At 39.8% G+C, this 72089-nt stretch overlaps 3 protein-coding genes across 4 annotated transcripts; all 3 read right to left on the bottom strand.

Annotated features, from left to right (window-relative positions):
- Positions 1 to 23489: 23489 nt before the first annotated feature.
- Positions 23490 to 25823, bottom strand: adra2a (adrenoceptor alpha 2A). The gene is made up of 2 exons (XM_053330730.1): positions 25564 to 25823; positions 23490 to 25392 (listed from the first exon to the last, which is right to left on the bottom strand). The coding sequence occupies exon 2, from the start codon at positions 25181 to 25183 to the stop codon at positions 23924 to 23926; it is 1260 nt and encodes a 419-aa protein (XP_053186705.1). The 5' UTR covers positions 25184 to 25392; positions 25564 to 25823; the 3' UTR covers positions 23490 to 23923.
- A 16664-nt stretch (positions 25824 to 42487) lies between these two features.
- On the bottom strand, positions 42488 to 59180 carry shoc2 (SHOC2 leucine rich repeat scaffold protein). Its single transcript, XM_053330700.1, has 9 exons — positions 59135 to 59180; positions 49145 to 50218; positions 48547 to 48684; positions 48241 to 48371; positions 47750 to 47938; positions 45971 to 46093; positions 45313 to 45450; positions 44608 to 44725; positions 42488 to 43279 (listed from the first exon to the last, which is right to left on the bottom strand). The coding sequence occupies exons 2-9, from the start codon at positions 49848 to 49850 to the stop codon at positions 43071 to 43073; spliced, it is 1752 nt and encodes a 583-aa protein (XP_053186675.1). The 5' UTR covers positions 49851 to 50218; positions 59135 to 59180; the 3' UTR covers positions 42488 to 43070.
- A 3412-nt stretch (positions 59181 to 62592) lies between these two features.
- pdcd4b (programmed cell death 4b) lies at positions 62593 to 71882 on the bottom strand. 2 transcript variants are annotated; one of them, XM_053330711.1, is made up of 12 exons: positions 71823 to 71882; positions 71249 to 71348; positions 70620 to 70937; positions 68063 to 68157; positions 67541 to 67654; positions 67154 to 67375; positions 65480 to 65577; positions 64982 to 65096; positions 64466 to 64573; positions 64083 to 64193; positions 63822 to 63961; positions 62593 to 63714 (listed from the first exon to the last, which is right to left on the bottom strand). In XM_053330711.1, the coding sequence occupies exons 2-12, from the start codon at positions 71289 to 71291 to the stop codon at positions 63654 to 63656; spliced, it is 1425 nt and encodes a 474-aa protein (XP_053186686.1). In that variant the 5' UTR covers positions 71292 to 71348; positions 71823 to 71882; the 3' UTR covers positions 62593 to 63653. The 2 variants fall into 2 exon arrangements, with proteins under 2 accessions (XP_053186686.1, XP_053186694.1); XM_053330719.1 differs by lacking the exon at positions 71823 to 71882 and having other exon boundaries at positions 71249 to 71526.
- Between the last annotated feature and the right edge of the window lie 207 nt (positions 71883 to 72089).

Genomic DNA, 72089 nt, shown 5'->3' with positions numbered 1-72089 from the left:
GAGGGACTGGTTTATGTTAGATCTCTCTAAAGCAAAGCAGTGCAATCAAGTGATATGACAGTCATTGAGATTCTAGACAAGGAAATGTTATAGCCTGCAGTAAGTGATGTTACAGCACCTGATGTCAGGTGCAACAGAAGATGATACTGGTCTGCAGAAAGAGCCTGAGGCAGTTGTTGCACACACACTCTCCAAACAGAAAAGATGATGCTGAACATTAGCTGCATAGCTTCTATGAAGAAGCATTATACACATTCGTGCATTATGCCATTCACAGCTCTCACATATGTTCATTCATAATTTCCCTTGTTGTCATTGTCTGGGGTTGTCAATCAAGCTTTATCAGCTCAGCTCCTCTGTTATAAACCATATTGTTGCTGTTATTTTAAATATGTTTCTTTACCTTTGTATTCGTGCCACTGTTATATGCAGCCATCCACGTCCACATCATCACCTAGTCTTCACAGACCCATCAGTTTCATCACTTCATCAGCAGAAGTCATCGGCCACCACCACCACCAGACACTGCAGTGTCTGGACTCTGTGTGGGGATTTATCATGCTGCAGGATTGATGCCCCTCGATTAAAAATGTCCCTGTTGAGACTAAGGGCATCATGACCAATACTTAATGACCTTTACATCATCTGTAATAATAAACAATTATCTTTACTTCATTCACTGTGTCTCCCCTGATTGAAATACAGCTCTGATTAGGAATAAATGATCTTTTCTCCATTATATTTAACAAACTTTATCCAAGACATCGCTTTATTTTGACATTTTCTGGTGTAAATTAATACAGTTTAGTTTTCTTCTTCACATTCATTGGCTGAAAAAGGCTCATAGTTTGCAAACATTACACACACACATTTACATGCAGTAAATCAGCTAAATCACTGAACATTACATTAACCTGTAAATATCCTCTTTCCATTCTATGTCTTTTTAACCTTTTACATTGTTTGTTCTTTTCATTGTATGTCTTTTTTTTAACCTTCTACATTGTTTACTCCACTTTGTATTTTTTGTGTCCTCTGTAAGCCTCTTTGAGCACTTGTAAAAGCGCGTTATACATAAAATGTATTAATATTATTATTATTAACATTTTTGCACAGTTTTAAGCCAGCAACAGAAACTCTACTTTGCTCTGCTTTGAACGTTGAAAAGTGTGCTTTTATAAACAGCCAAACATTCACAAACACTAATGTGAAGACTTGTAAATCATCCTTCAGTTAACTCACTGTCAGTCCTGCAGCTACTCTGTACTGTTCCTCGGTATCAATGCTATATTTACCCACCTCCACCTGTGTGGTTCTGCTTTTATGAACTTTATAAAGATGATATACTTATGACCAAAGTCCAATTCATGTACAGCAACAAGCCATAAAAGCAAATCTGGAGTGTCCAAATCAAACCCATCATATCCATCTGCAAACAAGCTGTCCTGAGTCAATTTCCACTGTTGTCCTGTGAGCATTTGATGTTTGAAACAATACATGACAAAAGATAACTGACAGAGAAAAGGACAAAACGTTCCCAGAGGAGTGATATCCGCTGTACAATTTCACTGATAGCTGTCACCCATGTTTGATATATTTTTCTCCTGCTTTCTCTTCAAACTCTACCTCAGTCACTGATTTGCTGTATTTTCCAAAATGGCTTTTAACTGCTGCCACAGAGTTTACTATAACCTGTTACTTTCAGTCAAAACTGGGAGTTTGGGCACATGAATGGATATGAGCATGATACAGCACAATTGTGACCATTTCCCAGAAACAAAATGTACAGGGCTATAACTGCCATTAAGGTCACTGATGTCATATATTCTGTTTTTGTTTTTCTTGTGGTATTTGGGGGATTTAGAAATTTTGGGGGAGTTTTATGAAGCTTTGGCAGAAGTTCAAGAAGGAAGATGTCTCCCGTCATGTCCTGCCTTTTTTCACTTATGGTGAATGTCTTTTTCCTGTTCTGTTCCTCTCTGTCACTTCAGCTTCCCACGCTTTAAAAAAAAAACAACTCAAACCCTCCAGTCACATTTCCAACGTCACCATACTTGACCAAAGAAACTTCTCAAGCCAGTCGATTTTTACATGCTGTTCTCTAAATATCACTGCTATTCTGCCATTCTTTCTGACACCCCCGAATCACCTCCATGATATCTAGGAAGACTCGCCCAAAGGTTTCCATTAACCACCTGCAAGCTCCACCCCACCACCAGGGGCAGACTGTAACATTTGGCAAGATATATATGATCAGATATTAAACCTATAACATTATGTTACTATTCTAACTTATTATAGCCTGAAACTACTACCAAAGCACAGTTTTAAAAAGTCATTGTCGGTGTGCAACCCCCCTTCGCACTACATATTAATGGACTATTCCATCACTGGAAGAGCAGCTGTGACCACTGCGCACCTCTCAGCTCAAGTGTTGCTAAGGATGCTATGCTAAGGAAACTACTCAAGATAACGTGCTTCAGTACAACATCAAACAGTGACACAGAGTTATCACAGAGGCAAGGTAAAGCAATCATTGTAAAACTACATTCAATGAAGAGAGAGTGGCAACTGTAAGAAAAGAAAAATGCTTTTGGGACAGTGTTAGACAATGTGCAGCAACATGCTGGTCACAGTGATGGAAGTATTCAGATCCTTAAAGTAACAATACTGCAGGACAGAAATACTCCAAGTCAAAGGCCTGGATTTAAAGTTTTACTTTTTATGTTGCAGGTTACTAGGATTATTATTACACAGGGATTACCTTATAAGCAACATTTCAATCTTAATTTTAATATAGTATAATTTTAACTACCTTGTTTACTGCAGCATAGTTGAATCTATAATGCTGCTTCATGTTTTATCACTTTATATATTTTGTATAAAAAATCTTAACCTGCAAAAGTAGTGAGATAGAAATATGAAGTAGGATAAATTAAAGTAAAATAAGTATTACAACTACTTCAGATGAGTAAATGAATGGAGTTGCTTTTCACTGGCTGGTTCAGTGAGCAGTACATGTCAGAGAAGCAGAGGAAATACTGGTAAATGATCACAGTTATAGAAATCATCAACCTCCTTTGTACCATAATTTGAAAAGTAGTTCAAAAGTTCATTAACTCAAGTATTATGCTTACAGTTATGATGTACATATTTGTTATTTTAATATTTCTATCTTATGCAACTGTGCACTTCTACTCCACTTCTACTGAGAGGGATTCAGTAACGCTTCTTTCACAGGGAGGCGCTTCTTGTTATTAAACATTTACCTGACAGCTACCTGACACGAAAAAAACTAAATATTTGTCATTACTACACTATCCAGCAGTATACAGTATAAAGCAGTTACAATAGACTCCACTGTTAACACAGGTGATAAGTAAAGTACACTGTGATAATACTGCAGGACCTGTATTTTTAACAGACTATGTTTAGTGTGGTATTAATTTAAAGTTTTAAGTAAGCTACCTTATACCACCACAAATACCAACATTAGACAAGGGGTGAAAATAAGGCACTAAGGAGAACTCATGACTGAGTTTGCCACTGAATCTGTCCCTATCCACTACCAGTTTCTAGACTATGGGTGATTCTGTCCTGTTTTCATGTGGGCCTATACTTCATGAAGATGCTTTATATTATTGGAGCCTGATCGCCAAAAACGTTCTGTTGTATGATTCCAGTTTATTTTAAACCAGTAGACCAGTCATTTTTAAATAGGGAAGAAAGAGGCAAAGTCACAGCAACAGTGTAATTAGTTGCATTGAGTTTATAAGCAGGTTTTGTTTTCCTATAAAGAACTGCTCAATTTAAATAAATGCTGCAGTAAATAAAAAAAGTCAAAAATTTAATCTCAGTACTGTGATCATGATATTCAGCATATTGCAGAAATCAGGCCAGAAATGACAAAAACTAGAAACACCATATTAGATCAGATCATATTACTCTCATTTTAGCTTCACTGCATTGACTTCCTGTAAAATCTAGAATAGAATTTAAAATCCTTCTTTTCACTTTCAAAGCTCTTAATGGTCAGGCTCCATTAAATCTCAAAGAGCTCATAGTACCTCCTAGTATCTCTAAAGGGGTGTTCACACCTAACATGATTTCGCCCAATCGCGCGTCGAGATTACATATAAAGTCAATGCAAAGATGCGATTAGACATGAATTTGCGTCGGGCGACACAACACAGGCGTCACACGCAACGCGATACACGCACAAAATTTGTGAGTTCAAAATGTTTAACTTTTTCGCATGATGCCGTGCCACGACAGCCTATCAGTGCTGAGATTCTCCCGATGTCACTGACGTATAGCCCCAGTTAGCATAGCTGGCTTTCCCTTATAAAGTTTTGAAGAAAAAAAAAGAAAAGCTGGCTTTCCCGGCATAAAGTTACTGGTTTACAAGATTCAACAGTTGATTTACGTGTGTTTTTTGTCAGTTGATGTGTGTCGCAGGAAATGGAAGAGCCTCAGGAACATATGAGAGAAAAGAGTAAGTGATCTCAGCCATGGTTAATGATTGAAGAAGCAATGTTGTTGTTATCTAGTGAAAATAGGCTGGCTCGCTACTTGCGCGAGTGGCGCAATGACACAAATTTACATTATGGTCACAAAAAGGTCACGTGTCCAAACTCGAGTGAGTAGCGCAACGGATTCTCGTTTGTCATGCGAGTTTTGCATTGGTGCTATATAAATATTTTTATATAGATTGATTGATTGATTGATTGATTCAGTATTCTTAAAATCCTGGCCGCAACCCTGCTGTTGACAATTTTTTGTAATTTAGCACGAATGCTTCTCTACGGTATCTTTTACCTCATTCACACCAGAAACCGGAGCCAAACCGTGTCTAGATGATAACCCTAGATTTGCAAAACTCCCATTAAAATTTGTACGTGTTGTTTCTTCATTGTTTAGTCATTGTACAAAATAATGGTGTTTAATGATGTGACAACACCATGATGTGGTTAAGGTTTGGTTAGGTTTAGGCACAAAAAATACTTGGTTAAGGTTTGGCAAGGATCATGGTTTGGGTTAAAATGGTCACTGTCGCTAGAACTTCTAGGGTTTCTAGGGAAATCTAGGGTTACCATTAAGAAACAGCCGGGTTGGTTGAAGACTAGCCTACAACTATTACTAAATTTGAAAGTAAAATTTTGTTGTTGTGGAGTTGGAAAGAAGTGAGCTTATTAGACCTCTGTAGCCTGCTCCTCATCTCTGTTTGAGACAAGCAACTCGAGGCTACATCAGCAACTAACTGTTTTAAATGATGGGTCTGATGGAGGGGTCAGTGGGTGGTTTCCTGCCTGTCCAGGCAATAAAACTAGCAACATAAAGCATGCTAGCCACTGCTACCCCTGAATATTTGTATAAAACAGTAAATCCTGATCTTATATTTTAGGGGCCTGACAAACCCTGACCTTTTTCTGTGTAATTTTAGATGTTCTCCTGCTAGACACCATTACAGCCGCTCTGGAAATATCTCATTGATTGCAGCTATCTTTGTTTGATTAGTAATCTACAGAAATACATATATATACCAATCTACAAACTGGTCCTAGAAATTCAAAACAAGTGAATGTTTTTAATTATGTGAAAATGTTTCATAAAGGACTGAATCTCCCAGTATGTGCAGGTGCCTAGTGATAAAAAGAGTGGTCGTACTGGTATGAGTATGTCTTGAGGCTGCTACTCTACATAACCAGCTGTTTTGATGCTTGGTTAATGTGGCTGCTTAAACAAAGGCTGAAAAGTGTTGCGATGCAATACATACACAAGCAGCACAGTAATTAACTGTGTTAATCTCCTTTTCCAGACCTCATCTAATTTTCCGAAAACAACAACACTGTGAGAGATGTGTTGCTGAGTCACCACAGGAAAGTACAAACTCTGAATACAAAAGTATTGTTTCACTGACTGTTTTGATCTATGGAGTATGTGTTTTGTATTTGTTCCATTGTCATGAAGAAAAAGTAATAACATTACATAAAAAGCATATCATGGCTTGTGCATTCTTTGTGTCTCCTTACAAACTTTTGTTCAAGCAATACAGCAAAAATGTTACAAATTAAAGAGCTGTGATCTCTTTTTCATCATTGTCAGAGTAGAGAACACTGTGTTATCCCTCTGGCATAACAACTTGTGGGGAATCATGCTGCTCCTCTTTGCTGCTCTGAGTTTCATTTTAATTTTGTCACAGTCAAAACGAAAATTTCCCCAATTGATAAAATTACTTCTTATCCCATTATAAAAACGCAACGATCTGTGTAAAGCTGTGTGAGGATCACTTCTACTCTCAAACTGTGTGCGTCATAACAACTTTTCCATTTATGAGTAAAATCTGGTAGTGATTCATGTCGCTGTTGCATTTTTACATAACAAGGTGTTTTATTAGTATAACCTCTGTGCACTTTGTGGAGATTGAGTGGAAGGTGGGGGGCTGCTAATGCTGCAAATAAACACTAACCAGAAAAAAGTCTCCCATTCGGAGTGGTGAATGAAACACAATGTATCAAGTGGCAAGCGGATATTGCAGAGGCCAAAGCATCCTATGATGACACCATTTCTGCAAATTAGATATTTACTCATCTTTGGTAGAAAAATGGAAGGCAGCAGAGAGAAAGGGGCTGAGGTAATGTGGATTTAACAATAATGTCTAAATACAAAATAGGCTTTAGGGTTTTGGATGCACTGTGTTTGTTGACCAAAACACTATAATCAAAAAAAGCAGAACACCTGAACTGCCCACACTGTCATTTTTGCGTTGTTGTACCATGTTCCAGTCATATGGTGGAGGAAGGCACCATCACAAAATCAGAAATATACATCTATCTGACACATAGTAAATGGACTGCACTTATATAGCACTTTTCTAGTCGTCTGATCACACAAAGCATTTTTACATTACATGTCACATTCATACACTGATGGCAGGAGCTGCCACACAGGGTGCCAACCTGCTCATCGGGGGAAACATGCACATTCAAACACATCCATACGCCGTGATTGCGAGCAATTTGGGGTTAACTATCTTGCCCAAGGGCACATCAACTTGCAGACTGGAGGAGCTGGGAACTGAACCGCAGATCCACTGATTAGTAGACAACTCACTCTACCTCCTGAGCCACAGCTGCCCACATATCTGAATATCTGAATCAACACATCCTGCTTACTTTGTGAGGCAGCTGGAATCACGAGATATTGAAATAAAGTGAGAATCCACCTCGTCAGACTACTAGTTACACAATTCTGTCTGAATGAATGGTGGTTTGGACCAATCATTGTCCTATGAGGATCCTTGCGTGATCTTGAAAATCCAGCTGCCTCATAGGGTAAGACGTGATGGTTCATTCAATCACCTGCCAAGTATTTTTTAAGTACCTGACCTTTTCCAAACAACCACTTCTCAGATTGTTGTGTGTAACCATTGTCGGGTTACACCAACGCAACCTTCTTGAGCTGCTTTATATATGCATCGCAAACCTTTTAGCAAACGCTATTTGACCAAAAATTGTAGATCAGATCTACATCCTTCATCTAAAGCAACATGATCATGAAGTTTATCCAGAGTCTTAGACAGGTCCAGCAATCTAGATATGAATGACCTGCCCTGGGTAATCATTCATCTGACGATTAGTAATAGACACTGTTTCTAACATGCCCGTCACGGCTTCCCGAATGCAAGCCAGTTTTGAGGGCAAAGAGGCAAGCATGAAGTTGCTGTTAATGTGATGCCTAAAAATTCAAGCCTTGTCAGAGGCCCTGGGTTTTCTCTGCAGAGAGAGGGACACCCAGTTGCTCACAGAAAAGTACACTTTATTACACCATTTGACACCAAAAAGCGGCAGATGGAGCAGCATGATCTTTAAAGTGTCATTATATCTGCTTTACCTAACCATGCACTTTTACTGGTTTGCTTAATGAACTGAATTGCATTATCAACAGCAGCATAGAACAGAGAAAACGGCATGAGAGGTATGAAGCTGTTAATATTTGGAGCGCTATCAGGTCTATTATCAGACACTTTTCCCCTGAATAGCTGTGAGTTGCAATGCCAATAGGATTTATGTGAAACATGAAAATGGAGGACTATCATAAGGCCCAATCATGTACGCTCACTGTGTGTGAAAAAGATCCACACGCTACACAGGAGAGGGCCTGATTGATTGATAGGTAGATTTAGTTATTTAGTTATTTAGTTAATACATTGCTGCTTTTGTAAAGAAAGATTTATGTACTCATAAATAAAGATGTCACAATGTCAGATTTTAGATTCACGATTATTTTCACCACAGAAAGAAACACTGTGCATTTTTATTAAATTCGCACACTTTATTTTGGTCTTTTGGACTTCAAGCCTACTTTATATTTGGATAGCTGGATAGCCTATAACTTATGGTGATATAGTGTGTGTTGAACTGTTTAATTAATATTTATTTATACAATTACATTTGGCTTTAACAATATTGTTTGATACACATTCATGCAAATATAGCATTTTCAGTGGAAAGGTAGAGAGGAGAAAGAGCCCTTGCTCCTCCGCCCCCTCCCCTCCTTTCCCCCCTCCTGCCTTGAAGAAGTGCTGTGTGTCTGTGTGAACTCTCTGTGAACTTGGGTGACTTTAATTGTTCCAGAGGACTGTTTAGTACATTTCAGTAATTTAGTTTTAACTTGATTTGGGTGCACAAAAATGGATAATTATTCCGAAGATGTTGGCACATGTTGGATATGTTAGAGTCTTTAGCAGAAACCTTCCAGCGACAGGCACAGCAGATTGGATATCCATCATTGATCATTGAGTATCACTTCCCTCTACCATTTTCCAGCTTTTTGACTTACCGGGTAAGCTGAATGCATGTGACATGCTGAGTACACAGTATGACTACACACCACACACGTCCACATACAAACACAGTATGTGACTCCCATGACAACTTGTAAGAGATTTTCCAATACTCCAATCTCACGAGATACTATAACTTATAAAACTGTTACAGCTATCCTACCATGTCATTTACAATTGTGGTTAATATTAAAACCAGTTAAGCCTGACATCCCTACTCATTAAGAGAATGCCCTCATAAGACATAGCCAGGTCTGAGATAATGCTAAATACCAGTCCAGTTCAAATCTGTGATATGGATAGACGTCACGCATGATGTCCGTGTAGATACCAAATGCAGCATTAAACACAGCCATAAGAGATTGACAGTCTGGGATGCTTTCTTTAAGGATAACCTTTCCACAATCAACAAGGCGTCTATCAGATACTACAGCTGAACAAAGCAGATTTTTCTATTTTTTAAGCCAAATTAATGTCATTATCTCAGGATTTGCTTCGTCAGCTGAGGAGAGACTGCAGCGGCAGATGAAAAGGAGGGTACTCCTGTTGAGGCTGCAGGGGCTGCAGTTCCCAGGGTTCTGTGCGGCATGACGTCAGTCGGTAGTGCGTTGATGTCAGTGGTCGCAGCTGGAGCCAGCGTTGGCGCTGAAGTTGAATTTTGGAGAAGACAGCTGTAGAAGGATTTTAGAAGTTGGAGGCGGACATACACTTTGCATAGGAAGGACTGAGGAGATGCTGAGCTGAGTGTTGAGAATGGAGTCTCATCTGACTGCTTGGTGTGTGGACGAAGTCTTGCCCTTTTACCTGGGGTGCTAACGTTAGCAGAAGTGGAGGCATGTGTATGTGCCCGCTTTTACAGCAGTACGATGGCAGTTATTCTTTGATGTACAGTTTTTTGGGGGGAATGTAGGAGGAAATGACAGAAAGAACACTCCTGGTCATGGAGGTGACAAAATTTAAAAAGCTCTTCACCCCTAAAGGAGCAGAAACATTGCAGCTGAGAGTCGAGGATCTTAACCACTGCCAGTTTGTATTCAAAAGAGGATTTTCTCTTGCTGGGAAGGACAGTACTGCTGTCTTCTTCCCTTTCTTCTGCTCCTTCTCATCTCTGGGTTTCAAAGACACATCTTCATCCACAACAGATCCGTCATACAGCTAAAGAAGTGACCAGCAGGGATGGTAAGTTATGAAATAATGAAGTAGGAGTTTTTAGCTTTCTTACCTTGAAACAAGCTTTACCAGCAGCAGCAGTTGAGCAAAGGTGTAGCCAGATCAGTGTAGGTGGGAGTCATATTTAAAGGAACCGCCTTGTTGTGAGAATGACTGTGATTGGTATGTGACTGATAGGTATGCTGATTCAATCAACAGCTGATTATAGCTGGGGCATATGACTTTCGTGTCCTGCATGAACTAACACTTTGCACATTCCCAACAATCAGTCAGAAAAGTTAAAAACTGTGACTACGTCCGTCACCTTACCTTGGCACAACAACAAAGATTGTACGGACATAAGCTTCTTTGACACAGTTCCCTGTAGATTACTGCAATAACCTTTCAGGCACCGCTAGTGATTTTCACTATTCACACATCCGGCTACATTCGTTAACAAATGTCTTACACCTTTTCACACATGCCATGGCAGTGCTCGAATAAATGGGGCAGGAGATGTTGGTAATGCAACACTGATGGATGCCAACCACCATAAAAATCAATAGAAGAAGAGGAACATGGGGCGAGGCCTGATGTACATGTATGTGGCTGAAGACGTTTCTTATTTTTCAGGAACATGGTAGGCAAAGAGCTGTTTTGCCTGGTGTTAATGTTCTTGTAATTTATTTAATATTCAACAAGTTTTGCGATACACCCATAAAAGCATTAGCAAGGCAACTATAAAGAAGTTGCATATTCAAACAGAATATCAGAGAGTCTTGTGATTTGTCAGATGGACATAGCCCTTTACATGCTTGACCCTATAATGTTACTAGGTCTTGAGGTTCCCTGAATATCAAATCCTGCTCCCATTAACACATGAGGAGGAAATGTTCCTGAACTTTTCAGGAATAGACCACATGTGTGAAAGGGGCATAGTAACTTTAACCCACACTAAATATAAGTAGGGTATTATAGCTGGGTATTAGCGCCTAAATCTAACTAGACATGTTATAGCATTGTAACATCATACAGTATTCTTTTCAACAGTGATTTGTAACACTTTTGGAAAGCACAAAGAAATAATGCTGTAGTACTGATTACTGCCAGTAGAGGCACCAGAGTAGAAAATGCTCAATTTAGTGATTTTCTTAAACTAACAGGTTACTTCACAGAGTCACAGAAGTGTAACAGCACTTATAAAATTAGGCAAAAAGCACCCTGCAGAATAAAACAAAAAAAACATTTGAACAAAGTCAATTAAAGACGAAGCAACATTGACAGACTTCAGCACTAAAAACCACAAATGGTGAGCAAAATAAAACAGCTGTAAAAATCTATAAAATTCTATTAAGTCGGATGTTTATTTTTGTTTCAACACCAGGTAGTCAATTTAGATGAAGAAGTAAGGATTCAGGCCCTTTGGACATTAGGTCAAAGGACCAATGAAAGCATACACACAGTGTATGCTATACAGTTTAAGTCAGTGATGGGGCTCAGCTCCTTTCCTTCACCCACTCACGCAATTATGTTTATTTTATGATGGACAGACCTTCCACCGAGTAAGCACTGAAATTTCTCTCCAATCAAATATCTCTGCGGGCCGTGTCTGAAGGGGAGGATACCTCAACACTTAAAACTGCCTTGTCCTTGCTCCATGTTTATTTGCTTCTTGTTTACAATAAAAAAAAAAACATTTTCTAGTCATATTCCACACATCAACAGAATATTTCCTTCTTTTTTATCTAGCAATTCTGTGATCTTTCCACCATAGCAGTTTTATTAATTTTGCTATTTATGAATGTTCTTGTTTGTATTTCATCTCCCCAGCGTCACATCAAAATGATAAGTTCATCATTCCCCTGCAAAATAACACTGTAACGGGAGTATAGATGTAGCACCTTTGGGAGGCCCCTGAAATTACACACAAGGTCCCTGCAATTGAATCCCCTTCAGGTGGCCCTATAATTTCTGACATCAAAACATAGCAGCGATTACCTGTCTGCTATCATACATACACGAGACAAGGGTCAAGGGGCGTGTTCTGTGTGTGTGTGTGTGTGTGTGTGTGTGTGTGTGTGTGTGTATGTGTGTGTGTGTGGACTACATAAAATGGCAGGCGGTTTGTCTCTTATCTCAAGGCACCACTCACATCCCGCTGCCTTGTGTCTGGCTTGTTGTTTTCATATTTCTGCTACAAGTTCCCACTTAGTCAAGCGGTCACTGGGGATGAGAGGTCACCGGATGCAAGAGGAGGAAAAGGAGGAGGAGAGATGAGGAGGACGAGTAACAGCAGGAAAGGAAAGGACAAGGAATGAAAGGAATGAAAATAAAATGAAAGGGGAGAGGCAAAAAGAAGATTAAAAAATAAATGAAAACAAAAGGAGAAGAGAGGCAAGGAAAGGAGAGAAGAGGAGGAAAGAAGAGATAAGGAGAAAGAAAAAGGAAAGGGGAAGAAGAAGAGGAAGAAGAAGAAGAAGGAAAGAGAGGAGGAGAGGAAACAAGAGAGGAGATGATGGCAGGACAGGAGAAATAAAGAAATAAGAGGAAGACGGAAAGAAACGAGAAAAGTCGAGGGAAGAAGAAAAGAAGGGAGGAGTGAAAGTGAAAGTGTGAAGAAGAAGTAGAGACAAAAGAAGAGGAGAAATAGATGACAGAAGAGAAGAAAGATTAAGACTGTAAAGGAGAAAAGGACGAAAAATGAGAGGAGAGGAGAGCCTGAAACAAGAGGGAAGAAAATAGCAGGAGCAACTGTAAGGTAAGGAGAAAGGTAGTGAAGAAAGATGAGGAATCATCAATAAGAGGGAAGAAGGAAATGATAAGAGAAGAGATAATGAGAGGAGTGGAACAGAAAGGAAAGGGGAGGAGGAGAAGTGGGGGTGGGCATTACCAGAATAAGCTTGGCTGTTTATCGTTTAATTCCCTCAGGAGGGTTGAAACCCTGTGAGAACTGACTACTGTGGAACCCTGGACGGGCTCCATGTGGAGGGACTAAGAGGCAGCACACACCCCCACACCCCCACACATGCACAGTTTTGAGGACCTGGTTACAATCATAACTCAACAGTGCACTAAGTGTTGGGGGCTATTACCACCTGCTCAGACAAAGTCCATTTTGACAGCAGCGATATTGATATCTCTGCAGTTTTTTCAAGGCATTAAGTCATAAGGAACAGATTTTTCTAGCTGTCGGGATGATAATGATGAATAATGATGACTGATAGCTAGAGCATAAACATCCGCTCGCTGGGTTTTGATCGACTTCTCAAGATGAGGTTGGCAGGATCGTGATATGTTTTATGAAATGGGAGTGACGGTTGTAAACTGTTTCCCAAGCATGTGTAATATGAAGGCATGCATTGTGAGCGTCATATCAACGTAACTCCTGACTGATGCCCAACCAAGTGCTGAGAGCACAATTTTGATGTGTTTCTATTTCTCCTGCATGTTATGGGAGATTGATGTCTGTATTTCCCTCAGATAACTCCCCCATGGCCTGTATAATTCCCCATGAAACAAACAAGAACCTAAAAAACGTGATGAGGAAAGAGGGAGAAACCACACCAGATGTCGTCTTCTCTCCAACTTTCTTTTTTTCCTCCACTCCACAACCAACGCTGACTCGCTTTTTCATGCACAACTGAAACACAAATGATTATCCCATCAGTATTCACAGCCAGGCCCTCTCCCCGCTGCTGTCTACCTCTCTGCTGCCCATGCGTACAGACGTTCTTTCTGTCTCATTTTTCTCATTTTGCATCTCTTTTTCAGCCCACCTCCACCTCCCCGCTGAATGGCTCAATAAATTATAGAATGAAAGAATGAAGTAAATTAAATGAGAACTTCTGTGTGTGCATATACATTGGATGTTTTGGAGTTTCCATTAAATATATCCACAGGGGATGGGAAGGGAAGGGACAGATGGAGTAGAGGTTAAAGGGGAAAACTGGAGAAATCATAAACAGTGTAGAGAGCCTTCAGAGCAGAATCCTCTCTTTTTATAACCACCAAGATCAAAACTTGAGGTTGTCTCAGTCTTCCTCCTACACTCAGTCAAGTTATGGATAGATGGACAAACACACACCAAGACACTGTGCTGTATTGATTAACAGCACCCTGTGAAACTGAGAGCAAATAATATGGCTCCCCGCGCACTTGCTCAGGGAGCCATTTTAAGGCTGACCTTTGTTGGTAAGTGATGCTGTGAATTCATTGGTATAGCTTAAATGTGATTCTGCTGAACACAACCTAAGCAAATATCAGCAAGTGGAGGCTTCATAGATGAAAATCTCTCAGGAATAACTGTGTCAACAGTTTTGTGTGAGCTGAGAAGACTGTTGCAATAGTAGGCGCACTCTTTTTTTTCAAGCGGTATTACTTGGAGTGACCATTGGGCTTGGAACAATGACTTATGTTCTCATTCACAAATGATAGGTTATTTATACAGTATAATGCAGTCTAATGTGTAACAAGCCTGTGTTATCACTTCTTTTGATGGAGCAGTGCCGACATGGTAGCAAAGTCCAGACAGAGCTGTGACTTTTGTCTTGACCCAACAAAGGAATATTTGTCTCCCACCTGATCTCTCTTGAGCAATTATGTTTCATGTTTCACAGCTCAAATATTTACAAATGCAGACTCTCAGGGGAGCATTAAACTCAATTTGTGGGTAAGCACTCTTCTGGAGAGGCCGTGCTGCAGGAAAGAATAAAAGTCTTTTTTTTTTTTTTTTTTTGCCACAACACGAGGCACTTTTATTGTCAAAGGAAATAAATGAAGGCAGTTCGGCAAATTGAGAAACACATATTCTTCCGGCACTCTGTTTTGACACATTAAAATATGCAGCTGTTTTTATAATGACTTTTTCAATTAGGCACAATGTTGGGACAGTGTGTGGATCCACAACCACTGTTTAATGTACACACTTCTTGTCCACTGCCTTCGGATTTCCTGGGAACGTTCCAGAGAGAATACCGGTGGTTTTTTTCCATTTGTGTTTGCCAGCCACATAACCCAATTCACCCATAAATATGGGCTATCATGTCCATTTTCCATGCCTGGGCCTCAGACTAATTTACAACTGGCATTGATATGAAAGATGAGCCTTTTGTCTCAGGGAAATAGAATTATTCTCATTGATGGGAAGAAGGAGAATCACATCAGCTTGACAAAAAAAAGGGGACGGCTACATGAGAAGATGACAGTCAGAATGCAGTTTGAGTAGGATGTAATATATACAGGAATTAGCAGGGCAGAGCTTGTAGAGGTTTCAAGATCTTGTCATGCAAATTGAGCGGAAAGCTTTAGCATATAGATGAGATGGACTTTGTGTTCCCGCCAAAGTGCCTTGTATACTCTCTCTCTCTCCTCTCTCTCTGAATCTCTATCATTCTGTCTCTTTCACCCACTCTCTATAACACACACCTGCTGTTTGTGAACCTGAACCCCTTTTGGCTCTAGTCTTAATTAGCTGTTTGTTTTCACAATATCAAATCATCCCGGGAGTTCACCTGCTACTTTTTGTCTCACTCCCTCCCCCTTTCTCTTTGTCTTTCTCGTGTCTTCTTCCTTTTCTCCTCTCTCCTTTCTCCCATTATTATTATTTCCACTAACGTTTTCGTCTCGCCTGAAACAAATGCAATCCGTGTAACGATAACGGCCACAGCTTAGATCATAATCTACACCATTTGGATTCATGCTCACTAGCACACCCCTTCCATTTTTTTTACAATACTGATAATTATACCTGTAATGCAGTTCTTTTCTCAGTCAGTGCATTGTGCTTTTAGTTCCTATGAAATGTTTAAACTGCACACAAAACATCACCCTTATGAATTATTCAGATTAACCCGGCACTGACGTGACTACTATTGTGCTTATGTTGTATTTATAGTGAGTACCTATGCAGAAACATGGCTTGGGTGTTAGACAGATGGATGGGAGCGTGTGAGTCACTGAGGGAACAAGTGAACACCACCTATACCTAACATGCAATGACAAGTTAAATTGTTTCCAAAAGTGTGTATAATTATATCTTTGTGATGTATGAATGTCATGTATGAATGAAAGGAGGCTGTCACTCTATTTGAGATTGCAGCTCAGATACAGGAGAGCAGTTTAGAAAACTGCATGGCTGCTGTCTGTTAGATGAAAGTAAGAACAAGTACGTAGGAGTTTAACAAGCCACAGAAAGTGGGTTACACAGGAACAACAAAAGCATTGAAAGTTGAACATGCAGAGACTTAAAAATAACACTATTTGATCACACACTTTAAGCCAATCATTTCTTTATTTACCTAATTGTCATTCTGTTTCTTTACATTATAATTGTGCCACTTCTTTTGAGGTGGGTGTTTTAAAGCAAAACCCTTTGATTTTTTGACTTGACTTGACTTGACTAGTGTAATCAAAATTTTAAGGTGAGGTTGGAGTACCTGCCTGGGTAAAAATGGACACAAGGCTTGATATATAACATTTCACAACCTCAAACCTCATTTCAAAACCTCAGTTTCAACAATTCACAATGAACAAGAGACTCACAATGCGCAAGAAAAGTAATTGGACAAAGACGCACCCCATTGTTGCTATGGTAACTTTTTTGTGCTCGACCGCCCATCTCAGCTTCTTTGCAGCAGGCAAGTTTTTATGTAAAAATGATCAGGCCTTCTCAGGCCAAATCTTAAAAGCAATATGAAAAAAAAAAAATCAATCAGCTTCTTACAATGAGAAAGGTGTTCTATATACAGTATACAATGTTTTCTGACAAAGTTAGAAGAGGTTTTGCTATTTCACAAGAGAGATGTATGCATTTGTTTGTGCTCCTGTCATTGGTTTGAAGAGGACAGGGCTCTGTTGTAAGCAGAAAGTGATGTCATATATTATTGTGAATCAAGATATGATGACAGCCATGAAGATGTGTGTTTATGTTTCCAGGTCACCAACTGAACTTGATCTAACTACACTCACACAGTGCTGATCAAGCAGATTAGCTGATTTCTAAGAGTCCATTTTTAAATAAATATTAAGTAAAGTACCCCTCCACTTGTAAATGTGTTTTTTTCTGCTTTTTCCTTCAGTTGGATGTTTTAGCTTCACTGTGCAGAATGATTTTTGTCCAGAGTTTGACACTAGGAGGCTGTTTTCCCATTCATCTACTGAAAGTGAAAGTTTCTCTGAGCTTATTGAAAATCTAAGATAAAGATGTGTATTTACATGAATGATTTGTGACACCAGAACTAGTTTGGAGCCAATCGTGATACAGTATGAAACCTGGATAATCATGATGCAGGAACTTAGAGCATCCAGTGCACATATGCTAAGAAAAGAGTTTACAGTGAAGGGGGAGACATTTTGTGCCCAGCAGTTAAACTTTTGAAATCAATCATATTTGCATATTCATAGATTATGTGGTTTTAATGTCAGACACAAATTATTATTCAAATTGCAGGGGATCTTTAGATGATTTATTTTCACGTCTTGAATATTTACTATTGTAGAGAAATATAGAACAGTGAGCGAGCCAAACTTGCTCATCTTTAGCATGTTGCATCTGTTTGGTATGAAACACCACAGTCCCATTAGGCTGTCTGCTGTCTGCAGTTTACTGAAAACACCGCATAAGGTCTCTGGGAACTGAAGTTCACATTTTTAGTTGCCTGTCCTTTCCACTAATGTATGAGGTTGCCTAGAGCAGCTTTAAAGCTCAACTGTATGTGACGAATGTTTCATAGTAAAATATTAACTTATTATACAGTATTGTAGTTGTACCATAGGATGTAAGGAAGCATGAGAGCCTTCAGAATTGCTTATTGTGATCTATGTCCTGAAATTGCAGTGCTGCACAGGCAATGATGCATTTTACTGTTCATTAATGAACAGGAATTATGCTACAGCTGTTCATATTTCTCTATCCAAATCTGCAAGCAGCAGACAGCACAGGTCTATGTATTGTGTACTTTCATCAAAAGTGCAGCAAATTATCTGTGACTTCTGACCTTCTGTATAAGCCATGATTGTACCACACAAAACTTTCAAATAATAAATTCAGTCTAAACGTGTGTTTTTGTTTGTGATTACAAACACTCTCAGCTTTAAAATCACATTATCAAGTCACAGTCATGCTTCCTGCAAATCTGTTTACCAATTAAACAAGGATTTTCGGACATCTGTATACACGTTCCACAATAACAAAAACTGAAATGCTTCAATTGGCGAATTAGAGAAACATACTACAGATGTACAGTTCATGGAATATAATAAGATGAACATCAAAAGCAGATTATTTTCTTTCTCCCCTGTCTCTTTAAAACACGCACACAAACATTTGGCCAATTTCATGACGAACACAACGGGCTGCTATTCATGAACCAGCTGCTTTCATTAAGTCACCGTCATTAAGGGCTACAGCAATGAAACAGCAGAGTGCTCAGGTATAATCTCCTTCAAACACCCACCAGCCTGTCCATCAGCACACACTAGACAATCATCACAGACACTAAAGGCAACCCACTTCAACTGCCCTCTCTCCTTCTCATTCACTTTGCTGTTCCCGTGTCACCAAACATATTCTTCTCTGCTGTCCATCACACATGGAGAGATGGGGAGTTCCAGCACAAAGACACTGAATAATGGCGAGAGCTCAACTCTTTGTTGCTTTTATCTGCGATAATTACAGAGTCACACAGTATGCTTTAAAAGGTCTTGAAGTGTGTTGGTTGTTTTTTTAATCTTCCACTTCTGTTAAACTCCCCCACTCATAAGACTCTTCTAAACTCTACTCAGGCATATCAGCTGGTTGACATGTGGTTGATGTGTGACAGGTGAGTGTGTTTAGTGTCCATTGGCTCTTTAACAGGTTCTATTCGAACAGACAATAGGCTATACATGTGGAGCCGCACGGAGAACTTTATTAATCATTAGTCAATCCATCAATCAATCAATCAATCAATCTTTATTTGTATAGCGCCAAATCACAACAAAGTCATCTCAAGGCATTTTACACATAGAGCAGGTTCTAAACCGAACTCTTCAGGTTTTAACTTTAAAGAGATCCAACATTCCTACATGAGCAAGCACCTGGCAACAGTGGCAAGAATCTTCCACCATTTTTATAATTATGTTTTTTTATTCTCTTGATATGATGTTTTGATACAACATTCCAGTATATGTATGACTGCATGTATCAGTGTCTGTGTATGTATGCATGTGTGTTTATGGTCCTCATATGTTCACACATGCAAATATTTAGTTGTACTGTATAGAAATTGATGGATATGTAAATGTATGTATATGCATGTATAAACATGTTTTGTACATAACTGCCTTTTTAATTATTGCCTGGACTGTTTAGCGTAATTGTTTATAAATATTCTAATATATGTGTTGTTAGGAGATTTACTGTAATGAGCTCTGGCTTCAGTCCAAATCATTTTGACCTTTTGACATTCACTCATTGTTTTGTGCATTACTGTTTTAAATTTTAAACAACAATTTATTATGCATGTAAACATCTATTTATAATATAAAGCCCAGTAATAGATTAATCATCAGTTATTTATGCGGCAAAAATGAGAGACTAACTCTGGAGACTTGAGTTCAACACTTAAATCATGATGACAGCTGAGCAAACGTTATTCACTGATGAAGACAGTGAGATGTAGTTTGAAAGATACAGAAAGATTCATTCTAACCCTATGTGGACCTTGAGTTGTCAAAAATGCAAAATATTCCAGTTTCTGAAATATTTACCTCCTTTCTCTTTTTTATGTCTGCATAAAATCAATATTTGAATGATTGGTATAACAAAAACAAACAGTTTGAAGCTAGATTAATCAATAATAAATAACAGATTGAAAAAAAGTCATCATACGTTACAGTTTAACATCCACATGGTTTAAATAAAGTACTATTTGTTATTACTGTCATTTAAACTGAGGTTGATTGGCATGAAAATAGCAAAAAGTGATTTAATGGTATTGTATGCTGGATTGCTCAGATGACTTTTTTGTCATTGTATTTAAACCATTTGCAGTTGCAAGTTGCTGAAATGTCTCTGCATTGAAAAACTATTTATTTATTCTCTCACATTGATTATTACAAATGTGAAAAGTTGTGTTGTTTTCTATACAAAATTGGCCGTTTTGGAAATTGAGTACCTGCAGCTCCAACTCCCAAATGATTTCATGCAGAGCACTGAAACGTCAAACCCAGCACTTTCTTCAGCCAGGGTGAATTACATTGCAGGTGTGATAATCTAATAAAAAAACATTGCGTAATGCTGTGTGTGGTCTCTGGGATGATGGGAGCTGATTGCTCTCGATCATAATGAGTTCCTGGAAAATAGATTTGTCTAGTCAAATTATTTCACAGAGAAATATCCGAGGCCCAACATTGTTTTGCGTCTCCAATCAGACCCAGAGGCCTGACAGCTAATCAGGCCGCCGTTAATGAGACTTGGACTCCATTTCAAATGACACCTCTGAAACACTTGTAAGAGTCCTCTAGAGCTGACAGCCAACCTTTCGAAAATATGATGCTACTTCAGCAGTATGTTCTTGGATTGTGTAAATTATCATTTAGACAACAAATACAGAGCACTGAAATTGCCACATTGAAGACAGGCAAATAAAAGCAATGAAAACAACAGTGAGTCATCAGTAACACTGTAAATTATCATGTATATTGCTGCCACCTCGAATAGGCGGATGTCACCCTGAAAAAAAAAAGATGTACTGGTTTAGATATGTGGGTGCTTCACTTAACATTCATTGTCATCATGACTTTCTCACCCCAGACACCTACAGTACCCCTGTACAAGGCAGACACAGACATGCCTATCATCACACACACACAGAAACAAAAACAGACTGATTGCATATGTGAGGCCGTAAAGTCAAATACAACTTCAGCCCCCCGACGCCCACATGCACAACTACAAATAATTGTTTTCTCCTGTAAGATTTTTGCACCAGCTGACATTTTGTCCCTGTCTCTTTGAATGGTAGCTGCACTTAGCCACCATGTTTAGCCTTTTGGAGACAGATGTGCTCTCTAACCTGATGATCCATGCCCCAATTCCCAGGGGCTAAGTGTATGTGTGTGTGTGTGTGTGTGTGTGTGTGTGTGTATGTGTGGAAGAGGGGTCTGCTGACTTCAACAGCTGGCCTCTTCCAATAGGCTGTCAGCAAGCACATCCTCCTAATGATATCACTGCTGCTTGCTGATGTGTGAGGTACAGAGCGGCAGACAGACAGAGAGAGACAAGGTAAACATACACATATTTATCAATGACTGTCCACTGACAAACCCTTTGCTGGTTTACACTGTCAAATGATAGGTTAACGCTTTTCAAGTCTGTCTCAAAACCATTGCAAGATGTGTGTCTGTGCATTGACTCTTACATGGACTGCAATGTAAGAGATGGGGGTCAAAAAAACACTTTCTTCCAAAGTTACAGCTATTGTGCAAAATGTATCACTCTGCAGCAGTTCTGCCAGGAAACTCTGTTTGTGGAAAAGTAAAAGAAAGCACACACTTCATTTGAATAACAATAAGAAACATCATGTTAGCTTTGGCTGAAGTTAAGGCTGATCTATGTTCACTTTGACACTGTGGTCACAAGTGCAGAGTAACAGTAATGTCACTCACACAGCAATATCTAAAGTTTAGCAGTATTAGCAAACAGTCACCAAAAGGTAAAACCCTTGAATGTGTGGAACTTATTGCTTATGAATTTAGCATTTGATTTGAAAGAAGAAAATGTGTTATTTATTTCAAAAGTTATATTGTCTCACTTTAACCATGATATTGATACATGACCAACTGATATTTTTGTAACAATCTCTTTCATTAGAGTCACACCAGACAGGGATCTTTTCATAGCAAATATGGAGAGCTGGAATGGTTACAGCAACCAATAATGTTTTCACTGTATTGTAAATAAGGGTGTGTGAGTATTACATGATGATAGTTACATAAATGCAACCCTGTCCTTTAACTAAAAAAATGGCAGCTGTGTCAATGTGAGAATATATGGCATTGAGAGGTCTTTACTCCTACATAAACCCTAGATGTACCATCACATTATACTTAAGTTATTTAGTTTTCCTTTTTGAGTGTCTCTCTGTTAAAACGGGCTCCCTGGCGTGCAGGTGGTCGAGTGGTTAGAGCGCATGCCACGTACACAGCCGACCCCCGGTTCAAATCCTGAAAAAAAGCTGGCTCCTTACATTTGTATTTTCTGTGATGTTTTTTTTTTCACAGCAACATCCCACAGAATCTGCACTCTCATCCAAAATGAACGTGGAACATCAGCACGACTACAATCTTGTCTGTCCAGCGGGAACTCACCCACTGTGTGTTTACATGTGCTGCAAACATGCATGCACATTCTCATACACACTCTTGCTCTTTCTCACAGACTCACACATTTTGTAAACGTGCAGGGACACAGTCTGCCGGCTGAATGTGAACACATAACAGGCTCTGCTGGTCAAAGTGCTGGATATACTGTCAGAAGAAGTAGAAACCCCCAGAAGGACCATTTAGCTTTCTGTGGATGGTGCCGTTCAAGTGCCTCCCAGACTGTCAAAAGTAATGCATTTACTTACAGTCCTTCCACTGGGAAAAGCTACTTTCTCTGTATTCACTGCACAGATGATAGCTGCTCTTCCTTTTTATTTACCTACTTCTCTACACTCGGTAGAGGGAGCAGAATAAGTGCAGAGGGAGAGAGTGAGAGAGACCAGTCAATCAGGTTCTGGCTTGACAAGCTCCATGTCTTTACTTAATGACGCATACTGTGGTAACACAAAACGGCAAATGAACCGTTACTTCTCCACTTCCCGTGCTTCACATTACATCTATATTCATCATCCACAGTCAATTCATAAAGTGACTCTGACATCTGAAGCCCATAACAAACACACACTTGCTGGAAAAAAGCTAAAAAATGTAATTTAATCTGGGAAATCTGATATCATTTTAGACAAAGGACCTCCATAATCCCAAACACGATTAATCCGAAGGATTGAAGAACATTTGCACATATTCCATTCAGGCTCATTAAGAGTTAAGATCCTTGTTAATCACTTGCAAAGGTCAGAGTCAGCAGACCAGTGAATTTGCACTTTTCTGTTTGAGTACAGCTGAAGAGCCAAATCTGGTCTCCAGCTCATAACATAAAGAGGATTTATATGAGTTTGTGCTCCTTGTCCCATAATGATCACACCTTCACATGGATCACAGGTAAAAGAGCTTCACATTTTGAGATTTCTTGCTTTTAACACCTCCTCACATTCTTTAAACCAAAGTTTGGCTGGAATGTGTCTTTACTGCTGCCCTCATCTTCCAGTCTCTGTTCTGTACATGAGTGTGTATGTGTGCGAATGTCAGTGTAAAAAACTGATGTTAAAACTTGCTGTGGAGCCTTGAGACCAGTTCAGGAAATGGGTTTTATTCTTTAAAGAGCCTGCATTTTTCCCACACTTTGTCATTATCATCGTCATTGTTATCATCATCATCATCATACAAAATGGGCACAATACTGTCTCCATAACAACGAAAATCGAGACAAATATTCAGACAGGTCATTTTTGTACAACATACTGTTGTGAAATACAACACATATCATGTTTCATTTATAAAAATAAAAATAACATTTACGATAGAAACACGGTTTCACGTTGGTGTTCAGACCTCTCTCTGTACAGTGGTGGTTTGTGTTTAAGCTGTGGGTGGTGAATGTGGTGAGAAAGAGAAAATCATTGGACTAATGCTGCACGTAAAGCTCGTCCCGGGAAAGCCTTTCCAAGCAGTTACTTTACACCTAGAGCGTTCACAAGCCAGTGATCCATGCACAATGGTCAATGTACTTTACAATTTATGTACATAATAGTAAAAAAAAAAGTATGTTCACAGTGCTGCAGTCCATCATACATATCGTCTTGTGTCCCTCCTGCATAGTATCTTTTTAAAGGACCTCCTAAAGTCATTATTGAAGATGGTGTAAATGATTGGGTTTAGCGCACTGTTGCAATAGCCAAACCAAAAGAAGAATTTGAACAGGGTGTCGGGGACGGGGCAGGACTCACACAGCGTCATCAGCATGTATGTAAAGAAAAAGGGAAACCAGCAGATGACAAACACTCCGATAACCACAGCCAGGACGAATGTGAAGCGTTTCTCTCGGTTCTGCCGGCCCTTCCAGCGGCTGCCCTTAGTGCTCTGCACCCGCTTTGGGACCTCGTTGTCCCTGGGTTTGATTTGGCTCAGCTTGGTTTTCCCCTTGGCCGCTTTCTTTTTGATCGAGCAGGGATTGTTCATTTTGTGATCGGAGGAGGAAGACTCCTCAATGTCTACCCCATTGACCTCACCTTTCTCCTCATCTGCTCCCCCTTCACCTCCCACTCCCTCCTTCAGCTCGATGTCCCGCTCGCCGTTCAGCTTCTCATGGCAGAGCTTATCCTCAACCTTGTTTACACCCAACCCATTCTTCTGGTTGGCAGCAGCAGCCGTCTTTGCCATCTCCTTGTGCTTCCTGTCCCCTGGTGGTGCCCGCGTCCTCTTTTTGGCGATCTGGTAGATCCGCACATACACCAGGACCATGATGAGACAGGGGAGGAAGAAGGAGACGATGCAGGATGAGATGACATACCACTTGTCATTGTTGATCCTGCAAACACGGTCCTCCTCGCTATTTTCTTTCTCCATGGTGATTAGAGGTGGGAAGGAGATCAAAGCTGCGATGACCCACACGATGAAGATGATGCACTTGATGCGGCGTGGCGTCCTCTTCAGGTTGTACTCGATGGCCTGTGTGATGGACCAGTAACGGTCTAAGCTGATAGCACAGAGGTGAGCAATGGAGGCGGTGCAGAAAAGAACATCAAGTGCCAGATATATCTCACACCACACCTCACCAAAGTACCAGTATCCCATGAGCTCGTTGGCCAAGGAGAAGGGCATGACGAGGGTAGCCACCAAAATGTCTGCTGATGCCAACGACACCAGGAATAAGTTCTGCGGAGCTCTCAGGGCCCGGCTTGTAAACACAGCTATGACCACCAGCACATTGCCAAATACTGTCAGCAGGATCATGAGCCCCACCAGAACTGTGAGCGGCAGGGAGATCCGGATGCTGTAAGAGGCCACTCCTGAAAGAGTCTGGTTGGTGTCGTTGTCGAACCCCATCAAAGCAGATTGGCCCACTCCCTATCACTTGAGTTCACTTGAGGTTAACAATTATTATCCACAAGGAAGGACAGTGCTAGTAGCTCACAGAAGGGTTGAGAAAAGAAGAAACTGCATCACTCCTCTGAGGCATTCCCAGATTGTTCCCTTTCATCTTGCACTACCTCTTCAAGTTAAAGCTCTTTTTATTTACAAGGCTGTCACTTCATCTGTAAATATGAGGCAACAAGAGAAAAAAAGAAATCAGATCTTTCAATGCTATTAATACTTGATATGTAAATTATTTTTGTTTATTTTTTTTTGTACATTTTTGCATTATATTAGCTCAAGCATGAGCTCAGCTCAGGAAAAAAAGCATATAAAGTACTAAATAATCTTACCTGAGGCAGCGAGTGGTGGCACAACCTCCCCAGTGCCAGAGACACACGGGCATTAAAAAACTGACAGCGGGTAACTTCTTTAAGCAGATCAATAAGAAGCAAAGAAGATCCATGTGGCGGATGAAGCGTCAAGTCTCCCCTCTGCGTCTCCTCTCTCTCCCCACACAATGATCCCTGTGTTGCATCTAGTTGTGCTCAGCAGCGGACCTAATAAAGCGCTAATCATGTTATATCGGGCGCTGCCGTGCTGCTGTCTGCGTGTGGAGTCTCTCTCCTCAGTGTTAACCAGTGCGCCACTCCCTCTCTTTATAGCCCGCACGCTGCAAAAAGTGAGCCACGCACCCGGGTCGCCGTGAGCTCACATCAACAGCCGTGTGTGTGTGACAACATGTGACACTGCACACCATAACATCAGCAGTAGGTATAGAGAAACAGTGAGGGGGCTACAAAGAGGAGAGAAAGAAAGAAAAGAGAGAGATTGACCACAAAAAGTCACACAAACTACGGTAAAATAAAAATAAACACAAGAGGATAGATTTCGGCAAAATAACTGGACCACATGAAGCCTACAATACAGTTCAAAACAATATAAATAGGCTATATCAGTATCAATAAGTATCTATATGTCCAAAATGTTTAATATCACCGTGGCTCATATTATTATAATGATACACATATTTAATGGCAAAATAAAAGGCCCTGCAAAATGTTTGTTGGCTTTGTCAGAGGTCAGTAACATGTTTGTGTCTGAAGTACATATTTTGTTTATTTGTTATAACGGTTTGGATGATCATGTTTCTCTTTCCTGTGCTTGCCACAGTAGAAAGTAAATAGCATTATAACTCAAAGTGCCTCAAATCAATAAAACAAATAAAAAGAGAAAAAATAAATTAAATAAAAACAGAATACAATCTGATTTAAAAAGTTGCCCCCACAGAATTCGTTCAGTGAAAGGTATGACGGTGCAGAGGAGGAAATTAAAGGCAGACTTTTTCATGTAGATTGGAAAGTGGTTAAAGTTGGAGAAATTTCACATAATCAGTAAGTAATTGTTAAGTAAAATAAAATGACATCCAGACACTTCAGCAAAGTGCTTCACAATTGATCAGGTTTTATGAGTTGAAGCCTGATCTAACGATTTGGGTGGAAACACAGATGCAGAGAATTTAATTTTAACTCATGCCTTAACTTTATTCTCCATAAAGTGGGATTAATATCAATTCTGCCGGGATCCGAATCAGTTTTCATACCTGACACTGAATTTGAGGATGAGTTTCAGGATCTACTTCATTTACAATGCAAAAGTCCTGAAAAGAGTAAAACTGAATTGAACACAACATATCACCTATTTGCATATGTTCGTTTCACTGACTGAACAAAAACACTATTTTTAAAGAGTAAACTATTCGACCTGTTAGGACAGACATTTTTTGCAGTGCAGCAGCTAGACTCCGTTGCTTAGCAGCAGACAGAGCCACACGTGCATATCAACAAAGACGCATTTTATCACTTTGTCCCAACTTAATTTAATGCCACCTTTTACACTTCATATGCAACACAGGAGGGCGTCCCGGAACTTTGTCAATCAGCTGACTGCAGACACAAAGGAAAAACAATGGAACACTTGAGGAGGTACGTTGGTTTTACTTTAATGTACAAGCAGGTCCAGGACGCTATTCATAACGCTACACTTGTCTAGTAGAGTACAAACAGTTGAAGATACATAATACAAATCAAACACATGATGTGTATTTAATGCATTCAGTGTGTCAAGTGACCTGATGTTCCAACTTGAATGTTACAAGACAAACATATTGAATCTCACGACATCTGCATTCATTTGTCCTGTGCTGTTTAACTGGATTATACTGTCAAATCATATGAATATCATGACCGTGAAAAACTAGTTCCTTCTTTACTTTCTCCAGTCATAGTACATGATGGAAGGTATGCAACAGTATAAGTATTACATGAATATGAAATCAATCCGATGTAAGCAGGTCAACTGTGTAATATGAAACTGGGAATGTAAAAAAAAAATGCCAAAAAATGTAAAAGAAATGTGATCAAATGTTATTACTTTGTGTGTGTTGCTCAAATTCAAACACTTTTTAAAATCACAAGTTAAAATAAGTGTTCTGCAGCTTGTGGCCAACATCACTTTTAAACAAACATTCACACAGCTTTGCAAAACATGGAAATCATCAATGTCACACTTATTCACACTACTCTCTTTTAGTCCTCACAGATTTGTAGACTGTTTCGTAACTTTTCAGCCAATCAATAAACATAAACATTTCTTGAGATTTCATTCCATCAGGGGAGCCGTCATTTCCTGCCTGGAACTGGAGTTGTTCTTAGCACGAAGGCTTTGACTCTCAGCTACACAGTGTGATACATTGCCTGTGCTCCACTTTTGTGGCAAATTTAAATTCACTCTGGGAGGATTACACGGAGGAGGAAATTCCTGAGGAACTGTGGGAGAGTACACTTCTCATCAGCAGCCTGTGGTCAGATGTGATACAAGACTCAGCACTGTCCCCGGTGGATAGAAGCGTCTAAGATTTATAATGATGTCAACCACTCAGGCTTTTTCACAGAAAACATTTTGACTCACAGCAGGAAGGAGGAGTTTCAATTATCAAATTAATAATGACTGAGTTCCATTTAGCTGCTTCAGTTTCAGGGTCCTGCTCTGGACCTTTTTTCACAGCAGGTAAAGCACAGGTGTTACTAATAGCGTTAACAAAGCATTACAATGAGCCAGCATACACACACATAGAAGGTAGTCACGATTCATGTCATTAATTACACCTATGCTGCAATATGTTAAAATCTCTGTCAACTTACTGGGACACTTGAACAGAATAGAACCATCATTAATGGTATTAGTAACACCTGTGCCTTTCCTACTATGACTAGTCAAAATGTGCAACCAGTGAAAAAGGCCCATCTGTGATTGGTGCCTTCTAAATACCTCTAGTCACCAGATGCAGTCACGTTTCCATGAAATTTCCCTGCACTGGGCTCCTAAAATGGATATGATGTTATATTTATGATGCAACTAATAAATAAGTACTGATCATATATACATATACTGAGTAATCTGATAGTGTGTTAATGGTCAACAACTGGTGTTGAAATACACTAGAATAAAAACTTCTCTATTTCCAAATCCAGTGCAGCAGTGTTTCTATTGGCAAAGCCGCGCGGTCAAGTTGAGCAACGGTGAACTTTGACTTCCGGAGCTGGAACACACAAGAAACATGCACTCAAATTTATCTGTCAGACAGGCCTCAATAGAAGTGAGTGGGAATCAGAGCAAATATTCATACAAAATAAATATAATGTGAAAGAAACTTAACACACACAAGAGTACCATTTATATAAGCTGTACATAGCCATGCTTTCTTTTAATTTTTGAATGGATTGTCTGCTTACATTTCCATCTCTATTTGGTACCGTGATATCCTAAAAGGTCTATAACTAACAAGAAAATTGTAATTTGGTACATACAATAGGCTAATATAAAGGAAATGAGGACAGCAATTCAATTACACTTCTTTTTAATTAATTCCAACAAATACAAATACTCAAGTCTTTTACTCACATTGCACATTCGTCTACAAGCAACCATAAAAAATCAAGATACATGAAGAATTAAGTTTACAATAATAAATGAATAATTCATTAATATTTACTTTACTTTTTGCAGGAAATTACACAATTTTAATACTAATGTCTATTTTATATATCTCATATTTAAATAATTAAAGTGTGGGGGCAAAAATAAACCAAAACCTCATTGACACACCCGCCTTTGGACATTTAACTGGGTATGACACTATGACAGGGCTGAATGACATCACAGTGACCTGTTTGTGAGGTAGCCAATGTTTTTAGCTGGCTCTGATGGATTCAGGTGTCATTCAAGTACTGCTGAAGTGGCTCGAGTTACTAGGACTTCCACAGCTGCCTCCTGCCTACTCTGTAGCTTATCATGTTTTGTCAAGGCCTTACGCAAGAGTGGAAGCACACCCTGTGAGTGAGGTCTACAAAATCACTGGTCGAGAAAATAATACAAACCGTGGTAATTAATATTATTCTCAGTGTGTAAATCAGTATGTGTCTGACACAGAAGATGATTTCAGAAGGACTGTAATCTCTCACTTAAATATGCCAGTGTCTCTGGTTCTAACATTTTAGACAATTAAGAATAAGGGGCCTTTACCGTGTCTCAGTTGAGAGAGCCCGCCAACAGGATCAGTAAGGTTGGTCCACAGAAGATGAGCCTTGCCTTCCATGCCAGAGTGCACAAATTAACATATTTTAATTAAATACATTGTTTTGGTGAATCAGGCATATTACATCATCATGGGTATTACAATTTCAAGCAGCAACGCTCAGAGTCTAATGACCAAATAAGGTAACATGAAAGATATATAGTTTAAGCAGAGGTGAAGAAAAGTGGAACCTGTGGTTAAGGTGGTTAGGACAAATGTCATCAGTGTATTTGGATTTGAGGGCAAACAATATGTCTATAAAGCTTGTTATCTAAAACAGTATAACAAATTATCAAAAATTGTAAAGAGGGATAATACAAGTGTAAATCTTAACACACATTATTAAAACAGTACTTAAAAAAGAGGAGAGTAATAATACTATGATGCATATAAATGGAAAACTCAGATAAATGCAACAGCCCAAGCAAACGAAAGTGTTAAGTTTTCAGTGAATGACATGTCCATAGAGTGTCTCAGCAACCCTGATCCTTTCTTCTCTTGTAAAAAACACCAAATTCATAATTATCTCCTCTTGCATTTTGTGAGAGTGATGCCTGTTCCCTATGGGCCAAAATCTGCTCAACTGACCTGTCCCTCTTTCCAGGTGAGACTCATGGTATGAGCCTTTGTCCCCTCAGAGGTGGGATGCATTCCCATAACCTCTCTAACCGTGGGGAGAAACTCCATACAGGCAGACTCTGCAACACATGAGGCGTAGATCGCTCTGTGGGTCTCTGCCTCATCTAAAGTGGTATGTATGCTGTTTGCCCCTGCATCCAAAGAGGTGGGGTGACGATGGTAGGAGTAAAGGAGAATTGTCAAGGAAACACCACAATGGTGCAGGCAGATGAATGGCTGGCATAATGGGAACAAGTTCTCGTGGGGTCTTGGTAGGGTGTGGGACAGGGGAGAGGGTGCATATCATGGTCATGTTCCAAGATTGGACTTCACAACAAGCTCTGGCAGGGTGGCTGTAGCATGTTTCCGTACAGACTCCATTTCAGGGCTCTTCCAATAGCTGGCTGGGGGGGGGGGGGGGGCAAAGCCTGATATTGAAGTCTACAACACTGGCAGTCTCAAGCTCCTAATACCAGCTACCAAAGTGGTCATACAATAGGTGATCTAGCACCCTGCCTAGCTGGGAATAGCAGATGTTAGCAGGGGGACCAAGGAGTTGGCCATGACTGAATTTCTGTCCATGATGATCATACAGCTGAAAATGAGGCACTTGCATGGGGGATGGCAGACTGAGTAGGGGTTGTACTGTTTTCTTCGAGTTCACTCATCAGCTCCATCAGTTCAATGCAAAGTTCACATTGCTCAGCAGAGGCCACACAATCCCTTTGTCAGGCTATGTATGCGCAAAATTAAGAAAGTCATCCAACACTGGGTTTTTTGTCCGTGCCTTGAGGACACACTTTCAGATATCTTGTATAACTAACCGCTCTTAGTGATGGGCTCAGTAGTTGCCTCAAATTCAGCAGTGAACTTAAAGACCCCTTGGGCCAGTATGAATTCTCAGTGTCAAAGTGACCAGCTGGAGTGGAAATATTGGTGGGTGTCTGGTCAGATGCCTATCACGTGATGACAGCACTGTGGTGAAAGGTAGTGATGAAATCCATGGACAAGGTGAGAGCAGGCAAGATGGTGGCCACTTATCAGCATGTGCGTGTAAATTATATAGAGCCTTGATTATCCTCTTGCTGGACACAACTTGCATTTCTGGGAATAAAATGGACCATCTTTCATCCTAAGAGGCAACACTAATAATTCTGGTTTATGGGTCTGTCCATAAACCAGAATTGGCTGGGAGGACAGAATTTTGGGTATGCCCCTAAGATTTCGGGTTTGCGTAAAGATCAGCAGGCCTGTACTCTGTTCATAACAATGAATTTGATCAAATTGATGGAGTTGGGGTGGCATGAGTAAGCTCTATGAAATGTTCTTCATCCCAGGTACACAGGGTTTTAGGCTTGTGTGGCAAAGTGAGGCCTCAAATGAGCCTTGGCCTTCTGCTAATGAAGCAGTCAGGACATAATAGAATTCTAGACAGCTCTCTATTACCCAGGACCCATGTGGCCATCTCTCTCAATCAAAGACCCTCTGGGACTATTTTTGGCTTTTCATTTGTTAGCCACGCCAGCGGGCAACTGCTGTAACTGTGACAACACACACAGTGTCTGTTTATCATTTTATCAATTGCATCTTGTCCATTATGATGTATCCCTCCCGTTGCTTCGGTGAGATTTCCCATTGGTTTTCCCACATAGTCATCACTTGGGCCCCTTGCACTTATAGGAGACCTCTAATTGATGCTGTTGCTGCAGCCTCAGGAATCGCCTTGTGTCCCAATTTGGGAACAGTGTACTAAACCAAACGTTCTGAGTCTAACAAGATTCCTTCTACTTTGGATTTGACCACCAATTTATCAGGCTGGGACTTTCTCCTGGCTACCTAAACCATGTCCCTGACCTGAAAAGGAAAGGCTGCAGGATTAGAAGGCCTGGGTTTATTTCGGCATACTCGATTGTTTATGGTTTTATGCATAGCTATCAGCATTTTTCAGAATCTATAATTATACTCACTGCTCTTTCGGCTTTCGGGTTTGTATGGTATAGCCCAGATCTGCTGTATCATTTTCTCTAGGAGCTGGGTTCTAAAGTTGCTTTTAAAATGGAATGCATTATCCATCCTCAAACGTTCTATACCTGGGTACCGGACATGATTTGGGCGAGCTTATCTGAAACTGCTTTTTTCTGGTAGCTGTCCTAAGTGGGAATAGCTGGGGATACATTATTGGCAACTACTACAAGATACTTGTTCCTGATGCCTGTTCAGTGAGGCAGTCACCCCACGATATAAGTGGAGGCATGATGCTTTAGATGCTTTGTTGCTCCGCTCAAGGTCTACAGTATGTAATAGAGCTTCTTTTAGTTTTTGCCATTGAGTGATGTGTGCTGTGGTGAGCATCCTTTCCTGTCCAAAGCGTTCCTTTATTTTAAGGAGGGGAGCTGCCATTTATGAGAATCCTCTGAAGTGAATGGGGGGCTTCTGCTGTGTTAATGGCTTCTCTGTATTCTGCTGTGATGTTTCCTGTGGGTTTGTTCCTGCAGACTACTCCGTCCTCCCAAGGTGGCCATTGTCTCTGAGAGCTGAGTGGTTTGAGGGCTTTGGGGTTTAGGTTGCTCATCCTGAATCTGGGTTGAGTGAGCAATCCTCTATTCCGTTCTAACTGGGCTAAGAGAAAAGTTCTTTGGCAGCACTAGTTTCATTGCTGTCCTGTAGATCTATTAGTGTTCAGTGGGCCTGGTCTATGATTTTTCCTCTGATAAAATCATAGCCTGCCCCTGGCAGTGCTTCTTTTGTAGGGTGAGATAGACCTGTTCTGGCTATAGTCTCCCTGTAGGGAGGTAGGTCGCCTATTACCCCTGCTTGTCTAAACTGCAGTTCATCGGAACCAGGGTTTGGATTCACTTCATCTTCTAAGATATTTTACCTGGGCAACGCCACAGTAGCAGACTTTAAGGGAAGCCTTGAGAGTGTTCTGCCTTCACCTTCTAAGGGCCATTGGTCAGGGTCTATCATTCTAGCTGGTTGTTTCATTGATTTGAATGCCTTTCTTGGGTTGTTTCTTGTCATTTTCCACGAGAGAAGGCCCCTTACTATGGGGCTTAAAGGGAGTTTGTGGTCTCAGGGGAGTAGGGTTAGTGATGGCTTCCATTGTAAAAGTGGTTCCTCTTTCTTGTAGTTGAGGGAGTCAACTGAATGGGTGGTAGAGAAGTATCTGTCAAAGAGATTGATTGCCCTGCAGTATGAGGAGAGGAAGTGTCAGGATAGGTAGTGTGGGGATCCAAGTGCAAAGAGAAGCTGTTCTCCCAAGGAGGAGTGCTTGAGAAAGATTCTACTGCTGGTGTAATTTGGCCTATGCTACAGGGGTCCCAGGTTGCGTTACAGAGTGCATTGCAGTGATGTAAAACGGGTCCTGGCTGACAGTTTATCTCACTAAGTTATCTGCGTAGGCTTTGCCATGTGGGTTTGATACTAATGTTCCTGGCCATAACACCCTTGGGTTAGTTCAATCAGTCGATCAATCAATCAATCAATCAATCAATCAATCAATCAATCAATCTTTATTGGGTTTCCCCCCTCGGCTAAAGACTGCCGTGACTTAACTATAACTGAATTTGCCGTAATGCTTAATTCATACAGCAATGAATCTGGATCTAATCTAAAATCAGAAGATGGCTGGTTTTGTTTATACATAATATATATACATATTATTATTATACTGACATTTTACTGTGCAATTTATCTCTGCTATCACAGCAAGGATAACTTGTCACAATGCTGAGTGGTGGGGCTTCAATCAATCAATCAATTGATCTATCAATCTTTATTTGTATAGCGCCAGTTATCTAAAGGCACTTTCCACATAGAGCAGGTTCTAAACCGAACTCTTCAGGTTTAATTTTAAAGAGATCCAACATTCCCACATGAGCAAGCACCTGGCAACAGTGGCAAGAAAAAACTCCCTTTTAACAGGAAGAAACCACAGGCAGAACCAGACTCAGAGTGGGCGGCCATCTGCCTCGACCGGTTGGGGTTGAGAGGAGAGAGAGGAAGGATAGGAGAGAGAAGCACAATGAAAATCAACAATGAAGCTAGTAGGTCCGGGACTGGAATCATCCGGATGTCTACAGGCCCAGATTTGCGAAGGCTGAGGAAAAACACTTGACGGCTGGGCTAGGCTGACCAACATGATGTAGGGCAGGTGTATCTGATCCTGACTGTTCAGGGTTGTGCAGGGGTGCAGTCAGAGGACTCGGGAGGGGTCAATAGGGTCAGCTTCACTTTCTACATCCTCTGGATAACTCATGGACCCTACATCAGTGCTCATACTGTCTCCATCATCATCTTCATGAAGGCTATCTCTTTTTCTTATGAGTATGAATACATGCTATTTTTGGAGTTTGGGATCACAGTGTGCTTTGTCTGTCCTCCCTCTTGGTTTGATTAGGTTACAGAATACAACTGCTTTCTAATTAGTTGGTGCTTGAGCTTGGGCTGCTGAAATATAATCAGTTTTATTTATATTTCAGAGCTTTTTAGAAATGGTAATACAATTTGTTTTGACTTTTTACCTTTCAAACTTGTTTAACATTAGTTAGGTCAAAAAGTGACTGCTGTGAGTGCTGTTTGAGTTTTTAAACTAATAGGTTGGCCAACAGATTGCTAATCACTGCTGCATGCATTAATAATCAGTTTTTTCATATAACAGTCTACCCGAGAGGGGCTCACAGGTGATCTTTTTTAAACCATTTGTGGGGCCCTGCTGGGACTTAACATTCTAACACAAGTGTCAATCTGGGGACTGCTTAGGATATATTGTTTTGTGTGTCCTATTCATGAGTGGCTCAAGTTACTAGGACTTCCATGGCTGCCTCCTGCCTACTTGGTAGGTTCTCAGGTTTTGTCAAGGCCATACGCATGTTTGGAAGCCCATCCTGTGGGTAAAGTCTGCAAACTACCAGCGTCTCTAATCACCAATCACAACAATAATACCACAGTAATTAATATTATTATGAGTGTGTGTTCTCACCTCCTAGGAGATGTTAGAGTCAGACTTCAGAAGGACTTTAATCTCTCACTCTATATATTATACTCCTAAATGATGTGAGATCTTTAATCTCATCCTATCAACAGTGCACAACTTAGATATCTTACTGGCACATTGTATCATCACGTGTATTACAATTTCAACCAGCAATGCCAAATAAGGTAACATGACAATTTGATAGTTTGAGGAAACAGAGGTGAAGGTGTTTAGGGCAAATGTCACTTCTGCCACAATAGGGGCCAAAATATATCTTTAGGTACAAAGAGAGGCCCTTATATCCTGTCTCAGGCTCAAGGTGAGCTGCACAGTCAGCAGCTAATGAAAATCTAACTCACTTAGGGGTCAGTGCATGTGCTGCTTCCTATTTCCTTCACAGTGGAAACTGAGTAAAAATATCTACCAAAAAAAAAGGCTTTAAAAACATTATAACATATTAGCATAAAGGGGAGTAAAAACGGATTGTGCAAGTCTTTAAACACACACTATCAAAACAGTAGCCTACTTAAAAAAGAAGAGTATGACAATACCGAAGTATAAATATAAAAAGCAAAGGACAGCACTTCCATATGAATGCAGCAGTTTAAGCAAACCAGAAGTGTTCAGTGAGTGACTGCAAAGTGTGTAACCCTGACAACTTCTTGCAAAGTGTTTCATCTGAAATATAATGCATCATTTTGGAGAACTGATGTTAGTTTCTGCACTTTTTTAACTACCAGTTTAAGTCAAACGACTCTGGGAAATGTACGAAAAGCTTTGAACTGGAAGTGGCTCCATATTCACCAGCGAGACACAGATATCATATCAGCCTGATAATCCCGTCTGTCCAGGCTGACCACATTACAGCCGCACAGTCAGTGGATTGACTGTTTTTGGGTAAACAGTGGCTTTGTCGTGGCGCTTGTTGACACATGAGGGCGCAGACGAAGCGCAAGGATACAGTGACACCTGTCGTCTCCTCCAAGAGCCCTCTAGCTCCAGTTTGCAGGAGGACGTAGTAAGAGATTATGTTTACAGAGGCATGATAATTTGGACATATGCCGTCTCAGGGTTTTCGTTTTCTTCTCTTCTGTTTTCTTTACCGGAGTCACTTGCGCACAAGAAGACCATAAGGAGGAAAACCGATCCGTGTCAGCATGATACTGATAAAACTAGATGAAATGAGTCTCAAAAAAGTCTCTCAACAGACAGGACTGACCTGTATAATTATGCTTTTCAGTGAGTGTGTTCACGCTCCAGTATTGCAGAAATACAGGCAGCTTCTTCCCTCCAATATAAAATCTTTAGTTTACCAGCAGGGGGCGGTGTTGCACTGGAGCAGGCACACACCGTTCAGGACACAGCTGAGAGGAAATATGTAATTAAAAATGACCTGTAACCTTCTGTCTTTTATACCATCTTTGATTACAAACTATGTATTGCATAACCGAGGAAACAAAGATAAATGAATGGATTTTAGGCAGTTTGGGAAAACGCATTGCTGTAATGATCATCAGCTTTCAAAAGAGAACAGCAGCAAACAGTACATTTCTAATCAAAAATACAAATAAGCAGGACACCAAGAGCATGTTTATTTATGTAAATGATTCCCAGTTTGCAGGTTCATTCCTTGAATGGCCTTTCTGAAACTGAACAGGAGGACAATGTAATCAAAGCAATGTCTATTGTCACGTTAATATTTTAAGTTAGAGCTGCTGTAGAGAGAGAACAGATTCAGCTTTAACATGGGACAGCTGCAGGCATAAATGTAAACAGGAAGGTGTTTCTTCACATTTTCATCTATTTTATGTTTTTTGTCACTACCAGTGATGTCTTATGGGTTACACAAGACATTGAGGTTATAATTCAGATACTAGCATTTGTTCTTGTGCAGATACCTCAAACAGGATAATAAGTTTCCTCAAGCAGAACTTCAGCACAACAGTTCAAGTCCATTTGAGATTTTAGCAATGATGAGGGTTTGGTAACTGCATTAAGACTTGTATACTTATTTAGTATTTATCTGAGCACATCTCCTCTATTCTAAGTTTCTTTGTTTTTAACTTTTAATTCTTTTTAATGAACAATGCAACAAGTGCAGCCAAAAATCTGGAAAAATCTCTCCTGTTAATAATGAACCAAGGTTGTCACATCTCACAGACCCTGATCTTTACACTGGCTATCTGTTGCTCTTCCAACTGATTACTAAATTGTATTTCTGACCTTAAATTGCTTAATGTCCCCTGCTGCTGTTTGAGATCCTCACACATCTCTTTCTTGTTGTTTGTGGTCCAGACTTCGACACAAAAGTGACTGAGCCATCGCAGTTAGAGCCTTTTCTGAAGAGATCAGAGCTGCAAGCTGTTTATTATTTTAAACACACTAGAATTGTTTTTCAAAGAATTATTTATGCTTTTTTAAATATGTTATTGATCAGATAGTTTTAATCTTTAGTTGTATTTGTATCTTGTTTTACTGTCACATACTTTACATACTGTTCAGAAAAGTTCTACATAAATATGTTTATTGTTATATTATCATAATTGATTAATTTATTAGTTGTTTGGTCTACAAAATGTCAGAAAAGGGTGAAAATATCGATCAAAGTTTTCCTCTTTAAAAGTATGAATGGCCCCTAATGTCTTGACTAACAAAACACTTTAAGCGTTTTTTGTTTGTTTGTTTTTTTGGCAATCAACAACCAATGTTTCCTCAGTGCTGTGACCATCTTAATAAAGATGTGGACAGGGAAGCAAAACACTGCTTATCTTCAACATAACAAAACAAAACAGAACAAATTGTCTTTCAGGAATCATTCTCAGTTATCTGCTGTTTTGTGAAACGGATACTAACACATTGTACACATCATAAATTTGTAAATATTTATCGGTTTATTACAGTTAAAAAGATGTATGTACATACAGAACATCACCAAACATGGTCATTTTCACCCATTTGCAAAGTGGCACTCTGCAACTAGTTGGTTTCAGGATAACTGTCTTACAATGGGGCGGCATTGATTAAGTTTGTCATTTACAACCAAGCACACAAATCGGTGTATTTTTCCTCTTTTTCATTAGCCAAATAATACTTAGTAAAGGCATATATCCAAAATAAAACAACAGAAGGATGCTTAGTAAAACAAGTTGCCATAGAATTGCTGGTCCAAATTCAAGTTCCTGCTGCGAACGCGCAGCTTTGTATGTACACAGGTAGAAACACCTCCGACTGGATCTTGGTCACTGTGGTTAGCAATGAAGACTCACATAGAGGTAGTCACGTCTGCATCTGCTCATCTAGTCAAGAGACAACTGACCCAAAAACTTTACTCTCAACATCTGTTAAATCCATGTTCCCCCGATCCCTTTGCTCACATTAAAAGAACAAAAAGAAAAAGAAAACTGATTATCTGTCATTGATTTAATCAAATGGTCATAAAGGTTTTGCTTGGTGCACGTAAGGCAGTCAAGTAAATGTATGGGGATACAAGAGGGGTGTGTGAGCAGGAGTTTGTGTGTGTGTATGGGTGGGATTCAGGTCAGGTAGGTACGCAGTGGGAAATAGCTGATGGCTTTGCATTAAAGGGCCATTCTACCAAAACTGACTACAAAAAGTGGAAATTTATGTGGTTATGTGCTCTCAAGATGAGAAACATGTGACTGAATATCTAACTTTAAAAAAAGAACTAATTTGTTTCTAAAGAGTATTTCTTTCCTTGTAAATAACTACAGATGCTTGATATGAATGTTGTTAAAAATGTCTCTTAAAAGGTTAAATTAATTTTCAACAAGTATGTCAGATAATTTAGTTCCCCCTGATCTTTGAAACTCAACAGATAATTGATGTCTAAACATAATAATCATTTTAAAATAATCTATTAGTTTCTGTTCAGAATAACAATGCAAGTCAGTTTTGTTGACATTCCCCTTTAATGCCAAAGACAAGTGAGACGCCGGTTGATGCACATCCACTTGGTAGCATAATGGCATCATCTTCCATTGCAATCTTCCGGGTTTTTTTTTTTTTTGTCAAATTCTTGTCACATTACAGATCTGTAATACTGAGTCTACTGTAACGTCAGATTACTGTACAGAGTAACAGGAAAAATAAGACAGAAAGAAACTAGACCCAAATTTACATCGTAACGACCAGTTGCTTGTCAAGTACAGTCAGTGGCCATTGACACAAGGAATAGCCAAACAAACACATTTTTAAAAAAGACCATTAAGGCTGCTTGTCAATGTAGATTAAGTAGGATAAGCATTGCCACAGAATGCTTTGATACCCTTTGCAATATACAAAAAGGGAGCATTTGCAGATACACCAAATAGCCACTAAATCGAAGTCCTCTATGCAAAAACGCCCGATTCTGACCCAGAAAAATCATGTCAAATGTTTTCAACATGCTTGTTTTCCTGTACAAAAAACCAGGCAAGAAAAAAAAGACAAATTGTATGATCCAGGAAAGTAAAAGCAAAAGGAGCAAAATGACTTTGATTCTGTGATGCTCTCCATGGCCTAAAATCACAGACAATAGAAAAATAAACACCAATTATACTCCACTTAGTTTGGATGCACCAGTATGCAATACGTCGTCATCACTTTTTAATCCAATAACAGGTCACATCTCCGACTGAACGGGGCCAGTCCATGGCCTCTTCCTCCTCTTCCTCTATAGCACATTTAAACTACATTCCAGGATCTAATAAATGCTTTCTGGTCAATAAAGCCCATTTTCAGTTTCTGCCCACCTCCCACCTCCTCTCTGCGTCTTTATACACATGGCGATCTCAACCTCTCAAAATGGCACATGAAAAAAAAAAAAAGTAAAAACAGAGACTGAATGTAAAAATGGGTCACAGCACTCTTGCTGCATACCTAATGCACATCTCACTTTTGAGTACTCGTTGAAGGCATTTTTCACACAATTGTTTACAGCTAAAAGTAAATACACACAAAAAAGAAACTTCCAAAGCTTTTATATAAAACCCAGGAATGCAATGCCTCCGGTGTGTTGTTGAGCGTGAACACAGAAAGCCCTTTTTACAATTTTTTTTTGTGTCTTTTTTTTCCGACAGTCTTGTACTGTAACTGCGTTAAGCTCAAATATGCACCTTGTTGTGTTGTCTCATCGTTGTGTCCAAACGATTTGATCTGTGTGAAAACCACCAGGCCTGACCCCAAATCAAAAAAGGTCAGTGGATTTGTCCCTCGTCAGGTTTTTTTTTCTTTTTTCTTTTTTTTTTTGAGTGAAGTCTGTTATCGGTGTTGGGAGTGGATCGTTTCCCGCTTCCTCCTGCCCTGCCCTCCCCTCCCCCTCCTGTTTTGTACAGCATATGTTTCAGTCCACGAAAAAGCAGCAACAGGTTCTGCTGGTAAATCAGAAGCAGCGGTACATTGTTCCCCTGACCCCGACCTGGAGGTGAGCTGCGGCGCTCCCATCACTTCTGTACCGCAGCCCACAAAGAAACACACCGAGCTGCTGCAAAGAAAGTAGACCCACACATTTCAATACAAAACAGAATCATGATTGAATATTGAGCTGGGATGCAACACACTTTCAAAAAGGGGGGAGGGAAAGTTTGATTACCTTTGTTGGGATTTTTAATGTACAGTCACTTGAAATAATACTAAGTGAATACACACTTTATCATTTAGAAAAACAAAGAAAACAGTGATTTAATGATTTAAAATAAACAATGCTGATCTGGACTGCAATAAGCCATTTCACTTGCAATGGAGAAAGCAGGATATGGGAATTTCAAAACACCTCATAGCCACACAGACCCCTTTTACAGTTTGAGGGAGCAAGTTCCTTTTTTAAGATTGACAGGATAAAACTTTCCCAAAGAAAGTTACTATTCTGAGCCTGCTAAAGTCTACATTTATATTTAATTGATACAAATTTACATGATAAACCGTTCGTTTAACAGATAAAATACTTCTTTATGAAACAAAATGCCCCCATTAAAAATAACCAATGAGAGGCTACTGTGTTTTTTTTTTCATAATAGAGGATGCCAATGTCTTTAAAAAAAAGTGCATAAGAGCAGCAGCATAGCTGGGACAGTGTGGGACAAAAAAAAGATACCAAAAAAAAAAAAAAAAAGAATTAAATTACAAATCTAAAATCAAGGGATCATTTTCCATCATGTATTTAAGATTCTCAGGAGCCCCTGTCAAAAAAACTACAGAAAAATTAAGTATATTAACAACGAAAAAAAAGGAAGTGTCAAGAGGGGATTACCTATCAATGTTTTATTATCAAACCTTTTGTAGCTCTGATACACTCGCCGCTCGCTCCAGAGACCGAGATAAGTCTTTTAAAAACGATTGATATGTTGGTCAGTGATCGACCGGATGACAGCTATGCAGCCCAACACTGAAGATATCAAACAAGTAAACGTAACTAAAAATTGCACTCAAGGCAACAACCAGGATTTGTGTACATATACAAACACATCTATCATTTATCCCATCACCTATGTATCTTTGACTTTTTTTCAATACCTTTTTGTCACACAAAAGCAGTATAGACTGGGGGGTGGCGGGGTGGAGGGGTCACAGCACCGCCCATTTTTTTCAAGCATGTATGATTGGCATTTCTCATATGTATAGATTACTAGCTTTATGTTTAACAACTGCTGCTGCTATTTGTTTAAAAAAAAAAAAAAACAAACTCCAATCATCCTATTTGTGTAACTGTTATCACTCGCTAAACAGATTAATTTGTCGGCAAAAGGTACACCAATAAAAAGGAAAAAAAACAGCAGTAATACAAAAAAAGAATTATTGAAATAAATTATATCTTTGTATTCTTGTGGACAATTGTGTTTAGAAATGAACCGCTGGATCACTCTAAACATAGGCACATTTTTAAAAAAAACATGGAAAAAGGTAAAAAGAAAAAAATTACAAGTAAGAAATTACAAATATGCCATCATGTGACCTTTGTTCTCTGTGGTCAAGACGCAATGAACAAGTTATCGAGTGAAGATTATGTAAAAAAAAAAAAAAAAAAGAGAGAAGAAAGAAACAAAAAAAGGGAATATCAAAAGAAAAAAAAATAAACAACAAGATGACAAAGTTAAATTACGGCAGCAGCAATAAATGTGAAGTTCCAAAGACTTTTGTTTTTGCATACAATTGTATCCTTGCTCACATAATAGATGCTTGTAATTACTGTAAATACATTGGCAATGGGAGCATGGTTTATATGGTTAAAAGACTTGCCACTTAGCTCACAGTTACTCAATATATATAACTTTATATATCTTCAGTTTTGGCAAAGAGATGGAAATATTTTCCTCTTAAATGATTCGGAATGAAAGATGAGCAGGGGGGGCGGGGGGTGGGGTCCTAAAATGACCATAATAAACTCTGGAGCAACACAGAAGTCAAGTCTCCAAAGATTCACCTTGTTTCTGCCCAGGGATGGTGAAAGAAACATTTTCCTTTTCTTTCCCTCCTCCTCTTCTTCTTGTCCCCCCCCTCCCACCGACACTGATTGTAGCGAGTCCGTTTTTTCGTTACAGTGTATGATACGCATAATGGGGGCGGGCAGGTGAGAGGGTGCAGAGCAAGTGGAGGGTTTAGAGTAAAGTAGGACTGGGATTTGAGCAGCTCTCGGCTCAGACCATGGCACGGTATGGTCCCTGCATCTTGAGGAACTGGATGATGAAGGAGGGGCCTCCCGCGACAATCTGGGGCGGCAGGTGGCTGAGGGGACAGTTCTCAATGCTCATGATGGACAGCTTGCTGCAGAGGGCCAGCTCGAACGGGAGGCTGTGCAGGTTGGGGTTGTCATTGAGGTACAGTTCCTCCAAGTTCTCCAGTGTACCTGAGGACCGACACCAGTTACTGTTAGTTCATATGTGTGTGTTTTAAGTAATGTGAACATCCAGGAAAACAGTTTCAGAAGCACTTCAATACAACATGAATTTCTGGAATAATAAAAAATATGCTCAGTAGAAGTTATAGTATGTAGAGGAAGGTGGAAAATTAAAGGAAAAATAGAATTTAGACAAGATATGGTTGAAAAACTGTGTATGTCTCCTTTAATTCAGATTCCTTGGTGAATGGCTGACTAAACCACAGCAGCATTTCAGGAGAAATCATTAATGGCCCAGAAGGGATGATGAAGAGACTGACAGTGGCCCTCGCCTTCCTCTGGGCTCTGGTACATCTCAGTTACAGTGAGGGTACAATTAAAAGAAAAAAAAGAATAATGGGCATATATTTTCCACTCTCATACAACAATGTAATCAGCTTTAGATGTTTCTAAATACCTTGAAGCCACAGGTATAATTGAATTCTGGGCCAAGTCTGAATACTCTAAAAATACACACACCTTCAGCTCCTTCCTCCACCTATTTTAATCTCTGGCTTAATACTCAGCCTCAGCAGTAACCAGCCTACCCAGGTTAGACCAATCACAAGGTCAAAAATGGGACATATTGTGAACTGTTAAGCTCCTAAATCCTAACGGTTAAATTTAGCTTTTATCAGGAAACAGTGTTAACTCTTTAAACCAAAAAAAGTTTAATTTGTAAAATGGGACATTCAAAAAGTGGCACCAACTTTAAAAATGTTGTTAATAGCACAAATAAAAACAAATGATACATATTAGAAATGAGCCAATTTAAAGACTAATTAAATGTTTATGAACATAACATGTGCAAAGGTCTTACCTATGTGGTCAATTAGCATTTAAAGGCTGGTAGAGCAATAGGTAGCCAAAACATATGGAAAGTTCTCTGATCACACAACTCTTCCATCTTTGTCTTAAACTGTAAATCCTCTGAATGAGACAAATTTAGAAGACTATGTGAAAAAAGGCCAGAGAGGCTAGAATTACTTCAGTTTTATGTTGTCTGTACAAAATACTTGTTTGTTGGGTTGCTTGTACAGTTTATCATTTGCCATTTAATTTTCTTAATGCTTAGTTTATGGTACAGTTTTGACAAAACTGTGTGCCAGAAATCAAAATTATATTTTGAGAGCCCAGTTATAATAATTTCAATCTGTGGGTCAGTTCTGGTTCCCCACCATCACGAGAGAACAGCTGAGATGTAAATTGCGAGTTGTAAAGTAACGTTTTCCAGCCCTGGACACGACACCTGAGCCTGTCTCTGGTGTACATACATGAAATGATGATAGAAATCTTACCAATCTCCTCAGGAAGGTGTTGCAGCAGGTTCTCCCCCAAACCCAGATGAGTGAGGTTGGTGAGGTGGCCTATGCCTCTGGGTAATGTAGTGAGCTGATTATTTGTCAGCACCAATTTCTAATGAGAGTGTGAGAGCACAGAAAGTTTTTTATTAGACAATTTTATCTTTAAACAATGAATTTTCTGCACAATTAACTGACTGAAAATGTATGACATCATAAAATGCATTTCAACAATAAAAAAAATCATTTTTTTCTGAGCACTGCAGAAGAATAAAAAAACCACAGCACCAAGCAAGGAAAAATGCCTTTCATATTTTGCTCAAAAGGTTTGTTAAACTTTTTCACATTTACAAGTCCCATTGCATAGTTTCATAATGGCAACTTGGTTTAACAAACATACTCTGGGTAAAAAAAATGGTTATTGAAAAAAATCTATTTAATCTCAGACGATTGCCTAATCTAGTAGACCGCATGTCTTGTTACCTGTTCCCTGCAGCTACAATTATTTGAACATAGTGAGGGACTCAGCTCTTAAATCTTTAGTTTGTTGTCTCATCACTATATCATTAATATATTATTAGTTCCTGGTTCAGAATCTTTGTCTTATATCTAATAATTGAAATATATGCAGAAAGCTCACATCTACCTTTATTTACAGAAAAATAAGTATATAGGAGATAACCACGTGTCTGGAAAACTTGCCTGTAAATCTTTAAGATAAGCAATTTCATTAGGTAGAGATTCCAACTTGTTTTCCTCCAAGTCAAGCTCCCGTAGCTTTCTCAAATTCCCAATACCATGTGGTAACTTCTTGAGAAGATTATTGGACAATATTAAAACCTGCAAAGACAATGAAATGACACTGGCATCACAAGGCTTGTCTTAATATTCACAGCACTGATGCAATCCTTCCTAACACAGAATGGTCATATCTTTCTCAATTTATGACAACTACTCTACAGTGACACTGGAGAAACAAATCTGGTAGGTGGGTAACAATGTGTTCATAGCATCCATTATTGAACATAACAAGTGAACATAATAGGTCCCCCTTTAATTTAGATGGGTTGGGGTTAGGGTTAGGAATATGTACTAAATCTGACTCAAGTGAAACAATACACATTTCTACATCAGACTTTAAAGTTGGCAGACCCAGAGGATTGACAGTACTATCAGTTTATAGCCATCTGCCTAAAAGATTCAAGATTGGTCATTACATCTTCAACACCTTTGCACAAAATACAGATGAAGTTTGCACTGAGACTTTTCCCTTCTTCTTCATTGAAATCACTGGCTGTAGCACTGGAAAAGTGTGCCCGTTAAATACCTGCTGCACGATACGTGTGTATCCAAGACTCACCTCAAGAGAGACTAGACCACAGACATCCTCTGGGATCTTAGTCAGCTGATTGGTGGCTAGGTTTAGCTCGACCATGCTGGTCCATGTGCCAAAGTCCAATGGCAGAGACGTTAACTGGTTGTCCTGAGGAAGACAATGGCATGCCTTTATTAGCAATATAGATGACAATTCAGACACAACACAAGGAGAGTGCTGTTCAAGACGCTGAGCAGACCAGTGCTCTATGTCAGCTATGTTACCTGGCGCCAGGATTAAATGTTTACATTGGAGACTTAAATCCAAATGCCATCCAGACGGACATACACTGAGGAACAAGTTGAGGTTATTTTTAAGAGTGTCTGTGTATAATGTCTGGCTAAAGGCCGATACAAACTTCAATATGCTGTGTATTCAAAGTGCTGTTCCGAACAATTCTCTCAATACAGTTCCACTCCAAATGGCATTTATATAAAAGCACACAAAGACATGCCACTACCTCTGCACTACAATGTACAACTTCAGGATTCCTCCATGTCCCGGGGTGCATTAAGGAATGGGCTAACCTGGACTACAGGTTAGAGAATTTTTATTCTCTAAAAATTGAGAATAATTATGTAGGCTAATGAACAGTCGACCGTAACGCACATGACGCTGCACTACAGTGACATCTAGTGGTAAAAGTGATGGGGATGGTGCGACACCGAGAGGCCCCCCTCCCCTCCTCCCATATCTTTCATTTTGATACAATGTAACAAAATCACACCATATATATCCAACACGCAGCTTAGTAGACGCCACACAAAGCTGTCGCAAGACTACACATAGCCTAATAGTCAGCAACAATTAAGTGTTCACACCCAAGTGGCGTTGTAATTGTTGTGATGTAATTGTGCGTGTGTGTGTGTGCATGTGCATACATGTTGGCTCATTTGCAAAAATGAAATGCACATAGTTAATGTTAGGCCTACATACATTAAATAAATAAATGGCACAGATGAAGCAGTTATTTGCTTGCAATATGTTTGATTTGTTGCATAGCCGATGGAACAGTTATTACTAGCCTAAGTGAAGTATTGTGCTGATGTAATTGTGTATGTGGGTGAGTATATGTTGGCTCATTTGCAAAAGTGAAATGCACATAGTTAATGGTACATACATTGGTACATACAATGGCACAGAGCCCAAGATGACCTTGTATTGAGTTTTTATAGGCAAAATATAGTGTGTCAACCACTTAGGGATGGGGGGCTCATAAAGTCCTGTAGCGGGGGTGCGGGGTAGGGCTCATAAAGTTCTGTAGCCCAGGGGCCTCCAGTGATGTTAATGCGCCCCTGTCCATGTCATGAGATTTCACTATGATGAACAACTCCAGTTGCTCTAAAAATGTTTTACAATTATTTTTTGAAAATAATGGACAAGTGGGTTTACCACTCCAGATTTATATTTATTTCTTATAAATTGGTATTAAGAGTTAAAAAATGTGTATTAATCATGCGAGTGCTTGATTTCTTTTTACACAGCTTAGCCTTGGCATGACAACAGTTCCCATGGGCCTCTTTTTCAAACCAGCCATTTTTACATTCTGCTGCTTTAGTTTCTGGGTCCTAGTATTGTGATTGTTTGCGTACTGTCACACAGTCATGTCTTACTGGGACACTTGAATAGGACAGAGGCCTAATGTTTGCTTTGAAAAAAATCAAAGTATATAGCAGAAAATGATTTAGAAAGTACTAATTCATGATAATTTCTACATTTACTAGGAATAATTTCTCTCAAAGACAACCATGCACATTTTTGTACCTTCATGTTAAGCTTGCTTAACACTTTGGCCCGAGAGAAGATACCAAACGGGATCTTGTTGATGCGGTTGTGCTCCATGTTGAGGGAGTAGATGGTGGAGAACTGGGATGGTCCACCCACAGGGTACGACTGGAAGCAGTTCCTCGCCAGTGTCAGACTGGTCAGGTTTACCAAACTTGACAGGAGGCCCTGGTCAGCCATAGAAACAGAGACATGACAGAAGCAATGTGATCAACACACTTATAGTGATACAGTGATACTTTAACACTGGATGCACTAGTGGCCCTCGCCTTGGACATACACTTATTTGTATACATTTTAGAGCACAAGGACAGAGGAGTCTAGGCTTCAACAGGAATGTGTCTCTAGGAAACAGTTGATTTTAACACTAGCATAACAGAAATTAGGGATATAACTTATAATTATTTTCATTATTGGGTATTACTTAGCATTTATATTTTAAATGACATGGTATTTTTGGTTCTCCTTACCTCTGGCAACACTGAAATATTGTTGTTTTCAAGGTTTAGCTCCTCCAGTTCTCGACATTTGGCTAATGATCTGGGGATGGCCGACAATCTATTGTATCTCAGACCTAAGCGATTTATGCTGGCTAGATTGCCTGAAATGACAACAACAACAAAAAACAAACTTATTACCATTACAACATTTATAGAAATCTTGTCTCTTAAGTCATTTTTCAATTAACTGGCAGACAAATCAAATCAATATAGACAATCAAACAAATATAGTAACAAAGACATAATTGAAAGGTAAAAATACTTAAAATGCTGTACCTATAGTCTCTGGGAGGTCCAAGAGCTCATTGTGCTGCAAGTCGAGGTTGGTTATCTGTGTGCAATTCCCAATTTCCTTCGGTAGGTGTTCCAACTGATTATGGGCAACATCCAGAGTAATGAGGTTGCAAAGCTCCCCTGCAGAAACATGCACAGATCACCAAAATTTAGTAGTTTCAGTTTCAGTAAAAGTCCTCTGTCCTGCTTAAAACACCAACTCATTTTTCTCACGCCATTTCTGTTTCACAATATTATTTTATGTAGACAAAGTAGAATTCGTCTTGGTAACACTGGATTCCTAGATGAATCATCAGTTCAACATTCACTAACTTGAGTGCATTGGATTTTGAACTGTAAGAAAGTGTAAAGTGTGTATTCAGTGACCATTTGGTCCAATGTAGTTTAATAATGTTTTACTGACCAGAATAAGATATTTAAAATAAATTATGAGCAAAAAAAGACCTACAAATCTGGATGCTCAACGCTTTAAATCCAGCAATTGCCTACTACCTCCCACAATTATGAATAATATGGTTTGCTTCTTGTCCTGCCCAAATTGAACAAAGTCATCCTCTTATTACACGTAGGTTTTACTCACCTATCTCTGCAGGCAGCTGCTTAATCTTGTTCTCCCGGATGCTGAGCATTGTGAGCTTGGAAAGGTTTCGAATGTCCTTCTCCACCGTTGTGATGCGGTTGAAGCGCAGGTACAGCGTGGTCAGAGAGGTCAGCCGGTAAACAACAGCCGGTATCTCTCGCAGCTTGTTGTGCCGGAGGTCGAGCATTCGAAGCTTCTTAAGGGAGTCCAGGGAGTCAGGCAAGCTGGTCAGGGAGTTCTCACTCAGGGCCAAAGTGACCAGGCCTGATAGGCAACCCACCTCAGCCGGCAGGCTCTGCAGCTTGTTGCTATATAAGTAGAGTTCAGCCAGCTGCGTCAACTCCTTAATTGAGGTGGGCAGCATGTGAATGGACCGTTTAGATAGGTCCAATCTCATTGAGTTCTCCTCCCGGCACTTATTAAGCTCTTTGACCACCTCGGCATTGCTGGACTTCTTGTTGCGCGTACCTGGTGCCGGGTTTGGCCGCTTTATCGTATTGTCAACGGAGAAGGCAACACCCGGTGTTGAGCTGCTAGTGTCCTTCTTTCCTTCTTTGGCATCTTTCCCTTTGGTCTTCGTTTCTTTGCCACCATCCTTGACTAAGCTGGCCAGAGCCTTGGCCTCCTTTTCCCTTTCTTTCCCCGCTGGACCACCTTTTGGGTCCTTTTCTTTTGAATCTTTTTCTTTGCCTAAAGTACTACTCATGTCGACGTTATCGGGCCTCCTGCAGAGTTGCTCATGAGAGTCTCTCGTCAGGTTACTTATGGTTTGGGGAAAAAAGGGACACAGACAGCCAAGAAGGCTTTTAAAGAAAACATCCCTGTGCAGACCCACACATTAATGATTATCCTTGAAATAAAGATCGTGTGATCCAAAGGTTTTTTGGAAACTTTTGATACTTTGTTCTTTTGTTAAAATGCCATGTGAGAAAAAATCCTTTGAAGCAACTGGATTGTGGCATCTATGGGCCACATGCTTAAGTGACAAGGCTGCATACAATCCCAGGACCTTTAGGGACAAGTTTCCCTCAGGCTGCAAAGGTCATCAGGGTTTTGGAATCCCTCGAGGGTTTGCTGTGGGGAAAAGAAAAGGATAATTCATGTCAACAGTTTACTAGAGGTGTGACGATACACTCCGCTCACGAGACAAGACGAGACACGATATTGGGGTCACAAGATCGAGACGAGACCAAAGATATGGCCATCGACTTCAGAAAAAATGCCAATGCGCCTGAACCCACCATTATCAAGGGACAAACTATTGAACAAGTGCAATCTTACAAATACCTTGGGACTATTATTGACTCTAAACTGAATTTTAAAGAAAATTGTTTTGCACATCATATCAATGATATAATGTCACTGTGTGGATCATTAACCTTGTTGCAGTGTGCTCCCTGGTTATAGTTGGTGAACTATCAGCTTCTACCTGCTCAGATCTCACAGTCAGCAGTAGGAGAGGAAGAGAGCAGCAGGGGAATCTAGTGCACATAGTTTGCATGGTAGCCTAATGATGGAAAAAGTAAAACTGATAACTACAAAAATAAACCACAATTTATACTGTAAATATATAGTTTCACAGACAAATTGTTGTATCTTTTCTGGGTTGTGTGTGATCATTAAGAATAATATAAAACCAGTCTATACATCACCAAGATGAACTGGCTTAGACTTTGTTTGATTTATAAGTGTACTCTCTTTGTGTGACATGGGTTTTTTTTATTACCAATTTGTTATAGTTTGTGATAAATTATATAACTGAACCGCCACTGACTGTTAAAATAAACAGTTTTATCATTTTAATCTATCTTTATTATTTATCTTTTATTTATTGTTAACAGCTCAGGTCGATTGAACAACTGAAAATACCTATTTTTGTGTAGCATACATGTTTATGTTATTTTGTTAAAGCTATCAGACATTAACATTTAGTTGTTTTGTTTAAATTACTATTTATAATTTTATATTACTTTAACAACTCAGGGACGTCCAAGCAGCAACGTGTTGTTTGAGCACTTTTTTGCATTGTCAATTTGAAATAATGTTTTGTTTTTGAATGAAGGGGTGGAAATTTAAAAAATATTTCTTTATCCAATTCATCGATTAATCGAAAAAATAATCGACCGATTAATCGATTATCAAAATAATTGTTAGTTGCAGCCCTAGTCTGTAAAATTAGATTGATTCTGGTCTTTTAGTGAGAAAATGCAAATAACATTAATTGGGAATCCGTAAACCAGAAAATAGCTTTCAGGGCCAGGGAACTATTCAATGGGCATCACTTCTACCACTGACAAGTCAGGGTTGTAAAAGATTTATCAGATTTGCCATTTGGGATGGTTGTGGGATGCCAAGCAAGTGTAACTGTGAAGCCTTTCATTGTTAATGAACTTGTGTTATTTGACCAGTCCTACTTCCACCACTCATACCCCTTTTCCACCAAAGCAGTTCCAGTGCTGGTTCACAGTCGGTTCTGAGACACCAGCTGAGAACCAATTTGCTTTTCCATGGCTCGGTGGTTAGGGAGCCACGTCATTACGTCACTGTATACGTCACTTACGTCGCTGCTTTCCCATGAAGACTTGCGCCAAGTTTGAAGCAACAACACAGTTGGCAAACCACGCATTTGTACTGTTGCTCCTGGCTCTACGAGGCTTCATTGGCATCCAAACACGGCAGATACAACGTATTTGTGCTGCTCGACAGGATTGAGATGGTTGTTAGCCTTTGTTGTAAGCTAAAGTTAGCCAGCAGAGCACAGAAAACTCACAACGCAAATGTGTTGAATTTCACCATCAGTCAAATGTTCAAGGGATAATTCACTCCTTATCTATTCACCATAGTGGTCTTGTTTGTTGTGGTTGGTCTCAATAACCCCGCCCCCTGCCCCCTAACGTAAGCGGTTCTTTCTTCTAGTCCAGCAAAGAACTGGTGCCACTCTGGAACCAGTTTTTCTGGCCCAGAGCCAGTTCTTTGTCTGTCGAAACAGGAAAATCGGTTCCAAATTAAGTACTGGCCCAGAACCAGCACTGGAACTGCTTTGGTGGATAAGGGGTATCAGAGCTACCAAAATTATGTCTGAGAGCCATTCAAGAAGACCTTGGCCTCACCCAGCATGGGATCCTTCAAGCTGTTCCCACCAGCTAGAACTCAACTCTGCACATGTTGCAGAGGTGGCATGTTGCAGATGAGAGTATGACTTAAACGAATGCATGCATTTATTTATTTTTATATTTGAACGTGGTTCTTGAGTGCACCTGAATGTTGTATGTTTTGTACAATGACAATAAAGAATCTAATCTAATCTAATCTGACTCACAGCCAATCAATGCTTGCGTTCTTCGATTTAGTGCAACATGTGATCAACTCATTGCCACAGCAACTACAATCCGTCTGTGGTGAATTTGTGTAAAAATCTAATCATTTAGATGTGGAGGAATGGTGGCATTTTATGCAATTTAATGCTTCTATTCACATGAGTATCGGATGAAGTACTCAATTGATATCAGTATCACTTTAAGGGTCCTTGGATTGGTACTGGTATCATAATCTTGCCCAATGTGATGATTTACTGTTTTTCTTTGGTTTATATCTCTGTAAACTGAATATCTTTGGGTTTTGGACACCCTGCCAAACAAAAAGGCATTTGATGACATCACCTCGGACAATTGTGATGAATATAATGTTCAGTATTTTATAAACAAAAAAATGAGTCAAAATAATAATCCGCAGATTAATCAATAATGAAAATAATCCATAGTTGCCCTACTTCTGGGCCTCGTCCATTTGTTTTTGCCTTTTTTTTTTTTTTTTTACACAAAGAAATTAGCCAACCTGATTTCAAATGGGTCAGATCAGTTTAAAATTAATTTTTATGTTAATTTTCGGTCTCCATGTATCAAAAAGTGCTCATCACAATTTACAGTAAAGAGACTCTTCCTGTGGTGGACACAGGTGAGAATATTCTGCAAGGTGCTTCATGATTGATCTTAATATGTTTGTTGGGACAGTATCGGCTACATAAAGCCCAATTCTTTTTCATTGTTTTGTTTGCTCTGGTAGGTAACTCTGCTGTGTTAAAACAGCTCAGCGATGGCTCAATTTCAGCAACATTTTAAAAAGGAGAAGCAGAACTTTTAAGAACTGTTGTGAGCTGAAAACTTGTTCATGCCGGAGAGAAAGAGAGGAGGTCCAAACCTTTCTGCCACGATTTCTCATTGACATTCCTCTCCCTCTCTAACCCTAACAGACATTATATACGGTCCTAGGATACTGTGAAAAATATTCCTAGAGAAAATATTAATAAAAACTATCAAAGTCAAGCTGTAATGTAGGCTCTGTTTTATGTTTTACTGGAGGCTATGTGTGCAATATAACTAACCATCACTGTATAGGAAAAACAAATATAACTAAATAGAAGCCTTAATACTCTGACAATACTTGCCTTAAACATGAGACAAAAAAAAACACTTCAACAGGTTTGGTGGGTTGACAGTACCGTGAGATTCTTGGTATTTAGTGTATTGTGCCAGTCAAAGCAAATCTGTTGAATGTACTAAGCATAACCTCACACCAACTTACTCCTGTTAAACAAACATGGCCCAGCGGGTGTTGACATTACTGTAAGCCTACAGCCCCACCTAAACAGGCATTCAGCAATTTTAGCCCCTATAAAGTCTGTAATGCAGCAATCACACTGAATATTTACGTCTCTTAGACATCCAGACAAAACACACGACTCTTTGGATCTTTACGTGACAAACTGAGCCAGCTTGTCTCTACTGCTGTTGCACCTCACTGACTTAGCTCTCCAACACTAGTACGAGCTAAGCTGTGGCAAAAAAGAGAGGCAGGTTTGGATCAGGATCAGAGCTAAGTGAAAAGGTTAGAACTGCTGAGAGTAATCTTTAGAAGTGGCCTTCAAAGCATGGAGTCCCCACAACAACAGGTCATATGACCTTTTGGGTAAAAGAAATGTTGGGTCAATAGCAGCACCCCTGACATGATAGACTGCTTGACAGAGTGTTCTGTAAATAAAAAAGGTATCCACTGCTCTTTGAGTCCGTCATAAATAAGACGGTGAACATATAACACCAACTGCAAGAGACATACCTGTGTACAAAATTATTTGAACATAAAATGAGAATAGCCAGACCAGTCCTGTTGCTGAGATCTTCTAAAACCAAACTGTGCAAGCAACTTCCTTTTATGGTTTTACTCTCTATGTCCCTGCCCTGGTACATAATCTTGTTTATTACAAACGGCAAGTAAACGTTATTTAAAGACTCATGTTTTATGATCTGTCCCAACAAAAGACCAAATGAGAGCAGAAGAACACTTTCTTAGGTGTGTCTTTTGTTGTTGTTTTTTACTGTTTGTATTGACATTTCTCTTTCATTATATTAATACTGACATTTTTGGATAAGAAAATAAGCTTTTTTGTAGTTAAGGCATCAACTTTTTGTCTGTATTTGCCAAGATCAACGAAAATGTAACCACATTCAAACAGGCATACTTCTAGTTTCTAATCTGGGGTCTTTCAAATGCATGCAGGGGTTTCTGAAAAACAGCATATAAGTTTGATATTCAGTTGACTGAAAAAGCTTTAGAAGAAGGAAGAAGAAAAAACAGTAACCGGCTGCTAGCAGTGCTAGTAAGAACAATGCCAGTGTTTCCTTTATATTCGCACCGCTGCAGAATTTAAAAAAAAATTCATTTTGCAAAAATGTCACACTATCATTAATATCAATGGGCTACTAATGATTTTCACTTGCACATGTATGAGCACAAGAGCACAGCGAGTGGAGAAAGTGAGTGGCAGGAAAGTGACGGTGAATGTGAGCAGAGCAGTGGAAAAAGTTAGCACTAAGTTGTCAATCTGGCAGTAAATGTCCAGTGTGTCTGTTAATAAATGCTACAGCTTCTCAAGACCAAGAAGGGTCTCTTCTGTTGCTTCATCAACTGTGAGAAAGGTGAAGGGGGTTAGCTCCAAAGTCAGTGACAATTGGTTAACCTTACCTGACCAGGCTCACTTAAAGTGGACTGAGGAGGTGGACTGGCTATTCTCATTTTAGTGACAATCTCAGCCGCTCTTAAACAGAGCAGAGCTGAACTGCTGAGTCCCTCCCAAGTTATGGTCAGCAACCACCAAGCAACCCCAAAGCAGTCAACCTACAGGAAACACTGGATGGGTTCATGAAATTCAGTCAGGTTTCCAGCCCTGACAAGCAAATTGCACAATGCACACACTCAACAGCATATACAATTTGCCATGAAAAACAATTGATGGGAAATAAATGATTATTTAAGAGTATGTCATCACATCAGAGTTTGCAGGCTATTGCCAGAACTGCACTTTCTGTCTACAGTCACTACATTTATGTAGACTTACACCCATCACATATAATTCACATTGATGGGGTAGTTACATTGTACATTTGAGTATATCTTTCATGCCAAGAATACTGCAATAGTCATATACAGTATATTTGAGAAATGCCCCCAGTCAGAAGTTAGAAACCTACTTTGTTTACTCTGGTCTGAATCAGTGGATGAGTAGCTGAACTTATTACATTTTCCATTAAGTTCGGTTTCTTTTCACAGCAAACCAAAATGTATCATTTAAAGCCATCAGAGAGCAATTCACTCTGGTCAGATGTGTCTGGGGTGGTTGTGAAAATACAAACACAAGAAGAGGGACCTGAAGAAGGCCTAATCTGCCCAAATATCAATCAAGGCAACATATTGTTTGCTATTCCAGAACAAACCTTGATTCACTTCAACTAGCTGCCAGGAACTGTTAATTTTTCTCATGTGCAGATTCAGATTGCTCTCCCACCACAAACAAATCGCTCCAGAGGCCTGTACTACGAAGCTGGATTTTCTCTTATCGAGGTATCTTCAGGGTTAACCGGGGTTTTCCGTCCTACGACGCTGGTTCACTTCTTACATGGGTAAATCACCATGGTAACTTATGCTGAACGGCTAACCTGCTCCGGAGCAGGTTATGCTCTGGATAAGAGATCAACGAGTATAAAAGCACCACCTCCTGACCAATCTGATCTCTTGGAAAATGACCTGCCCATTCTTAAAAGATCCTGTCAACATTGGTGCGCTGATCGTGCGAGAAGCGCTTAGGAGAGAATGAGTTTTTAGGGATAGATGCAATTTTTTAATTGACCAAAATATACATTTAAAAAATAATCCTTGAGGCACACTAGGGATATTATTCTGTATGTTATACAGTTGGTTTGACATCCTGAGATCAAAGTGTCAGGGAGCATAATAACTGTATTTATTTATTGTAATTGTAAAAAAATTGACGAAAAGATATATTTGTAAAATAAGCCTTGTGGCAGATGAGGGATATTAGTCTGTAATACAGTTGGTTTGACATCATTCACTCAAATGGTTGAAGTGCATAATAGGTTTGTATTTTAATGTTGAATATTAAACTAACTTAATGACGCTACAAAAGGAAGGGCGCTGAGGAAGCGCTCTGCCCAAAACGTCTGTGCTGTAATAAAGTGACATTGTGTGATCAGAGTGCTGCCCGTTTATATTGTCCGATTAATTAATATTGTATAATCTCACGAATTCACGCATTAACAAAGTCTGCAATTTTCTGCCAGCATTCCTGCAGGGTTTCTCCATGTTTGCGATTGGTCAGACGCTGCAAACACCACCCCTTTTATATGAGCGTGCAGTGATCAAGATTGGAAAACCCTGGGTTCAATTACTGAGTTGATAACCAGCTTCATAGTACCGTTTATCATGATTGTGAATGTCTGGGTAAGTCAACCCAGGTAACAGAGATATCCTGGGTATGTTAATCCAGATTCATAGTACAGGCCTCAGATTTCATGACTGGACTGGTGCTGTTGTTTTGGTCCACACTCCTGAACCACTGCTGTGATCAGATCTGTCCAAACTAATCATCCTAAGGGGAAAACGAACCAGAGTCCAACCAGACTAAACAACGTAGGTTTGACAACATCCAAAAACTTGCAAATATATACTCAGTCTGTAAAAACTGGCAGACAACCATCAGCGCAAGAACATGAATTTGTCAAATACAGTTGTAATCCCACTGACGAGTAGTGTTAAAGACTTTGGTGGTGCACACTTGTTCTGTAAGAATATAATGACTGAGCATAAGGAAGAGAATATGCAGAGAAGTTTAATCAGAAAACTGCACTATTTATGGATGCTTTGTGTCTGTTTACAGCATCTACATTACCCTTTACAAACATATACTACACTCAGGATGAGAAGATCATTGTAAAGATGACCTTGTGGCAGAAGTTTGCCAAAGCCACAGGATAATGTTAAATCAACAGGCAAGAGATCCAACTGTAACAAAACTGTGAAGACTGTGAGGTCCATTAAATTAGGCCTACTCATTTAGTGGATGTAAATATGAGGCTCAACCCATATACAGCTTTGAAGTCATTTTAGTGCAAGTCCATCAACACTGACACAACACCATGAAGTGCCACTACACACTTGGACTTCATGGCATTTGCAACTCAGATAGAGAATAATTACTTTTCCATTAGGGATATCTTGGGCCCATCTGATAATGCCAATGCATTTAGGTCTAAGCAGGACTGTCTAATGTTCTCCAGCTTTTGCTGATCCATTACAATGCCTTTTGGATCAAATAAGATGCATCAATGTTAGATAATCAGAGATGACAAGGAAATATCTCCAGTCCAGCTCACGAGTTGCTACTTGACAATGCCTTAGCTTACTGTTTTAATACAAGATAGCAGGTATGATGTGGCCTGCCAGTTTAAGTGGTTATCCGTGTAAAACTGGGCAAAAAAGCAGAGGAGAGTTGTTGGCAGCTATTGGCTGCTGCTATACATAGGACGTAACTAGCTCGATGGCTACGCGTGCCAATGACAAATCCTAGGAAACAGATTACCGACAAAAATGGTACCAGGTCGAGGAAGTCATGTCACCTTTCGAGATTAATTGATTTACATAAACACCTGAAGAGCACACAGCAGGGTTGGCTTCCCTGTACGGTGACTGGATGTGACGCGGACAGTAAGAAAGCTACAGGCTCCGGTGTGACAGCTAACCTAACATCAACCAGCTAACTAACTCACGTAGGCTGAAAATCAGTTGTGTCAGCTAAGCAAGCGTCGAAAGTGGCATACCTAAGTTAGCAATCTTCAATAAGAGAAAAACACACTGGCTAAGGTTGCTAAAGAGGGACTGACAACAAGGCAGGAAATAAATGCAGCTAAGCTAAACGTCAATAGGAGAGCAAACGTCAGTATGCCAGACTGCTAACTTGCTAACGTCAGCTAGCCAGCAGGTTAGCCCGCCAGCTAGCTGTATTTCACCGAGCCATCTTCTCAGTCAAAGGAGGAAGAGTAACAGCACCATCAGCATTAAATGATAAAACTAACTGCTATGCTTATATATGTATTTGCTGAGATGGTGAAAGAGATGTCGAAGTTTTCGCTGACATATTTACTCACTTCCAGCGATTAGCTTTCATCTGAAACACAGCTAACTGTGTATATATATATATGTGTGTGTGTGTGTGTGTGTAGGCCCGAGCAGAGCGACCCGTCCGCCGTGACTTGGACCGAGAGGAGAGCCCTTTGCTGCGGCCAGCTGAGCGCGATCGGGCGGCAGACACCCAAAGAGAGTAGCCGATGACTGGAGGCAGCTGATATCCTCGCAAAGCTGCCACTGGCGGCGTACAAGCCGCGGACTTAACTGAAACACAGTGCCTAAGCGCCGTTCCCGTGTTGAATATTAGCCGAGGAAAAAAGGAAAACACAGTGAAAAACAGCGGCCATTCCGAAGCTGAACAAAAGAGTGCATTCGTACTCGCCTCTGAGAAATGACACTTTATGGTTACACACGCCCTTATAAGAGACTGACGAGTGTGTTGTGTATAGAGCGATGTGTAGCCGTGCTGCGGTGGGTGAAACCTTCACTGTTAAGGTTGTAATATAACTGTTTTACCTTCAGAGGTGTGACTCCGCCATCCTTGCTGCTTCCTCCTCTTTTCCTACACTGCTGCTCAGCTCCCCTCCCTCCCCCCCGCCACCAAACTGCGTCATTCGCACGCCTAACCAATGTTATCACGAGACTTTGAAATACAATCAAATATCCCTGGATAAACACTGGCTTCATGATGAACATTACACATGCAAGGTTTGGAAGGTTTGTTTGGAAATGTAATTGGTTATAAATTACTAGTTACCCTATTTAAAATATAATAAGCAATGTAACTGTTTCAATTACTTAATCAAAGTAATGTAACTTATTACATTTGATTACTTTTTGATTACTTTCCTACGATTGTTTTCAGCTGTTAGGGTAAGTGTACCAGGTGTTTTTCAAGGATACTGACATGATGTATAAGGGAGGTCATTTCTTATCTATAAAGAAAGATTTACCACCCATTTGAAAATGTATTCATTAGTTCATGTAGATTTTGGAATATAGAACAAAGATATTTTATGAAAGCAGTCGAAAGTCTGGGATGGGCTTAACTGGTACTGCGACACCAGTTAAGCCCATGTGTGATCCAAATAAAGTCCACGTCATGATTTATTTGCAAAATATAAAAGAAAATTGATATCAAATCATTAAAAACAGCAGTAGCCTATACGTATTCAGTAACATGTTAGATATTAAAAAAGGGGGAAAAGCCTCCTGAGCAAAATCTTCAAAAAGGTCTGACTTCAGATGTAACCCAATCAACATTTTCATAAGTAACTGTAACGGATTACAGTCACATTTATTTTGTAATTAAATTACGTACAGTAACTAGTTACTCCCCAACACTGTTCACATGTACATTCCTAACATGGCATCCCATGCAAATTTAGATTCAGGGCTTTTGAGAAAACATTAGGGGCTGCAGCCTCAAAAGCAACCCCTAGCTTTGCCCCTGGGGGACACACAGTCATTTAGTGCAAAATACATTTAAAAGGTGATTTGGAGCTTATGTGTATTAGGCTATATTCAGCAGTTTGAATTAGTCATATCAAGTGGATATCTACAGTCTTTTTAGTAGCAATTTCCCCCTTTATGTTTCCACGGCCTGTGTTTCCCTGTTGAGCTGCGGTGGAAGTATAGTAACAAAAAACAGAGGGACTGGCTCTAAAAGACTCACTTTGAAAGACATCTGCTTGATTTTACTCATTTGGACTAGCTACTGAAGTTTCATAATAGCTTCAGACAAACTTTTAAATACATCTTTACACAGAAGGATGACTGTGGATTTTGGCCCCCATCACTTATGAAGAGAAATTTTAATGACCAGAACAGGAAGAATGATTTTGACAATCCTGTTTCAATGTTAATATAGGCACCTGACTTGTTTTAAAACAGACAAAACATGAACGTCCGTATCAGCTGTAGGTGGCGGTAGAGCACTGTCACTGTGGAATAAAGCGAAGAAGAAGGTGCGGACGCGTTGGCTTGACAACGGCTGTAATCTTTGCGTGGTGCTAAAGGTGGGTTATCAGAGATTTATAAGCAGTAATTTTGATGTATCCGTAACACATTTACACACAAGACAACGAAAAGATATTGCAGTGTATTGTCAGAAGTATGGAGGAGGATCATTCAACGCTTCTATTAATGTAGCTGCGCGTGTGTAGCTAACATAACGTAAACACAGCTTAACCTAGCGCTTGAAGCTGACCACTAACCTATAGCTATGATATGTGTATAGATTTTACTAAAATATCTCAGCGATTCTGTCTGTCACTTTGCTTCAAGGTTAATGTATTCGGACATTAATTGACGTGACTAGATGTATCAAAACCATCTTGTGGAAATAGGCCGGGTGTGTTTGCTACATTTAATAAGCCCTGAAATAATATAACAGCGTCCGGTTGCATTTAAATGTCACAACAGCACAGCACTACATTATTTTCCCCTTTCCCCTCTACTGTGTTGTGTAGTCTTTCTGTTATTGATCTACTAATATGTGACTAGCTGATATCACCTGGCTGCAAATCAAATCTGACTATGTTGTCTGTGACTGAGCCTCCATTATTATCCATTATTACCTAAATTCAGACTAAGCTTCTGCACCAATCCTGTTGAGAGTCATTTGTCAGATCTAGAGCTGCAACGACCGTAAATTAATCTTCAAATACATATTGATAATCGAGTTATTGTTTTAGTCCGTTTAAAAAAAATCTACCGGTCGCAGATTCTAAATGTGAGGATTTTTGAGCTTTTTTTTGTGTCATACGGATACTAAATGATTAATTGAGGGAATAATCACCAGATGAATCAATGATATAAATAATAATTAGTTGCAGCCTTTGTCACACAACATATTTAATACACTGAGAAATACCCAGCAACATAGTTATTAGCAGCATTGGGGATCCCACAGTTAATGTTTTTATCTTTGACTTCTCCTCTCGATCAGATACTTGCATTCACATATATTGTGTATACTGTCCTTAATTCCCCCTGACCTCAATTACTTTGGTTTTTATTTTCATCTAAGGCAGATAAAATATGCTGTATGTAATAAACAATTCTGTCTACCTTTCAGCAATCACACACTCAGAAGACACAATGCCAGAAGTAAAGTCAATATTCAGAGAAGTTTTGCCGAAACAAGGTTTGTACCACAGCAGTGAACTACATGGACAGCAGTAGTTAAAAACAAAAGGCTGTTTGTGGAGCTCAATACAACAAGTGAACTGTTAAGAAATTTGCAAAAGCTTGCCAAATTAGTCAGTGGGTGCTGTGTGGTCCCTTGTAACAGTCTCTTTTACAGCTCCACACCATTAGCATTGTTGCAATATAATCAGTTATTTAGTGAATAAGGCTGACTGACAGTGACACAACTGGAAAGCACAGTATATTTATACATAAGTGTAATGCCTTTTTTGTGTGTAAAGGCTGTTCAAAGGCTGAGCTCCAGATGTGTAATAATTCCAGATGTAACATGTAGCGAGACAACACTGTAGCTCTGCCACTGTTTGGTAAAAGCTGACCATCAGTACAACAGAAGTTAAAATATTGGCATGTATTTCAATATGGATCACTACCAAGAGCATACAGATTATAATTTAAGTGTACTGATGTTAAGTTTATCCCCGTTTCACATCCTGGAGCTGCAGACTACCAGGATAAATGAACTTTTTTTTGGTAAAAAACAACAAAAACCCAACTAGTGTAAGTCTTGTGATTATCTTTGCATTTAAGCCAAAACTAGTATTCATATTCTTTTTCTCTTTTGTGCAACATTAACAGGGCAGCTTTCCATGGAAGATGTCCCTACCATGGTTCTGTGTAAGCCAAAACTGCTCCCACTCAAATCGGTCACCCTTGAGAAACTTGAGAAGATGCAGATGGAGGCGCAAGAGGCCGTCAAACAGCAGGAACTAGCAATGAAGGAGCAGATGCAATAAACGTCCAATGGAGGATTTGCAGGAGCAGAAGCAGTCAAAATGGCTAAGAAGTTCCTTTAGATGGATACAAACCCAGTATTTTCAAACACCACAAGAATAAGGATTTGTTACTGCAATGTGAAGAGGTTATGATGTATGACTTAAGCAGAAGACCTGATAAAGTAAAAGAATAACCTACAGCATACCATTTGTAATGACTGGTTAGTTACAAAGACCTGACTGCATCTTCAGCAGTTTCATTTTTATCATTGTGTCTGTAATTTGGCATAAACGCACACTACTAAATGTCAATTAACAGTTTCCTTGTAGCATGACTGTAGAGCAGAGCGATAGCTGTGGGCTGAGTAAGACTTTATCTGCAACATGTAGTACTAGTGTGTGTTAATACTGTGACATTCACAAAAACAGTCTTAGATTATTTAATAGTGATTTAATGAATAAACAGGGATCGATACGTGGTACATTTCATACACCAGTATTCCCCACATATAAAAATAAACACTCTAAACACCATATGTTGAAGTTATCCTGACTGGTATTTGTTTTTGCACTGTACTTGTGTCTTGTTACCTTCAATAATGACATCGTTGTGTGATTTAAAGGGTAAAAAGAAAAGAGAAAGTCAAGCACAGCATAGAAACAGCAGCTATTAAGGGAGCAAGTATTGCTTTTCACAAATATGCCCACCTTTATTTTTTTTAATACCCCTTTATAAAGCTCTTGACACAAACCAGTCATCTCTGTACAAACACTGCTTTCCAGAAAACACAAACGGAGTGGCAGTGAAATCAAGAGAAATACTGTACAAAACAACATGGAATGACTGACAATGAGAGGTGTGGCACTTTGATGAGGGTTAGCTTATGGAAATATTTATACTGAAACACCTTGGAGAAAGTGATCTACTTCAGTTTCAATCAAAAGTGCAGTTTTTTTCCTGTTTTGTTTGTTCACCCCACCTCAAATTTCAGAAATGTACATTCGTTTGACTGTTAGAAGGGGATATTTTGTACCCAACTATTTTGAAAAATATGCAAGTAAAAAAAGTAGCTTTATCCTCTTCGGGAAGTCTGGCACATAAAAAGGGCTCCTCAGTAGCTTTCAAGTTTGACGATACCACCATCTCCCTCGCTGACAAATCTCTTCCGGCCCCTAACAAAAGACAGTTCCAATTAACAGAAAATACAAAATAAAATAAAAAACATGATGAAGACATATCATTCTGAGAAGAGTGTGTGAGAAAACCAGTAAAAACGTACCGACAGGGACAAAGATCTCTTAACTTTTCATCAATGATCCCCATACTAAAGCTTTTATCAACAAACTGCTCCAGGATGAAGTATGCACGAGGGACATCAATGTTGATTTCAGCGATGTCCATGTAAACTCTTTCATATCCCTGTGGAGGAGATGAAACATGGTCTGTAAAACACCATATTTTAAGGCTAACAAACTAGTAGCCGTTTGTTTTTCAAACAGTTACCTGTAGTGCAAAATTCAAACACCAGGTGGCACCTTACCCTTCTCATTTGGTCCACAGTGATGACAGAGGACACTGATAGTGACTTCAGTAGCTGCTGAACCATTTTGAATGTTTTCTCTCCTTTGGACTCCAACACCATAACTATTGCCTGAGGGAAATCATAGAAATATTCACTGCCTTGTAATTAGTGCTCAAAACCATTGCTAAACCCTATATCAAGAAATTATGTTTCAAATGATGATGGAGAGGCCTTAAAATATTTTAAATTAGAAAAAATCTCAGTTTGAAGAGTGTTTTTTAGTTTGTTTTTTTAATCTCATTATTAGCCTCCAGCACAGCTGCATTTGTAGGTGAGTGTGATGCTGTAAAAGGCACACTTTGTCTGGTCTGTCCTGCTTCAAACTGAACTTGATGGTTTACCTCATAGACAAACTCGTGGTGGAAATGGGGAACCTCCAGATCTCTCAGGCATCTCTCAGCCTCCTTGATCTCTCCAGACAGGATGTATTCCTTCAGCAGCAGGTTCATCTGACAGGACAGAGGCATTGACATTTTTCTTACAGCCACAAAGGAGTTTTAAAGCATACAATCAACCATAACTGTTGGCGGTTCTTGGACTTCTAGCTGTGTTAAGGCTCTTTAAACAGTATATGTATTGTTATTTATCATGGTATCACACCCAATATTGTAAGAAATACGCCTGAAAAAGAGTATGCCAACAGGTACATCAAGACAGTGAAACACGTAATGTATAAGTGTTTGTTCTTGAGCATTTGAAAAAAGACCAGAGAACTCTTTCCATCAAAAGGGTGGGGCATTCACTGAATCAGTTAAAGCTTTTACTACAGAAAATTTGAACAGAAGACTAGACTATTCCTCACAGAGAACTGATCTACTACTTCTGTCTTCTCAAGTCTACTTTGTGTATGACTTTACCTCTTTGATGAGCTGTGTGACGGGTCTCTGGCCCCCACCTGTGCCCCACTGGTTGTCTATACGAAGCCCACCCTTACTCATCTTCAACAGCACAGCTGCTCGGTCTAACGCCGCCCTGGAAGATGAAACAAAACCACACAAGGTTTTTAGAGGAAAGGTGTCGTTGTTGTCATCCCCTAAAAAACACTTTTGGTAGGATGTGATACTCAACTTAATTCTGATTCCTTCCCTTTAGTTAAATTCTACTTGTTTTATAAGCATTAACACAAACCTCAAAGTTCAGAGTCTCCTGCTTTTTCAAACATGTGTTCCTAAAGTGATCCATTTGTTACATTTCATGACAGGACAGCTATATATGCAAGAAAGCTTTTTCATGATACTGACTACAATCTCATGCACAGACTGTTCTGTTAGAGCCCTGATATAATCTCTAATGTGTTCACAACAGTATTAAACAGGAAACTAAACCCATGGGCAGCAGAGCAAACAATCACACACCTTGTGTATTCACAGTCAACTCTGCCTTTGTAGCCCTCAATGTAGCTCTTGGACAATATCTGGTCACTAACGGCACGTGCGATGAATTGGCCCACCAACTGGAAAACAAACACAAAAGAGGTACACAAAAAATGTAAACAAACCAAAGCAATTTGCATAGTACCACAATGAGCTCACTAGAGTCAAATAGAAACTTATTCTGCTATTCTGTCAGCTGATCATAAAGTAGGTTCTCTTCATTAAATTGAGGAAGTTAAAAGGTGATAGATGACTGTGGCTCATGTTCTCAAATGACATAATGATATTGAAATACACAACTGAAGGACCGTTAAAGTATTTCTTTAACATTTATATTTTTCATGTTATAAGGAAAAATCAGATATAAAATCAACTGGTTTGTTGCATAGTAACCACCCTTTAAAAAAAAAAGAACATTTTCTGCAAAAATCAAGTAAACTAGCAAGAATCTAAAAGGACTCTGCTACACAGTACTGTCATTAAAGGCCCCAAAAACACTGACATGCCAGATGACTGGCAGTGGCCTCAGGGCTCATGTGTGTGTGTGTGTGTGTGTGTGTCTGTGTGTGTTTGTTTACAGTAGTGTGAGCACATGATTTGGGGAAACGAAAGAGCTGGCTTTGCTCTTCTGGCCTCCACAAAGCCTGCGCTCATCACAGACCATTGTTCCTGTACAGACAAGAGGCAGCTCCGTCTCATCGGACCCATTGCTGTGGCTAGACTGATAGGCGCATGAAGAGGAAAAGAAAGTGTGTGTGTGTGTGTGTGAGTGAGTGTGTGAGAGAGAGAGAAAGAAAGAAAGTGAGGAAGACAAAAAGAAAAAGTGAAGGGGCGAAGGGAAAGAGGTGGGGGCAGGGCAGAGTTATAATGGCCCTTTAAACTCACAGATCTGCGAGAGTGGGAAAGAAATGACCAGTGAAAGAAAAGGAGGGGTGCGGGGAGAGGACGACGAATAACCCTTTGAGCGTCCTGTGCTGAGCTTGCATTTTGCAAGGGCAGACAGACAATGGGCAGAGATCTCATGTCTGTGCTGGCTGAAAAGGAAAGAGCTCACACACACACACACCAGCTCTCTCTCTGTCTCACACACACCACACCACACCACACCGTTGTTCGCCTGTGCTCCACCACGTAACGTGTCATGGTTTTACAAAAGCACACACAACAAGAGCACAGGAACCACACTTTCAGCTGAAATGTTAACTGTTTACTGTGATGTGCCTGGAAAATATGAGCAGACGGTCTGCAGATCACTATGTTAAAATGTTCTCGATGGCAACAAAATGAAAAAAAAAAACTTCAGAGAGAAAGAATACTATGTGGATTTACTCTAGCTCCATGGGCTCACTTTTTAAAATACTATATGCCTTACATGTGGAATCTTTACCAGAGCAGCTGAACTATTTCCTCTAGCAAAACAAGGGTGTCTGTCACTTCAGTCAGCTGACATTTCACATCAGGTGGATGAAATTCTACTTTCATTCTCAAACCTCTTTCACAAATGGCTCCATATTTCAGATCCAATAATTTTTAAATGATCCTGAATTTACTTTAATATAGAGTAATCATACAAGTTATACACAAGCACCAGAACATACAGTATAATGTCAGAAAAATGCTTATTTGCACTCATTTCCAGACTCTCTGGAGACTCACCTGTGGTGCCCCAGGTGTGTCCAGGACCAGATCGGGGAGCTCTCGAAGGACTTTATCGAAGGACTTTTCCATGTCACTGCAGAACAGAACAGGCCCACACAGATCAGCCAGCAGCCTGGATGTGAGCTCCCGGTGGCTGGCTTTGGCCTCCAGGGCCAGTGACACAGCCAGTGAGGGCACCTCGCTCCGCATGGGCCCCAGGTTCAGTTCTGCAAGCAGCTCCTGGATGTGGAGACAGACACCGTTGATGTTAGATCTTAATGTATTTATACTTGTGTTTTTGTCTTTCAAAATGTGTTATTTTTACAGCACTGTGTAAGGTGTAGAATTTAGCTTCTGTTAGACACAAGTCACAGGTCATTTCCTGTATAGTATTGCAGTGCATACCGCTACTTCATTAGTGTCTCCATGTTCAAAGTACTCTTGGACTATGGGCGTGACAGTCTTCTCAAAGTCCCTCTCATCCAGCGGGGGGACCACAGTCTCATACACACAGTTTTCCTGTCATAACACAAATCACATTTCAAGTCTAGTGTTTGGTGTGATTAATAAAAAATACTGCTGTACCTGTTCACTATATCAGACATTTACATTTACAGTAAATGACTCATTTGTAGTACAACACATTACTAAAAGCATTTATGTTATTTTATCCACCAGCAAGACAAAATATTAGCAACACCTTAAATATAATGCAGGTTATTCATTAAGTCATGTCACAATCTATATCCTTAAAAATTAAAATCAACATAACCACAACAAAAATGTAAGAGTACAAAATATGTATGAATACACAGAGGGTTTTTGTTGTTTTGCTGTGCTTTGGACTAATGTGATTCAAATTGACCATGTTATTTCAAACACTCCTTGAATGACGCAGGTGTAAACTATCAACTCTGTAGTCAGTACCTGAGCTTCGTCATAGTTGGGGTCTTTCTCATCTACCTCCTCTGGTCCATAAACTTCACCAGATCGGCCCCACACACCTTTGCCTCCAGCCCCACCTGTGGACAGAAGTCAGTGACAATATTAGACATTATATCTGATGAAATCAGAGTTGAGGCAATATGGCAAAAAAGCAAAAGCACGGGCAGTGATACTTTCAAGAGACATAGTGACCCACATACTGTATCTTGGTTACCTGTAACATGAGCTGTTTTTGTAAGAGGCAGCTAATAGTTCATAGTTCATGGTTACTGTGGAGGGAAAACGTCATTTGAAAAAGATTTTAGCTGATTTCCCTTCTTAGGAGCAACTTCAGCTCTGGCATGGAGTTGAAATTAATCAATTCAACATCTGAGCTGTACGGACCACACTCAGGAAGCACAGAGGAGACAGTAGCCCGTTGAGAATGTTGTACCAATATCCTGCCTTTACTTTATGAGCCAGCTGATTCATCCAATCACCTGCCAAGTATTCTTTCGTAAACTGCCTGCCCTTTTCCAAACTGTTTCCAAGGACGACTTCTCAGATGGTTCTGTGTGACACGTGAGGTTAATTTTGCCTCATTGGTCTGTATAAAACGGCACAGATAATGAAATGGGGGGTTCATTGTTGTTTCACCAATAAGCCTGTAACGGAGGTAGTCACATTGCCGGATCAACGTCTGTGTAAAAGGAACAGCCGGCATGCCAGGACAGGGGTGTGACGTTTTGGTGATATGATATGTGAGCAACCTGCCACAGAGGGATTTAAAAATTGCAACCGCAACTTTGCTTGCGTTTGCACAGTGGTATAAATGTGCACAGCTAGCAAAAAAGCCCCATAGCACTTGCCATTATTGTTTAGAAAGCCAACTTCGGGACTAACCCATTTCACTTTGATTAGCAACAGGAAAGCTAGACACAGGAATTTTGCATGGGTCTTGAGGTGTTGCAGCATTAAATTCACAGACTAATAGATGAAAATGTACACACATTGCACTATTACATTCACAGCTACACTACTAATTTGGCACTATCTACTCTGGTCACCAGCGTCACTGTCACACATGCTCTCTCTCTTTCTCTCGACCCACACACTTGCTATTTGCACAAGCTATGCTCTGAGCTATCCCTTAAAGGAACAATGCTACTTTTATAAGACCAATCAAACCAATCAACCTGTTTTGATATCAAAACTATTAATTTCACTAAAAAGTGAGTAGTTAACATATCTGAAAAATGTTGCAACATTAATTTGCCATGTGGATTATTATCTGTGTCTAATCTGTACCAACCGGCCTAACATGCAGTGGTATAATCCCTCTATTTGGGGAGGTGACGCGTTAGTTCATGTTACACAAACAAACATCTGCTGGGTCTGAGGTCAGCACCAACAGATTGCAGACAGTTTAAGAAGCCCTATACCAAAGCAGCTTGTGTGATAGCTTTAAAACCTCCATCAGTCCCAACCAGTATGTGGCATATGACATCCCACTATATTTAGCACTGCCCACATTGGTTGTGTGAACGTATCCCACTTTATTTGTCTTTCAAAACTGCGATGCATGAACTTTTAATGCAGGGTAGCTCAGAGCTCAAATTACAGGGCTCCACTGGCGTGGCAGTTCTGTTATGCAACCAGAAAAATGCACGGACACTGTGCCAAGAGAAACTACACTTGCTCCAGTTCCACTGCCCATGAGAAGAGCAAAGTATCTGAGCTTTACTGCAGTCTGTGGGGACATACAAGTAGGCGTCACATGCTGACTGAGTGAGGACCCTCAGCGAGAGACTGCTGCACTATCAAATGATGTGGACACTTACAAAAATCTGATCTACTTAAATATTTGTTCAGTCTTATTTATAAAAATAGTTTAGCAAAAACTTCTCATCAGAGGAGCTATCTTTGGATTGATATGTAAATTGGTGATGATTCACAATAAACCATTATGCAACATTGTCAGCTGAATGCACAATGCTGTTATCAGTACAGCCACAGACAATAATATAATTCATACCTACAGCTATCACTGTGCTCTGGCACAAACTGAACTCAAACTAAGGACAAGCTAATACTCTATAAACCTCATGAAAGTAACTTTGAACTCGATTCCCCTTAAAAAAGAACAGTCCTCATAGCCACTCACAGTAGAGTAAGAGGACAACTATTTATAAGTCACATCCTGTGCATTGATAGATTAGCATTTCCAAAAGCAGCTTCTGGTACACACAGATGTTTTCAGTCACTTAGCCAGTTTACATGCTAATTGGTTTATGGCTCCTAGATGGAAAGCTACCAGGTGACAACAACACTAGGTCACACTGTTATGTCTTTCCTTTGAAGTAGAGCACTGAAACAGCAGTGGCTCTTTGATCAACTTTTTAAATCTACGGTAATATCCAACAAACCATTGAAAATAAATGAAACTGACACATTTCTTTCAATCTTTTCAGTATCACTTAGTTACATAAATTAACATTATCATGACACTGCCATGTCATTAAAACTGCAATGTATTGTGCATTCATTTAAATCTTCCTACCTTTCTTTGGCAGCCCTCTGCCCTTGCCCAGGCGAGACTTTCTGTCCAGCAGCTTGCTCTTTGGGCTGGTAGGTGCAGCCAAGGTTCCCCTGACCACATCCCCATTATCACTAAGGGAGTCTCCTCTGCCAGAGTCCCTGGAGGAGTTCTTTCTCAGCCTCCGCTTGGCCTTTGCCTTGAGACGTGCTTCGTGAATGCTGTTACTTGACGAGGACAGCCAGTTGCCATTGATCTCGTTGTTGATGTTTTTGTTGGCAATAACGGCTCTACCGTTGTCTTCATCTCCAGACACAAAGGAGTCACTCAGGTCTTCAGCCTCTGTTGGATTAGAATACATGATTGCATTGTTTCAGTTAGTCCTGACAAGAATAAATAGCACTACAAGAATTGATATTTGCATTATATTACTAGTAATCAACTATTTTTGGAATTGATCCTACATGCAAATACAGTAACTTTGTACCCAACTTCTATTTACAGTCACCCACTAGATATAGGATAAGCAGCGCAGTGAAATTCATAAAGTCAACATCATTTAAAACTGCAGGCAGAGCAGAAAAACAAGCAATTAACCACTTCCGCAAAAAAGCCCCCTCATGACTGTGACACACACACAAACACACACTCACCAACGGGGTTTGCGTTCAGCCAGGCCTCGCAGTCGGTTGCCATGTTTTACAGCAGAAAATAGATTTTGCTGCGTGCAAACAAAATATTTTCAAGGGTTACCTGTAAAGTTGAAGAAGAAACAGGACAGTTTATATGCAGACATGCGTTGAAAACATGCCCAGACGTGCTGCGACAGCAACAGCTTCCCCTCCCCCCCTTCATTCAAAGTCACAGTGTTGATAAACAATGGCTAACGTTAAGTTAGCTTCAATGTTCGCTGTCAAGGGAAACAGCGGCGACAAAAAGACAACATTCAGAAGTATCTAATTTTCACTGCAAAAAATAAAACAACCAAGAGTCGTTTGCAAAATCAACATCTACTGTTTAGTATGTTAAATAGGGATTACACATCGCTGACTCGTTGTTTATTTTCTATGGAGACGTCAGATACGCATAAAAGACTGCACAGACTAGCTCGGTGTACATGTTTTATCTACACCGACAACTTCATTCAACCGTTAACAATACTGTTAAATAAAATATGCATTTTAATCTCCCTTGTTCTGTCGATTAAATAACTCACAAATCACTGACCCTGTGTTGTTGTTTCCAAGCTCCAAACTCTGACACGAACACTGTTGTTTTTTGTTTTATCTACCCAGCAACTCAGGCACGTAGCTCAGTGTTTTCCCTCTCTGATTGGCTGAGGGTGGAGGGGGTTTAAAAGAAACAACCAATGAAAATGCACCACGGGATTTTCTTCTCGCATTTTCTGTGGGTCTTTGTTGTTTTACAAAGTTCTGCCCCCTATCTTTGCTGCTGTACAACAGCACTGTTCCACTTTGGGACACTACAGTTGTA

Source organism: Scomber japonicus, chromosome 2, assembly GCF_027409825.1.
Source record: "Scomber japonicus isolate fScoJap1 chromosome 2, fScoJap1.pri, whole genome shotgun sequence".
In the NCBI taxonomy this organism is placed as follows: Eukaryota; Metazoa; Chordata; class Actinopteri; order Scombriformes; family Scombridae; genus Scomber; species Scomber japonicus.
The sequence above is the reverse complement of the archived record's forward strand: the minus strand, read 5'-3'. Positions and strand labels throughout refer to the sequence as shown.

Coding starts and splice junctions, on each gene's coding strand:
- adra2a (XM_053330730.1), bottom strand. CDS start 25,183: ATGGGGTTCGACAACGACACCAACCAGACTCTTTCAGGAGTGGCCTCT.
- shoc2 (XM_053330700.1), bottom strand. CDS start 49,850: ATGAGTAGTACTTTAGGCAAAGAAAAAGATTCAAAAGAAAAGGACCCA. Junction 48,372..48,546: donor GGACCTCCCAGAGACTATAG/GTACAGCATTTT, acceptor TTGTCATTTCAG/GCAATCTAGCCAGCATAAAT. Junction 45,451..45,970: donor GTGGTCTAGTCTCTCTTGAG/GTGAGTCTTGGA, acceptor TTGTCTTTGCAG/GTTTTAATATTGTCCAATAA.
- pdcd4b (XM_053330711.1), bottom strand. CDS start 71,291: ATGGCAACCGACTGCGAGGCCTGGCTGAACGCAAACCCCGTTG. Junction 65,097..65,479: donor GTTGACTGTGAATACACAAG/GTGTGTGATTGT, acceptor TTCATCTTCCAG/GGCGGCGTTAGACCGAGCAG. Junction 64,194..64,465: donor ACCACGAGTTTGTCTATGAG/GTAAACCATCAA, acceptor GATTTCCCTCAG/GCAATAGTTATGGTGTTGGA.